We start from the raw sequence: 72,089 nt of genomic DNA, 5'->3' as shown, positions 1-72,089 counted from the left end.
CTTTACTCAACTGAACAAAAATAAACTGAAATACAAACCAGAAAAATAGAAGACGACCAAACCAAACAAAAATAGAAAAATAGAAGACAACTCAACTAAACCAAACAAAAAAATAATGTGAAATACATATCCTAAACTAATGATATGTAAGGAATGCAAGAACAAGTGGTTTTATCAATTAATGTGACACAACATCTTCTTTGACCACCCACTTTTTTTTTTCAAATTTTGAGACCATCTTTACATCATCACAACTGCTTATGGTCTTATACTTATTCCCAAGACAAAATCCAAACAATATAACTCACATATATTGGCGCTTACAGTGTTTATTTGTTTACTTAACTCTTGGACTTGGTTTCCAAGTGTCTGTACCTTTATTTTTTTTTCTTTTACCTCTATTTTTTCTCACTTTACTCAAATTAAAACAATATGGCCTTAAATGACTATAAATACAACAATAATGACAAATAGATACAAACGCACCCCCAACCTTACCTTGGTTCAGCTTCTTTTAAGTTGATGTTTCATTTGGCTTTTCAAAATGATTTGACTTTAAAGCGACTTCTTTTGGAGCGTCCACAACTTGGCTTTCTTTGATAAAAATAATACCCTTAGATGTAGTAGTAATAGTTGACGAGGTTGTAGGATCTTTGTCTTAGAAGGTTGAATCCCCTAACCCAGTACCGTCACAACTAGGCTTTTGAATACTTACCATCTTTTCCAGTTTCTGAGTTGCTGATTTTTGTTGACTCTCTTGAAAACTCTTTAATTCCTTATCTAATTCATCCTTTTGAGTCTTTAGTTTAGATATTTCAACTTCAGAAATTTTTAGTGCCTATAAAAGATTATTCATTTCATTCTTCACTGCAATAAGTTTGATGTACAACTTTTTGTTAAACTTTTTCAACTTGAATACTTCTTCACATACTTTATTATACACCTCTTGTATACTTAACTCATGGTCAGCATCAACAAGAGCTATATCAAAGTCATTATCATCAAATTCACTTTCAAATTTTGTTAGCACAATTTCAAGAAAATCATCAACAACAATTGCAAAAGTTATAAAGGAACCTTCATCATCAGATAATAAACTAGAAGTTTCATATTCTGAAGTGTCACTAAGTATGACATTTAGTGCTTTACCCATATTTTTCTTTAAGTTTGAGCATTCCACTCTTATATGACCATATCTTGAGCATTCATGCCACTTTACTTTATTATTTTCCTCATATTTTTCTTTATTACTTTTTCAAAATCATTTTTCTTTACAAGAAATTTCTTACATCACTTTTTTTTTCCACTAGCTTTCTTGTTAAACAATAATTTTATGAATTTCCCTACAATGAGATCTATATCCTAATTGTTTAGATTTTCTTTATCAGAAAAATCATCTCGATCTTCTTTCATAGTCTTTGATGTAATGAACTTACATTTTCTTATTTGAGGAAGTGAGGACTCATATGTTTGCAAGGAGCCGACCAGCTCTTCAACCTTAATAGCATCTAAATCCTTACTTTGTATAATGGTTGTAATTTAAATCCTTGCTTTCCACAATGGCTATAACTTTTGGGCGCAATCTTTGAGGCATGGATCTTAAAATCTTTCTCAAGGCCCTTAAATCCTCCATCATCTCACTGAGATTAAACCATTAAACCTAGAATACAATATCATTAAGTTTAGCATAAAAGCATTAAAACTCTCATTTTCTAACATTTTAATCTCTTCAAATTTTAAGGTTAACATCTACAATTTTGAAATTTTCACTATTCTTGTGTCTTTATGTGTAACATTCAAAATACCTCAAATTTCTTTGATAATCTCACATATTGAGTTTCTTTTAAAAATTTTGAAAGATATAGCCATGAAAATAGTATTAAGTCCTTTGCTATTACAGTTACAGTTGTTGATCTTATCTCTAGTCCAGGCATCAACAGTTGTCTCGAGCTTAATCCATCTTCTCTCAACTGTATACCACGCACGTTTATCTAAAGACTTGAGGAAAGCCCTCATACGAACTTTTCAATAAGTATAGTTTTTCCCATCAAAGTGTGGTGAGACATATAATGACGACAGCATGATCTACAAGGACACAAATCATACTCATCTGAGTAAACCACGATCTGATACAAATTTAAATTATCCAAATGTCACTGTATTGTAACAAAAGTATCTACCAATTCACTTCAACAAATTGGTTAGTTTTCAATTATACAATTATTTAATAATAAAGCAATAACATATAGTAAATAAACTGCATAATACCAAAATTGGTTATGAAGGGAAATACTTTAAAGAATTCTTTAAAGGCAAAACTCTACGGGACAACCAAATCCAGAAAAATCAATTTTATTATTTAAAAATCAATTACAAGCAAGTCTCAACTACAAAATCTTTGTCAATTGACTCCCTTACTTGACTTGACAAATAACCTATTTGCATCTACCTCAGTAGCAATTAGAACCTCTGACGATCTTCAAATATTGGCTTTTCTTCTTGAACTCCAGTGGCTGAATCATGATCACTCAATCTCAATCTTGGATCAACAATCACACTCTTTAAGAGAAACAATATAAAAAATCTCCAAAGAATTTTCTCACCAAAATAAGTACTAGGGAAGTATTCTAAAAAATATCCAAAACTGAATCTATACAAATCCTAATCAGCAGGATCCTTTAAGTAAACAATCTGAAAGTAGTTTGAATTGCAGTAGGATTATGCTGACGGAGCGACTTTGTTGCGACAAACGCTTTTGCTAGGATGCTAACACCTAGTACTAAATCTTCTCAGCAATAACAGTTTCCCATTCAAACTCTTCTTTAGATAATTACAAAACCCTTGGAACTCGATTTTGACACTCTTGACTTATCTAAAACACTTCCTATTAACTTCTAGATAAACGACTCAAAATAGTTATAAACAAAGTCAAAATGTTTTACATTCATCCAAATTAAAAAACCAAAAAAAAGATTTTTGGATTCAAAAAATATTTCAACTCATCTCATCATTACAACTTTCTCAAATTTTCATAAAAAATATAATAAATAATTCAACTTTTTCAAACCTCATAACAATAATAATATTAAAATATTCTAATAATATTTTATTCAACTTTCATCTTTTATCTAAAATTATCTTATCTCATCTCTGAATCTAAACCGGCCCAGTCTCTACCATCTTAGTCACTAAGTCCTATTCAAATTTATCAACTTAGTCTTCTAATCCTAACCAAACTCTTGCCTCTACATACACCTATCATAGTCTTAAAAGCACACGACAAACACAACTAGCATGAAGAATTATTAGGCTATGTTTGGATGTTGAGGTGATCTCAGACGATTTGTAAATAGTAATAAAAAGATAATGAATAGCAATAAAAAAATAATGAATAATTTGGTTAATAAGATGACCTTATTAACCAAATATAGCCTTAATGTATTTGAAAATCTTAGATAGCTAGCCGGAGCTAGGTAGATCAGTTGGGTTGCATGCCCTCGGCCCCTCCGCGTAATTACTCGATCCCTTGGTTGAAGACCATTAATGTTAATGCGCGCAACAATGACGTTCGGACCAGATTGGTCTGGGAGCGAGTACCTTATATATTAGTCTTAGTTTCATATTCATTCCTTTAAAGATCATCGACCCAGCCCATGAATGGTAACATATGCTAGCCTGGCTAGTTTCGCTAAACGACCTTGAGTTCAAACAAAAACTTACCTCATAATACGATATATATGTACACATATAAAAAGGCCAGGGAAGACAGCACATGAATGTGTTCGTGAAGTTGATCTGCTCCTGACATCACCAGTGCTCAAAGTCATGCTCGGATTGATAAAATTAAGGCAAATCCCCCAGCAAGATCATGGCAGGTCATGCTAATTCCCAATTACATTCTCGTACTCATGAAAGTCTAATGTATATCTTTAGGTCAATTAAGATGGTACTGATCACGTACTCTGAAGCTGCAATGAAGATAACATTCGATCATTATTAACTAAAACCTTTAGCCTCTTGTAATTTTTATCTCTCTGTTGGTGATATTGATCACCTAATTAATTAATTAGTGTAAATGTACGCGAGCATGCATGTATACCAGCATTAATATCAATTAATATACATGGTTTGGCACTTGGCCAAAACCATTTTTCTTTAAAACTCTTTCACAATGAGCATTCTCAGTAAAGAACTAATCAAGGACAAATTAGTGATGATAGATTGAGATTCATTTATTTCTTGCAAAACTTTGACGTACGTACGTGCTGGTTTTATGAACCTAGGTTTTGCGATCAAGCACCATTAATTTATAGAAACAAAAAGATGGCTATGCGGGCATGCAGTGATCAGCTTTTATCTTGCCCGTGGCTTTAATTAATGGCGCATCATGTCACAAGTTCACAATATGGCTAGAAAGGAACGCAATCTTGGCCAGAGATTCTAACCATTAAATGCACTATATAGTGCACGTGAAATGTAAGCTAGCTGGCAATGAACTAATTAATTCACCTAATTTAGGACCCCGCCATCAAACTTGGACTACTTTCGATCATACAATAAAGCGAAGGGCGCATGAATTTAATGTTTTCAAACAATTTACAGAGCAAAATATATTCTTTCCCACTACTCAAGAAAGAAGCCTAGACACTCAACATTAATATCCTTTTGTATATGTGTATCATGTATATATATGGTCAAAACCATATTTTATATCCATAGAATGCATTAAATTAGCTTATGATAAATTATAACCTTATAACCTACTTTTTGTCCAAAGTTAAAGCGGCGTTAGGAATAATGAAACTTAGTTATATGATCAACAGATCATCACTTCTAGTAATTATTTAAAGGCCATAAATTAAAAGTGATTGCAAGCGCGCGCACATATATATATATATATATATATATATATATTATACGTGTATTGGTGCATTTTTTTTCTTTCTTTTTCTTTATATTTTTTTCTTTTATGAATAGTACAAGATCCTACGTAAACTGCTTTTGCAATTAGAGTCAAGACTTGAGACTTAAAAAGTACCAAAAAAGGCGCGTAGAATTGGGATAGGAAAATAATACTTGACTTTGCAGCCATTAGGTGTACTAGCTAGGCTCCTAATGGAAGATAATGTTCTTTTTTCCCCCTTAAAGAAAGAATGTACTAGAAGCGCCTAGCTAGCTTCCTTTATCATATGAACTCGAATAATTGGTAAATGCTTTGAATCTTCATGATTAGAAGAATAAGACAAAGGCAGGGAGTGGGCGGCGGACTAGGCGGTAAATTAAACGAAGTGTGCCAATTATAAACTTGAAGCTAGCTTGGACCAAATTGAACTTGAATTTTGAGTTACGTAGACACATTAATTAATGGCATGTCCGGTCAGATCAAAGAGTGGTTAGCTGGCCTTAATTATTTAATTTAGCACATTTATATATATATAAGTCATGTCGTGGTTGATCTTAACCTGTTACATGCAAATTAATAAGGTCCTAATGTGAATTAAAATTACTTTTGCTCAGATCGATGCTGAGATAATGATCAATACTTTTCGGTGCTTTTGGTATCCAATTAAGCGACTTCATCGGTACCGCAATGTTTGCATGGAAAAAAATAATAGGCAAGTCATCGACGTCTCTAACTTGATTCGCTTTTGCTAGCTGTTTTGTAGCCATAAAAAAACAGCTTTAGTAGTGCTAGAAATAAAGCATCTGGCCCGCCCCATGGCCCATAGCGTCACTCTCAATTTTAATGCCTGAGAAAGACCAAAACAAAAATGAAAAAAGAAAAGAAAAGTAGAAAAGAAAAAAAAAAAGAAAAGAAAAGCGAAGAATATAGCTATAGCTAGAGGGGGGCGAGATTTCTCTATTGATTCACTATTAATCAAAAAAGAAAAAAAAAATAGTATTTGTGATCAATTTTTTGTAATTAAAATGACTATTTATAATAAAAACAAACTCATTATTGATGTTACATATATTCCATATTATATAAAAAATAACTGTATATAAAATTTTTATATATTTTATGAAGGTGTAACTTGATAAATTTTCCCGCTAAAGCCATTTGAATCTTTTTTTATATATTTTTTATAGCCTTAAATATTTAAAAAGAAAATTTATAATATCATTAAAAAAGATTTTCTTAATCATTAAATTAAAAAAAAAAACAAACAATCAGTGGCTTCTTTGGGCAACCAACTCCCAGTAACTAAATTATTTTCATATAAATATATACATATACATATATATATATATATATATATATATATATATATTGTTTGGTCCAAAATGCAATCCAGCTAGCTGCTGCGATACCAATCATTAATATAATATAATAGTGTCTAGTAAGGATCCTGTTATAGTTATAGATAAAATAATCGTCGGTAACTATGGAATAGGCTAATTTTTTTTTTTACACATTTATTATTTCTTTGAATGTCTCTTTTTAAAAAATATATATAAGATAATTTAGAAACATTTTTTTAATTATTAAATAAAAAAAATTAAAAAAGAAAAAAGGTAGCCACAATAGGCGGCTTTTGTACGAACGTTGGATAAGCATCATCCGGCAAATGAACACACGCTGCATGTAAATATAATTTGGTATGAATTATTGAAGCAAAAAAGGTGGCTAGCTAGTTATAATCATTGTTTTCATGATTGAGTGCCAGCTAACTCCCGCTTTAATGATGATCAGTATCTAGAAGGTAGCTAGCTAGTACACACTAATGATAAGGAGATAATATCCATGCATGATTACACGTACGCAAAATGTTTTCTGGTTGATGGTCTCTATGTATAAGAGGAAGCTGCTACACAGAGAAAGGCCACCGAAAGGGCAAAATTTTTTTTTTTGACATTTTTTTATACATTTTATTATATGTTTAAATATTAATTTAAAAAAAATCATAATATTATTAAAAAATATTTTCTTAATAATTAAATAAAAAAATCTATATGTAAAAAAAAATAACAAGTACAATCGGTGGCCACCATACGTGGATAAAACATTTTTCTATATAAGAATAGATGATCAAGTTTCTACTTTCTTTCCATTTCACCTAAGAATAGATATGTAATGTTATATATACACACATACATATATATATATGTGTGTGTGTGAGAGTTAGGACTTTATTATGAGTAATATTACATACAATCATAGAGTGTACAAGTATCGTATAGTTGTTTTGAAAAAGAGTGAGATTTATTATTTAAATCTTTTTTTTCTTTCATTTTTATTTTTAATGTAAGTCCCGTATTTATTTATTTTTTTCAAAGTAATTAAGCGATACTTGCACACTCACGATTATAACTATCATTTGTCTTTTATCATTTCACTAATTAATCTAATTTGTTTGGCCATGCAAGCAGCTAATTGTAGATTAAAAGTTATGCATTCGGAGTTGCTGGCTGGTATTGCTTTTGGACGAGAAAATAAATTATATATTGCTAATTAACTATCATCACAATTTATCAACTACTTACTCATTGGAAAGGAAAAAAAAAAAAAAAAAAGAGGTGTAAGCGTCAATCACAAGTTAATTATAATCAAGCAACTCCTTAATTAATTAAAGCAAAACGCTTTGAAACGGTCGGACTAATAAACTCCCAAGAGTAGCCCTCCATTCAGTGGTTGCCACGTATGGAAAAACACCATAAGATAAATAGACTTTATCACACAGAAACGATTCTAACCACCCACACAGAAATAGGCTTTCAGCTCTCTGCCCCTCTCTTTGTCTTTGTCGATCCAATCCATCAACTACCTCTTTAGAGGATCGAAGTTTTTTCCCATCATTGTTGGGATTTTTAGTGGTTTCGTGTTCTTCTTTCTACACCCAACCTTGTTATGTTTCGGCCCTTGAAGTCCAACTCCACTTCCTCCCTCTATCAACCTCCATGGCCACACATCCTTGTGAGCCCATTTGCTGTCCGCCTCACAACTCAGTCATTACCACCATAACAAAAAATCCAAGCTATAGACAAGAGTCTTGAAAGCACCATCCATTGTTGATCTTCACGCCAATTGCTCCTCCACGACAAACAAAGCATGTGGTGCTCTTATCTTCGAAGTCCACAGACGCTACCAGTTCAGAAGTGCCACCATCAACTTGCCCAAATCAGCCATGCTACCACCCACGTTCCAAGAACTCACATGAAGTTTTGCCTGGCACTTAGCTACAACCATGCCCGACAACTTGCTGAATCAACAAACCTCTATTTTTGTTGATGAAAATAGAGCTCAACCAAGAAGTATGACGGCCTTCCTCCTTCGTCAACAAGTTTTCAATGGCAACGTCTACTCCGCATAGCTATGAAAATAGGCTAAAAATGCTTAGTATATTTACAAATAGCAACTGAAAGAGAGAGAAAATAACCAGAAAATAATAAACACAAAACAAATCAAATATCAAAATCAATATCTCACAACCAAAAAAATGATACAACTCCCAACTAAATCTATTACCTTGAAAATTCTAACAACAATACATCTGTATTATCTTTCAACAAGCCAAAAACATACTGGTAAAGTAGAAAAATAGTGAAAATCAATTTGGTTTACGGGTGGAGATCTCATAGTTTTCTCTGAGAATTGAGCTTAATCCATGCCACCGTCTAAGTCGAGCTCTGTCAGGGTGTCGAGTTGCGGTTGGGATGAATGTGGGGTCAAGATCTTCGTTTAGGTTGGGATGGAGTGGAAGATGAAGAAGTGAGGGAGGCACTGAACTATTGGAGGGTTGTTTACTGAAGAGAAGCAGCCGGACCAGTCCCTAGGTATTTTCTAAATTAAATTAGTACTATTACATAGTACATACTAGCTAGGCAATAGCTAGGGTTTCATTTTTGGATTTTGCCTCTTTTAGTTTTACCAAGTTAATGATATTTGGTTTTATAGATCGAGCACACTTTTTATTAATTCAATTTCATCTGGATCCTTAATTGAGTTGTTTCTATATGTTACGCCTATGCCAAAAAAAAACCCATCATGACCCGACGCGTCCGATTTATTCGGTCCGACCCGTCAGTTTAGTTCTTGAGCGAAACAGCATCTTGTCCACTTCATGATCTTCATTTCAAAACCCTACCCCCATTCATCTCTCTCTCTCTCTCTCTCTCTCTCTCTCTCTCTCTCTCTCTCTCTCTCTCTCTCTCTCTCTCTCTCTCTCTCTCTCTCTCTCTCTATCCCGCCTCTAAGAAAAGAGCGTTGACTTTTCCAGCCCACCAAGCAATCCAACTCCATCCATGGTAAGGATAGAAAATAAAGTAGACTTTTCCACCTAAAGCTTGTCTGGGGCCTCTTTTCATCATCATTCCTAAAATCTTTCAAGTTTATCAAGACCCACTCCCACTCATGCTTTTTGTCTGAAAGCAATTGTTGACCATATCCCTTCACCATCTAGCTCGTCAGCTTCTGTGGAAGATCTCGTCGACTAGGCTTTGGTTGAATATGGAAATGGTGTGAATGGGTCTCATCCGGCCATTGTAGAAGATATTGTTGGCGGAGATATAAAGTTACAAAAGCTACCAGCATTACAAAAGCTTTAGTTTTCAAAATGGTGTGAATGGGTATTCTAGGAATGTTTTGGAGTGGGATTTGTTGGGGAATGCTTTTCATGTATCTGGCTGAATTTGTTGAAATTTTTCTGGAATTTGGTTTTGAAATTTGCGTAGAAGTTGGTATCGAGCCTTCTAGAAAGCCACATGAAAAAAAAAAGCCCAATTTTACCTGATCCGAATGATGCAAGTCGGTCCATTTTTGTCCTATCTAGATGGCGGATTGGTTCAGATTGGCCCTAAATCTGTCTTGATCTGATTGGGTTGCAAGCCTAGTTTCTATTTTTATAATTAGAATGAAAAACTATAATAATTCTACATTAACTCTTTTACAACTAGTCATGATCATGATCTACATGATGAACTTTATTTTAAATGGATGGTAATTATTTTGTAAAAGTGAAACTATTTTTAATAAAATGGTGTGTGTATATATATAATATATTAGTTTATTAGTGTAAAAATAAGGTTGTAAAATAACGTAGGTGTTTCATTACCCAATTAAAAGAAGCTAGTCGATCGTTGGAGGAGGATTACTGCATAGAAACACACACACACACACTGTGATGCCCCCAAATTCCATTTGGGATCAGACGGATATTTGAAGCGTCGAGACATGCAACACAAGGTTACCTGCCCTCGTTCATGACATATAAGATGCAATGTTCCTAACATGCATCTAACAATATGCAATATTCGCAGCGGATAATTTTTTTTTTAGCAATACTATGCACCAAATTGAAAATATCCCAAATGCTTAAAACATACTTCATACATAAAAACCCATTGAACAACTAAGATCACAACACTAGTCCAAAATGGTTATGATCCAAAAAGTACTAGAGATGCAATTCCATCGTACAAGTAGTAATTTACGTTAACTACTATATTAACATTGATGTCGCACCATCGCTTAGTCAACTGTGTCTAGTTGGTCAGCTCCTGATTCTCCTTCAAATCCTGTAACAAGATCTACCATTCGGGAGGAATGGTAGTTGGGACTACCACAGTGAGATTTGATTACAAATCTCAGTAAATTAACAAAAATTTCCACACAGGCTAATGATGCATGGATGACAGTAAAAGTATGAATGTATAATCAAATTCATAAGTAATTAAAGTATAACTTGACATACAATATAACATAATTGACATAACTTAAATTGAAACGTGAACTGAACTTGACTTGATATGAAGTTGATCTGAAACTTGTCTTAACATGAACTTGTTCTGAAACTTGACTTAACATGAAAAATATATACTCCACAGTTGTTGTAGCCCCATGTACAGAGCATAATTGACCTAACTTAAATTGAAACGTGAACTGAATTTGACTTGATATGAACTTGATTTGAAATTTGACTTATCATGAACTTGTTCTGAAACTTGATTTAACATGAAAAATACATACTCTACAGTTGTTGTGGCCCCATGTATTCTACGTGTCAATACATACTCCACAGTTATTGTGGCCCCATGTATTCTACACATCACAATGTAGTTAAATACATACTCCACAGTTGTTGTGGCCTCATGTATTCTACGATTTATACTCCACAGTTGTTGTGACCCCATGTATTCTACACGTCATAATGCAGTTAAATACATACTCCACAGTTGTTGTGGCCCCATGTATTCTACACGTCACAATGCAGTTAAATACATATTCCACAGTTGTTGTGGTCCCATGTATTCTACGTGTCACAATTGTTGTGTCTCACGTAGTGTATGCATCACAATTGCTGTGACCCCATATTTCGTGTGCCACAGTTGTTGTGGACCCCACGAAACTGAATGTAACTCAAGATGGAAACGTGATTGGAATACGAAATGACTGAAACCTTGACGTAACATAACGTGACTTGAACATAACTTGAAATACATGACTAACTTGAGATAGAAATATTTCGTAACATGGCATAATATATAATAGACAACATATTTAACATGACATACTTGCAACAGTGAATATTACATAACTTGACATACATGTAATAGATAGTATACTTAGCATGATGTATTTGTAATGTACAGCAATACATGACAGAATATATTATGTAACAGATAAAAATTGATGACAGAATAAATTCTGTATAACAGACAATTACGTGATGACTTGGCATGGCATGACATATATGATAACACACATACATACACTGTAATTCCTTTACTTAGCACACATACACAGTAGACTGCTAGTAAGTTAAAATCTAACTTACCTCGATCTCTGCGTTTATTATAAAACATCAAGCGCGATCACGAGGAACTGTAATTAGTGATTCTAAAAGTTAGCACTAAATCACTAATAATATGAAATATGAAAAATACTAACTTAAAGAGTAAAATTTTCATTTTACTCTCTACATGTAGGAAAATGACCGTTTTACCCATAACTTAAGGATTTTGCATACTAATTTCAAAAGTCACCAAAATTTACATGCCTCATGTAAATTTTATTCTCAACTCAAATATCAATTTAGAAAAATTTAAAACTAATCACAACTATTAAAACTCCATAGGGCCGAAATTCCTATATGCTATTTCCATTGATTTTTGTTTTTAAGTTGTTTTGATTAACCTTTTGATTTATGACTTATAAAGATGTGATCTTCAAACCAAACCATCACATGGTTTAAAAAGATGTCCTAAAATATATATAGCTTCTAATTCAGGATCACATGGTTAAAAATGAACCAAAACATAAATTTAGCCAAGAATATCCACACTTTGCCTTATCTGAATATCTCTTTGTATAAAATTTCCTATCTTTGAAACTAACATCAAATATCTTCAAAATAATAATATAACATGTATATAACATACTTAGGATCCTCCAATTAAATTTTCAAAGTCATTGGAATAGGTTTAGACCACCAAAGAGTTAAACTTTCTCAAAACAGAAACTGTTTTTCCTCTTCCAGTTTCTAAGTTTCTAAATCTAAGAAAATATTTCATCAAAACATTTAATCATGCAAAAATCCTCAACCAATAATCATATACACATGTTAACAATACTCCATAAAAATTTCGGACCAATATCTATCCATTAGCTTGGTCAAAAACTCCAAACTATAACATATTCTCCAGTTTATCTCCCAGAATGACCTTTCTATAGTTTACACAATATTTTATTAACCAAATGATTTTCAAATGGGATAAATAAGATATCCACGTAAACTAGACTAAAAAAGGAACAACTTATATAAAGGAGATTTTATGATAAAACACTTATAAAAGTTTCGAAATGGGCGTGCAAAAGAACACCTAAAAGCTGTCCGAGAGAGAGTGTTTGGTATTCTTTCAATGGAAAGTGTAAATGAAGATAATTTTGTAGGGGGGAGGTGGTTGGAGATACTTATGGATGAGATATGGAAGAGATGAGGTTGGAGTGAGAGTTGAGTGTATGTCTCTCTTACCTAGAGTGAGAGTTAAGTGTAGGACTCTCTTACCCGATAATATCTACAAAAATCATCTCAAGATATTTTTTACCCAATAATATCCACGAAATTAGCTTAAGATTTTTTATCCAATAATAATTACAAAATTAACTTAAGATATTTTTATCCAATAATATCCACAATTTTGAACCGACGTTTCGTCCGAAAATATGAAAAAGTGTTATTGCGTCATAAGACCTTAAATGACCCTCCGAGTCTAATGGCACAAACCATAATACATTTTGACACTTCTAACTATCTCCAATAATCAAAACACACTTCTGATACTATAATGAGTAATAACACTAACTATGTAGTTAGACTAAAACCTATATGATTAATGGATTCGTAAAAATTTATAGAGTCTTTACCAGATTCCTAAAGTCAATAGAAATTTCACAATTAAATTTCTAGCAGGCTGTTTCACACACACATATATATATGTGCTTTACTTTATTTTAGAGATTTATTTATATTTTTTTTCAGGCGTTAAATGGAGTAGCATATCATGTTCATGGTTTGAAAGAGTCGACCAACCATGTACCAACACGTACATGCAACTCTTTTATGAAGTAACTAGCTTTACTTTGCTGCAGAATTTTATTAATTATAAGTCGATCGATCATGTGGATATATAGCACATGACCTAGTAAAATACTTATATGATATAATTTAATTTAGAAGATAAATATTAAAATTTGAGTTATATAAATAAAGTTTTACAATTTAAATAATGCGTGCAGATGGCATGGTGTGCTCCTTACACTAGTTTGAGAATAAAATAATTCTAATTTGCTTGAGCACCATATATACTAGGTACTCAGTTGAAGAAATTAAGGACGTGTTTGGATATTTGGAATATCTCAGAATTTTTGAATAATAGTAAAATGGTTAGAGTGAAAATGTTTTATTGAGTTTTAAGAAAAAATAGTGAAAAAGTTAAATAAAAATATTATAAAATTAAAAAATTGTTTGAATACAATTTTTGTTTTAAAGTTTATAAAAGTTGTATTGACTTTTGTATTTGAATAATAATGAGATGACAAAATTAAAAACTTAAAATTGAAAAATGTTTTGTGTTTAAGTGATATTTGAGAATAAAATTAATAATGATTAGTTCTAAAGATTTTGATAATTCTGAAAATCCTCATTCATAATGTCCAAACTTGCCCTAAGTGCATGGATATTTAGAAATTGGGACCTCAAATAGTTATTGTTGCAAAAGATCTTTCATGCCATGCATGTGGAATTATTTCTCATAGAGAAAACGTGACAAATGATTTTTCATAGAGAAAAAACAATGCAAAATGGAATCATGTGATATATTGATCAATCATGTAAGCGCATAAATCCCACGTTATATGTATATATATAGTTAACCTGCCAAAATAAAATAAACTTTAATATATATGTATATGTATACACTTTACGGCCGCCGATATAGTCATGCATTCATATATGAGTTTTGCTATGTATAAGCAAAGTCGTGTACTAATCTGGTATCAATACTGATTCATTCATATTCAAAATTTAAATTAGTATTACTTTTAATAAAATTTATTTTTTGACCAATCACATTAGATTGGTGCACATATTAGTACACATATTAGTGCACAATCATACTTACAATTAGATTTTTTCTTTATTATATATATTTCTTTCATAGAAATGAATGCTCTGAATCGTTTTTAGGACCAAAGCTTTTCCAATTCAAGTTTGGCACGTCTTTCTGCATATAATATTCATGATCTCTTTTTCACTGCTTTTGCATCCAAAGCTCGTGTCCTGTAACGATCAGAGCCAATATAGAATAGCTAGAAAGCAATTTACTTTCGCTATTTTTCTTGGAATCAAACATGACATGGATGCGCGGATGTGATCTATATTAATTGGATGCAACAGTACGTAATTATTTCGTATTCTAGTGTTTTCTTTTTAAAAAGATGCTCTCCGGCTTAATTAGGCGGAATTTAAAGCTAGCTGGTCATGTTTTGTGTGTTAATCAATCACAAAGGGCATGAGCGCATGCAGTTTTTTTTCAAGACTATATTTAATTCTAAAAAAAAAATTAAGTGACCGGCCAGTAATTAATATATAAATCTAATGGCATGGCGGATATATATCATGCTTAAATCCCAAGACTGTATATAAGTTATGCTATGTAATTACAAGTTTGGTTTAATAGCACACCGGCCACGTATTATATATGTGGGACTCTTTTTAGATGATGTGAGACATCGATGATCGATCTTTACATCGATGGTCTTTACAATATGGTCCTCCACATCATCGGTATGTGACTTGATATATCAAAATATAGGCTTGCCGAATAGATTTTTTTTTTCTTCTCTAATTAGAGTAATAAATGCAGGTTGGAGCCATCAACTCAGATCGATCATGATTCTTTTGTGGTCGAGTCACTATTAGGGCATGATCAGAAATTACAAAAATACTAGAAATCTAGATCGACATGATGATTTATCTACGTACATGATGTAAGCATACAATCAAAAGATCTGTATAGAAAATATCTGTGCAAGTTGGAAGCTGGGACAACCTCAGGCCGGAGGCATCTTAATTATAATCTAAGTATTCTATGAAATTATGTCGAGGCAGCTCATGTCATGTATAGGGGAAGAATCAAAGTGACCAATGGGTGTCCCATGATTAGCTAACCCATCAACTAGCTAGCTAGTATGTTGCCTGATCTCTCATTTAGACATATATGCTCCATATGGAATAAAACTAAAGAGCTTATATAGCTGGGTGAATGATATCATGAATCCCATATATAGATCCCAATATCGCCACTTCCAATATTCCAATTGACAATAGGTAATGAATCAGACTCCAATAGTTCTAGATGATAGCATCGATTCTATATTAATGGTGAATCTCACTCTTTTTTAAAATAAGTGCGTGACATTATATATAACCTATAATTATATATATATAACATTACTTGTATTATCCATCATATCAAATGTCCAAATTAAACAACCTAGTCCGTGCGCGTTAAAAAGTAGTCTAGCAGCTTATTACTTAAGTTTTGGGGATCGAATAGTACTTTAGATCTCCTCACCTCCTCCAAGTTTAATAAAGACTGGGGGATTTTTTTTAAGAAAATAAAAAAGTGAAGATATGCTTAATTTTAGCTTTAGAAATTATTATCCTTTGTACTAATTTTCTACTTGTATTTATGTAACGTTTACTTAAATTGGAAACTGTGATTTTTTGTTTTTTTGTTTTTACATGTATTGAAGAATTCACAGAAATAAAATACGACACGACCAAAAAATTTTACATTTTGTGAACATGAGAATTCTTTCAACGTACGTACTGTATGTAGCATTTTTCTTTTTCTTTATTTAAGAAGACTTCATGATTTAGTGATCAAGCCCAGCTTACTTCTTGCCAATGATTAAGTTTGGATCCTCAAAATCTCTCTCAGCTTGCAGTTATAGAACTCGAAATTTCGCTAATGAATTGCTTCATCGCTCTTTAAAACATAAAGAGTTTAGTCCACTTACCAAAATGTCATATATATATATATATATATAGGTTTTTTACTTAGCAGTTCTACACAATTAATTAATTAAGCTAGTTATAACAAAAATAATTTTTTGCATCACCTAAATTTGTTGCAAAAAAATACAAAACGTATCGCGATTATTAGTGACGTATTTTGTGTTTTTTGCAACGAAATTAAGTGATGCAAAAGGTCATTTTTCTTTTAGTTGTTGAAAAAAAAAAGAAAAACAAGTGTATAATATAAGACTGCCGAATAGAATTTTCTACATATATATATATATACATATATATGAGCGAGGATATAAGAAATTTGTTACGTAAATTTAACAAATATATACCAACTACTAATTAAAGGCATGCAATGAATTACATCAGAGGGGAAAGTACGTCTAGTGATATATATATATATATATATATATAGTGCTAGATACGCACCTTCTTCTTTTAAAAAAAAAAAAAAAAATAGAAATCTCTCTCTTTGATCTGAGTCTCTACGATATAGTCAGATTAGTTAGTTTTGGATCATTAATTGTCAAGTACTAATAGGATTGGTACGTAACATGTGACACGATTCGTGAATCTAATACGAATACCACATAAAATTAACGATTTAAATTTGAAATATATGAGTTTGGGTCAAAACAGATTGATCTGTTAAGACAAGATTAATAAACGGGTCACCTGCTTAACACACAATAACCCATTCAAATTTTATTTCAAGATTACATTTTTAATATTGTTAGGTTGTAATATTAATATTTCTCAATATGCATAAATATTTATTGTTGGAATTGTAATTTCAGACCTAAATGTTCATATTTGTTATTGTTAGGTTTGTAATATTGGTTTTATTATATGTTAAAACCTGAAAAATATTAATATATTTTGTTAGTAGGTAATCTTATTATTTTTTATGGAGATATTATGGTTACTAATAAATATAAATGTGAACTTTTATGTTAAATTATATTAATAAGGTCAAATAGGTTATCGGGTTAGTTTAACTCATTTACATGAAACGAGTTAAAATTAATGAATTGTGTCGTGTTAATTCATTTCTAATTAATTATTAAACAGATTAAAATAGATGACACGACTTGACCCATTGTTTAAATGGGTTAGTGTTCGGCTTTTTGACCCGTTTAACTTATAATAGGTCATGTTTAAATTGATCAATATAATTGAGTGTCCATGACTTGACACAATACAAACATGGCACTCAAACATGCATGAATTGCCATGGACCTACCTTTTTAAAAAAGAATGGACTTATCTTCTTCTCAAAAGCCTCTAAAATCGCTCCTGAATAGCCTAAAGGATTATGCTTGATTGACCATTTAGAATTAACAAGTGTCCAAGCATAAATTGAAAGTAATCTTGAGTGCTTCAACTGCATGTAAAGAAGGGTTAAATGGGCGGGAAAGGAGAATCAAGAACTTAATTAATCTTTACTTTGTCGTGATCATGCCCCATAAAATATATATATATATATATTTATATATATATAGATTGTTGGATAAAGTAAGAGTACCCATTAATCATAGTCCCATTTCTAAAGGGGTTAGTAGTGCTCCAAGAAATATATAACAATTAAAAAGAAGCATCAATAAATTATAATACATAGATAAAGATAAAGTAGCGACGATAATATAAATTAACAAAGAGATCAAAAAGGAAAGATTTCATGAGTGAGTGGCCCGAAGCATCAGTTCCTAAACAGAGAAATTGGTTGATCATTCAATTAACAGAGAAATATAAACACATGAATGTGAATTTTATAGGATTTAAATATATTCAAGTACGCGAAGGTAACAGATATAAACATGCATTTAACATGCACGATTTTTTTGCTTTCAGCTTTTAGTTTTTATCATCTAACTCGAACAAGAAATTGAAGAGGATTTCATGAATACAATTGAAAGCATGAGAATATCATGTCAGTAAGAAAATAAACTTAAGCAAGCATATGCATGCATGCACAGAATCATGAGCTGTAATTAATACTATATATATAGTTTTAGGGTATGCAAGTTTCACGCATTCCATTTGAAATAAATGAGCCTACTATTAAAAAAATAATAATTCTTCATGTAAATCTTAGATTTATCTACTTTTTTCAAAGTGAGTACACAAAACTTACACCTTAAAACTACAAATATTATTTCGCATCATGAATAACTTCAAACTTTTTTGCACCCTAGAGTAAAAGTACATGAGTTATAAGATACATAACGTATAATCGTATGTTACAGTTTTTATGACGGAATGGAAATGGCTCAGTACTTCGTAATATATAGGGTATGTATGCTGCATATACACACTAATGAGAGGTTTGGATAGTGAATTGTGATGAGATAAAAGTTGAATAAAAACTTATTAGAATATTATTTTTGTTTTGAAATTTGAGAAAAAATGAATTGTTTATTATATTTTGTATCAGATCAGTTTGAAAAAGTTGTAAAAATTAGATAAGATGAAATGAGATGAGTTGAGAAACTCTCTCAATCCAAACAAGGCCTAGTCTGTTTGGTAATACAACTGTTCTCAAGTATTCTCAAATTTTTCCTTTCCAAAAATCATTCAAACACAAAATATTTTTCAATTTCAAATTTTTAACTTTTACATTTAATCATTACAACTTTTTCAAACTAAAAAAAAAAAAAAACACAAATTAAAGCAATATGACTTTTTCAAAATTTCAAACAATAATTATATATATTAAAAAAAAATATTCAAATAATTTTTTAACTTTATAATATTTTTATTCAACTTTTTTCTCTCTCATTTCTTAAAACTCAATAAAATATATTAACTCAAAAAAAGTAGTAATTTGTTCTACTTATTCATGATGATGAGTACATAATTTCATATATCCATCGTATATATAAATGCATGCCGCTGCGAATGTAATTAGACCACATGAATGACAAGCTGGTGCGTGATCAGCGGAGATTATATAATTAATAGATCATGGTCTTAGACTTTGAATAAGAATTCGATAGGATTTTTAATTTATTTTTAATTTTTAGATTGAAAGTGGCATAAAATTTTTAAATTAATATTTTACAATTAATGTGCTAGCAAAATTAGATAAATGTATGCACATCTAACGTCTACTTAATTAGAGTGAGACTCCTAGCTAGCTAGCTAGTTATAAGTACCGAATTAATTAAACTAATACATTGTTTTTTTAAAAAATAAACTAATATATTGTTACATATCCTAATATTGTATCTAGAATTACTCTTAATTTTAAAAAATCTATTTGATAAAGAGTACTGTTATATATAATTTTAGAATGTGCAAGTTTCACACACTTTCTTTGAAAACGAATGAGACCTACCATTAAAAAATAGGTTTGTTCAAGTGGATCCTACATTTACCCACTTCTTTCAAATAAAATATGCGGGACTTACAGAATACTCTAAACTATATAAATTGAATTAATTCCCTTGAATAAAATTGAAAGTTGGAGCTAATTTTTAAATGATGGGTCAAAATTAAGTACATATCATGCAATGATTTTGAGTTGTTTTTCTTTTATTATTATTTTTTAAAATTACCTGGTCTCATTTTTATTTTATGTTATTAATTATTTGGCTAGCTATTTAGAGAAGCACACATAAAATTTTATAACATTTTACACAATAATGTTTAAAATGAGGGGTATTTTTGTAAACTATTTTATAAAATTAACATCATTTTATAAAAATACCCTTATTTTACAACATATATTACGTAAATTATTATGAAATATGTTGTGTGGACACCGGAAGAGCCAGCGACGTATGTAGATGATATGTAAAGCGCAAATTGAAAGAAGAAATACGCATGTTGTTCTTAAGCGCGACAACTAGTTTTTTGGAACTTCTGCATGGGTACTGGTGATCAATAGACACCACTAACGGAACCTTTTGGTGGCCCCCTTCGTATTAAAGCTACTTGTTATCTTCACCACACACGTCCCGGTGGGAGAACCCATTTTCTTTTTGTTAACCATTCTGATCTATCTTAATTAATCGTGTCGATAATGATCGATCGATAGCTGCTCTTCCATCTGTATATATTATATACTCCATCTAGTATTTGCTTTGCCCAGCCAGTCCTTGCTACACCAACAAGCTAAGAGTAGCAGTACTAGTCTAACAGCTAGCTAGGTTTCAGCCCCAAGATCGAAATGGATGAGAAGAAGCCTTATTTGGCCGTGATTCTCATACAAGCAATATATGCAGGCATGTTCTTGCTTTCCAAGGCCGCATTCAATGGTGGTATGAACAATTTCGTGTTTGTTTTCTATAGACAAGCTGCGGCAACCATTTTCATAGCTCCTCTCGCCTTGTTCTTTGAGTGGTAATTATAACAAAATATATTAATATTAGTACTGATTCGATTTCAATAAGATTCTTCTTCTTCTTTTCTTTTGTAAACTTATTTGAGATCAAAATGGTGAATGACCTTTGTTTATTTTATTGCGAACTCCAGGAAAAAGGTGGTTCCCCTGTCATTTGTGACCTTCTGCAAGATCTTTCTTCTCTCTCTATTTGGGTATGCCTCCCTCGTTACGTCTAATTTAGTTAATTGTTTCTTTAATTTTTCTTCGAAATGTTGTTAATCGATCTTCATGAGTTTTCAATCTCAGGATCACTTTAAGCCTAGATATCCACGGCATGGCACTTGTTTATACGTCGGCAACATTGGCTGCTGCAACTACAAACTGCCTTCCTGTCATAACTTTTTTCTTGGCTGTATTACTCAGGTAGATTAGTTGATCTCTCTCTCTCTCTCTCTCTCTCTCTCTCTCTCTCTCTCTCTCTCTCTCTCTCTCTCTCTCTCTCTCTCTCTCTCTCTCTCTATATATTTGTCTTATTTATAAACGTCTAGACCCAAGTCTTATTTGATAGGAAAATTACGAAAAAGTATTAAACCATCGAGTGTTTGTCAGGCAAACCTCATGATATTACGAAACTAAAACAACTTCAGTACTGTATTAGCTCGATCGGGAGTCTCATGTGTAGGTAGTGGTTCTCTCATGACTATATATGTGCAAGTTTAGTCATAATTTGGAGATCAGAGCTGCTTTGAGGGAAGGTCATGATTTGCAGGAATTAATAAGGCATATATAGCTACAAACTGCATGTAGTACTTGTTGATAGATAAAAATTGTAGTCTCATATATATATATATATATATATTCTTGTGAAAAATGGAATTAAATATCGATCGATCGATCGGCTTAATTAAGGGATTCTGCGTGTGGTACTTACCCAATATTAAATCTTATAGCTAGCTAGGGAGATTTTTGTCTAATTTCAAGCATTGAATTATTAGTGAATTAGGTATAATAAGTTTAACCAGCTTAATTACTAATTAATCAAACTAAAATCTTGGGGGTTTAAAGCTACCTGCCTTTGACAAACTAAGATATATATATATATATATATATATATATATATATATAATCTGCTTCTCTGTTCGTCACGTCTCGCAACGACGGATGGATGCATGGTTGCCTAGCTAGCTAGCTTTGTCGTCGATGGAGTACTGAGATGATGATGATCATCATCATGTTGTCTCCTCTTAATTTGACATATCATGAGTGCGTACTTAAACATCTTAATTAAGGTAAGAAGAAGAGGAAAAAAAAATTAAAATATTGGCTCTACTAGTAGTACTGATATTATCTATATATCTTTAATTAATTCTTTTGTTGCTAAGATTCGGTTCTCTAGAATATTCTCGATCCGGCCATTAATTAGGATCACGTCAATTAATACTAAATTATATATGTTCTGTCCAACATGCGATTCGATTCCAAATTAACTTCTTAATTTCAAATTAATTAAGGAGAATATATAGCTTTTATTAGCATTAATGTATAATATATATTCATGTTGATCCTGATCTGTCTTTTTTAATTAAGCAAGAGATTAAGCAAGTGCTCTAGTTAATTACTAGCTAGCTAGGAATATATATTCTCTCCGCTAGCTGCAATACCATTCTGTCATTTCTCCAAAGGACGAAAATAAAATATCTCTGATAGGTCGACCGGACCCGATGTTGTACGTCGAGGCTGGCAAGATCTCATGATGAGGTAATACTACTCGGTTGTTAATTGAAAAGAAAAATATCAAAGAAATTATAAAAGAATAGTCATAAATTAATATAATTTAATATGATAGTATCTTAAATTATAAAATTATTTTTATTATAAAATAAATTTTATAAATTTATATTAATTTATAAATTTATTTTATTAAAAATATTTATATTTTAATGATATTTAAAAATAAAATAAAATGAAATGATATAAAAATTATTTCTAACCATGTCTTGTCTGCGGGAAAGCTGCCACCCTAGCAACCACCACTTGCCAAAAGACACCAGAGAAAGCAAGTACGTACGTACGTACCATTAATATTGTCCCTAAGAAAGCTGCGCAGGGTGTCGTTCACGTGAATCTTATGTTTTGATATTTTTTCGAAGGGCGTCAAAAACGGTGAATTAATGGACGTACTTTCGTAGTATCAAGTAAATTCTTAACTCTAATATTATATATGAATCTGAAATTAGAAGGAAATTTGTTGTGTATATATATATGTACATATCATACATATATAATATATATTAATATGCACAGTACACATTATACACACCGTGAATTACATAATATTAATATTGGTTTGGACTTAATATATATATATAGCTAGGTGCATAAAATAATTATGTCATGTACTAATTGTCACGAATGTTTGTTAATAAGTACTTTAATTATATGGAAGTAGATGTAATTAATTTGTGACATGCAGGAAGGAGGTGTTGAAGTTGAGGACAGCCGCGGGGGTTGCAAAGCTTTCAGGCATACTGGTTTGCATGGCCGGTGCAGCCATCCTTGCCTTATACAAGGGGCCGCAGTTCAACCTCTTGGGTCATCATCATCACCTCTTCGGTCTCCCTAAAACCCAAGAATCTTCCGTCCATGATCTTTCTTCTAGCAAAACGTGGTTTAAGGGTTGCTTCCTCTTCCTTGTTGCCACCACCTTGTGGGGTTTGTGGCTTGTTTTGCAGGTATATATATTATTTGATAATATATATATATATGAATATCTTTTTATTGTGGGGTGAGATCATATATATATATATATATCTAGAATACTGTTACTTATAATCACTTTTGTATACTTTCTATGCACTTCACTGATATGATTGACTAATCATTTTTTTTAATACATAATTAATCACATCAGTAAAATGCCTAAAAAAATATAAAAAAAATGACTGAATATAAAATTTTTAATACAACATGAATGTTGTGGAGGGTGTCGATTGAAAATCGTACTTGGTATGCAATGCCAATATTGCACATGATGGAATATTGGCAATGGCCCCCGATTTGGTGGAGATCGACTTCCTTTTCAATAATTAACATAGATTACGTTTAGGTGTGCGAGTGCTTAATTAGTGGGATTTATGTACATTTTCTGATCTGGGATGTATATTGCATGCAGGCGCCGGTTATGAAGAGCTACCCTCCAAAGCTTCTGTTCACGACTCTTCAGTGCCTTTTCAGCTCCATTCAGTCATTTGCCATTGCCATTGCTTTCGAAAGAGACCGTGATCAATGGAAGCTGGGCTGGAATGTCAGGCTTTTAGCCGTCGCCTACTGCGTAACTTTCCACTGCCACTATTTAATTTGTTCAATAATATTGATTGCGATTAAAGAAATCCGACGTCGGTAGAATATATATACCTTTTAGGAATTAAAAACATTGATCCTGGCCGGCAGGATCGAGTTTCATTTTTATTCAAATCAAGACTCGACTTCATCTAAACTAGTTAGTGGCCATGCATTTTCTGGCTGCAGGGAATAGTTGTAACAGGCGTTACATACTACTTGCAAGCATGCGTTATTGAGATGAAGGGGCCGGTTTTTCTTGCCATGTCTACACCTTTGGCCCTGATAATTACAATGCTGTCTTCTGCAGTTCTCTTAGGCGAGATCATTGGCCTGGGAAGGTAAATTATTAATTAATTATTCTTCAATTTCCCATTCATTGCATTAATTAATTATTATTATTTTATTAATTGATTTGCAAAATATTAAATGCGCTCTCTTCTTGTCATGTGTATGTTTAGTGTTTTAGGTGGGATCTTGTTGGTTGGAGGGCTATACAGTGTTCTGTGGGGGAAGAGTAGAGAACAAAAAATGAATGAGCTGGGGAGTAGCTTAACGGCTGAAGTTCATCACGTTAAGGAATGCTCAGAATTGAAAGAAGCAGCAGCAATATCCAAAAGTCCACCACCCGTATTTGTATAACACATATACAATACAGGAACGATCGATCATGAATTCTTTGAAGAGAAGTGTTTTAATTAGCCATAGGTTAAAGAATGGATAAAAATAAATTTACAAACTGACATGACTTGATATTATACGTTAAATTATAAAACTATGTACTTTTATTGTAAAGTAGATTTATAACATATTATATAAAGTCATGTCAGTTTGTAAGTTTATTTTTGTAAGATCTTTTTGTAGTTGTAACAGTACTTCTCTACTTTAGAAGATTTACCTTCTTGATTGGCGACAATATTTTTAGCCTAGCGAGTACCTGGCCATAGGTTAGATCAAGAATATTGTTTCCACATATATATAATGTATTATATATTGATAATTAACGCTTATACATATATATATATATATATATACTTATATATGTTAGTGTGGAATTATACAAAGGATAAACGCGTCAATCCCCTTATTATAATCTGAAATATACGAGAAAATTAGAAGAAATTAAGTACCCTTTCCTCTTTAGGAATTTTATGTATGAAATTACCAGAATAATAAAGACAATACGACCTTTTTTTTAAATAAATAATGATAAGATGATCAAACCCTAAATATTGAAAGTGGCTGCAACTAATGATGCATTACTACACATGCATGACTAGTTCAAGAATCACCTTCAAAACTTTTCATCATGTCCATGATCGAGAAGGCCGGCCAGGAGGTAATTAAAAACTGGTGTGTCTTTCGATCTTAGTCTTGTAAAAGAGAAGACAGAAGATCAGAGACGACAAACTGCACGTACATGTGTGTGTGTGTATATATATATATAATATAGAATTGAAAATTAATAATAAAAGAGCATGCAGGAGGCCGGGTCCGGTCGAGGCCGTAATGAAAATTAATAAAGGTTCTTTTATACATAATTTACGGGTATCCGGGGGCTAAAACTTTAATTTGCTGGTCATGATTTTAATTAATGATGATCCGAAAAACCAAAACCATATATATATTTTAATATCTTTCAGATTTTCTATTTCTTTAGGAAATAAAAGTATATATATATTTGCAAGTTGAACGTTGGTACATGCGGAGAAGCGTCTGTATTGCCTCTTATCATTGGCAGAACAAGATATTGTTCAGAAAATAAATTAAACCATACAACAAAATATTATATAAATTTTCTAGCATGAATTTCTATTATAAACAATGTCCTGTCGAATTAGCAGCATAAAAATAGAGTATATAATTAATGTTAAGTACAGGCTTAAAGTATATATATGGACAGCCTTGCGCCTGTAAATATTTTTTTATAAAGAAACTGCACGAATTAAAACTTATATATATTTAAAATATATATAAATCATTACTATAATTCCAGCTAACTTTGCAAATACCATGCAAGACTGGCACTTTATTTATTTATTTATTTATTTGAAGAAAAGTCTAATTAATAATTAAGCATCAAACCAAATGACAAATACACGAAGGAATATAATGAATACATGAAGGAATATAATGCATTCCTGAGAGTTAAATAAAGCATCATTACCTAGAACATGTGCTACATTGTTTATGTCCCTAGGAACACGCCTAATAGACCACTCATTAACTCTTTATAAGAGAATTTTGACAGCCTGATGATCAAACCATCTGAATCCATCTCTCATCAACACTATTGGTGGCCTTTACTATAGAGAGAGCATCACCTTTAAAAACTACTTTTTGCAGCCCCAATTCAATACACAACAGGGTTGCTTTAAGTAATGCAATGGACTCCCCTAGCTTAGCATCAGGAAACAGATCTCTTGAGAAGATCTACATGTAGCTATAACTCGACCATCACAATCTCGAAGTACAATCACCCCTACTCCAACTTTACACTAATGCTTATCAATGGCAACATCTCAATTAATCTTAAACATATTAGGAGGTGGAGCTTCCCACGTCTACACATTTGTTCTACTATTTTTTACTCGAGCTTGGATCTCTATCACTGCACATCTATAGTCTTCCAATATGTAATGAGCCTGAAGTACCAACTTTTCAAGAGAAATAAATTTAACTTCAAAAACCACCAAGTTCCTTCCCTTCCATATCCAGTGTGCTATCACTACTATTTCAACTAAGACTTCAACTGGCATAGTAGTGAAAAAATGAAACAACAAATTGTGAAAAGAAGAAACCTCCACACTACATTTCTGCAATCTCCTTGAGCTAGAACCCCAGACATCTTGAGCAGCTTTGCAACTCCATAAAGCATGAATAACAGATTCAGGTTCAGACAAGCATATAAGGCAATGGGATGATTCCACTACCTTTGTTTTAAAAAGATTAAGTTTAGTAGGGATAGATTCCAAGCTAGCTCTCCATAGAAAATTCTTTACTACATTTGTCACATGTAACTTCCATATCTTAGGCCATATTTCGATGCTCAGCATGGTGCTCGAAGATTGTCCCTTGGATCTTGATGACAATTCACATTGAAGGTGGTAAGCACTTTTAATAAAGAACTTGCCATCTGCAGTAAATCTCGAAACTAATCTATCAAAACTGTTGCATATACTGATGGAATTCTTGAACTATTGTCAACCTCATGTTTTGAGAATACCTCCTTTTGTAAGTTCAGATTCCATTGCTTAGTGTCAGGGTCAATAAAGTCTTTAACTCTTGCATTCCCCTCTAAACCCCTCCTGGGTGATTGAATCTTGAATGTGTTTGGAGTAGGCACCCATTTATCATACCAAATGTTCACAGACTCACCATTTCCTATCTTCCATATTAGTTATTTAGACAGCAAGTGCTTAGCAGCCATAATGATCTTCCAAATAAAGGAAGCATTGTTACTAAGCTTGGCGTTAAGAAAGTCAATTTGAGGAAAGTACTTAGCCTTAAGGACTTGTGAGGTTAGTGAATTAGGTTGCTGAAGAAGTCTCCATCCTTGCTTTGCCAGTAAGGTTAAGTTGAAATTCTCAAAGTCTCGAAAACCCAAGCCACCAATCTGCTTTCATTTCTTTAATCGTTGCTACCTTAGTTAGTGAATTTTAGATCTATCAGTTGCTTGCCCTTACCAGAACGTTGCACTAATCCTTTGAATCCAGTACCAACGGGTACCATCCCCTCGAGAACAACGTTCTCTTTCAGACCTTTTACCAATATATACGATCCCGGAGAGCGGCTTTTGCTAAAACTCTAGCAGTTTCTTAAAAACTCGCTTCGGATATGAACTAATTGAATTGTTGCGGGCGGAACAAATAGGGCATGCTTTGGAAGAAGCGATTTGTTACAGAACTTTTGCATAACTCCATTGGTTTCTCTCAGCAACACTTGAGAAATTCTGAATAGCCCCATGCTATAGGTAGGGATGGCTTGAATTATAGACTTAAGGAGAATTTCCTTCCCTGCTTGAGATAAAACCTTACTTTCCAATTGCTCACCTTACCTCTGATTTTGTCCAGAATTCGATTGAAGGCTTTGGATCTATTTCTACATAAATAAGAGGGTAAACCCAAATATATCTCATATGACTGAGATGCTCTAACTCCTGTTGTTGCCAAAATAAGGTCCTTCACTTCTGATTTGGTATTATTGCTAAAGAAAATTGAAGTTTTCTCCATGTTCAGCCTTCAATCTGATGCAAATTCATAGGATTAAAGGAGATAAAAAAGCCTACTCCACTCAAGAGGGTTAGCCTTACAGAAGAGTAGACTATCATCTACAAAAAAGAGGTGGTCAATATGTAATAATGAACCCCTTGCCATTGGAATTCCTGATATTATTCTTGTTTCCTCAGCATTATTCAAAATTGAACTAAGCACTTCAGAACATAGAATAAAAAGACAAAGGGAGAGAGGATCCCTTTGTCTAATTCCTCTTGAAGGTTTGAAACTGCTCTGAGGTACCCCATTTATTAAAATGGAATAATTAACAATAGGGGTGAAATTTAAACCGGAGAACAAGCTCGAACCGGACTGGACTTGACCGGTTGGTCTAGTTTTGAACCGATCTGGTTTGGGACTCATTCCTACATTTTAAAAACAGGTTAAATCCGATCTAGTTTTGGTTCTTAACTTTCCAAAACCGGACCGAACCAGTTTATAAAATATATATAAATTAATTTTTAATATTATATAAAATATTTTATATATATATATATATCTAATTTTTATATATAATATATAATTTTTTATTAAAATTTATAATATAAAATTTTAATCTTAAATATAAACATTTGTTTGATCATATGTTATTAATATAAAATATATATTAATTACATTTTATAGCTTAATAAATTCTCAACATATTCCTTCTAATGAATACATAATAAATTAGTCATACTAATATACATTTGTATATTAATTACATTTTGCTCTAATTAATTAGTATACATTAGAAAATTATATTTTTTTTATGACATCGAAACTTTATTAAAACTGGACCGGAACTGGTAAAATTGGAAGTACTGGTTTAGGAAGGTAACCAGTCCAGGATTGGTTCTTGAAAATGCAGAACTGGTGCATACCAGTTTGGTCTCAAATTTTGTAGAAAACCGGATTAGTAACACCCCTAATCAATAATGCTAACACTTTGCATGGTAAGACCAATCCACCTCCTAGAAAATTCCATATTTTCAATGATAGCTTCCAAAAAGGGTCATTCCACTCTATCATAAACTTTACTCATATCCAATTTGAGAGCCATAAATCCTTTCTTGTCTGCATAGAATGTAAGGCTTCATAGGCAATAATCACATTATCTTAAATGAAGGCTACCTGTAATGAATGCACTATGAGTTAGAGAAATCAAATCTAGAAGAATGTGCTTCAATCTATTGGCCAAAACCGTTGCAACAATTTTATAGAAAAAATTGCAAAGACTTAATTGGTCTATAGTCTGAAATTAGCTTAGGCTTAGCCTTCTTTGGAATATGTGTTATAAAGGTATCATTTAATCTGCTATACCACAGTTTGAATTTAAGATGGCCTTAACGGCTTGAACTACATCACAACCAATAATCTTGCAGTGATTTTGGTAGAATGCAACAGGAAATCTATAAGACCTTGGTTATCCCAAAGAATTCATCTTAAGAATAGTAGTTAATCTCCTCAGAGGAAAAATCTCTAGTTGAGTGCCTGTTCATATAATCACTCGGACCACTCACCTATGCTAGTTCGCTTCAAACGGTCAGAGGTAATTTATGGTCCTCGTCCTTTTCATTTTTAGAACATGTGGTGTAACCATGCAGGTTTTAAGCCTTTTGTAGAGGTGATTTGGCATGAACCGGTGACATCTTTTGGGCTTCACAGACTAGCTAAAAAACTGAGGAAAGTGAAGATTAAGTTGAGGACATGGAATCAAAATATTTTTGGGCATGTGGGTTAGACTACCAAAGTGCTAGAGGAATGTCTAGAAATGCTGGAGAGTCAGTTGCAAAACCATTATGATGCAAAGATAGAAAGTGATTTTCTTATTACCAAACCAGAGTTGGACATTTGGGAACTTAGAGAAGAAATCTGCATGTCACAATTGGCCAAGAAAAAGTGATTGAAGAAGGGTGATCAAAATACTAGATCTTTCCATGCTAGTGTTAACCAAAAGAGGAATAAAATTCTTTCCCAGATGGTACTAGAAAATGGTAGTGTCTTGGGGATGCCGGAGCTTATACATGAGGGTGCAACTAATTACTTCTAAAATATCCTCTTGATGCCGAACGTGGTGGAGCAGGGGAACTTATCATCATTGATCGCAGCAAAATTTCCCAGGAGGATAATATGGAACTTGTTCAAGCACCTTCTTGTGAGGAGGTGGCAGCAGCTTTAGCAACAATCCCGAAGGGTAGAACACCTAGGCCAAATGGTTTTGGCTCGATTTTTTACACTCATTGTTGGGAGTTTGTCAAAGAGGACATTGTCAAGGCTATGGAAGAATTTTTTTGGGGTAATCCATTACCTCGTTTTTATACTGCTTCTTATATTGTGCTAATACCCAAGATAGAAGAGCCAACAAGTTTTGATAAATTCAGACCAATAAGCCTTTGCTTGGTGGCTTATAAAATTTTCTCAAATATTTTGGCTAATTGGTTGACTCATTTTCTTTGTCGCTTGATTTCATGCAAACAATGGGCCTTTATTCCAATTAGGAGTATTTTTGAGAATATCACTTTGACACAGGAAATGGTGCACTCTTTGAACAAGAAAGTAAAAGGTGGGAATGTTATGCTCAAGATTGATATGTCCAAGGCTTATGACCTAGTTGATTGGTCGTTTTTAGAGTGTGTCTTTGTCAGTTTTGATTTTTCCTTCCCAGTTTGCAGGTTGGTGATGAATTGTGTGAGATCATCTTGGTTCTCCATAATGATGAATAAGACTTATGAGGGATTCTTCCTGCTAGTCCGAGGCTTAAGGCAAGAGGATCCCATCTCACCGTATTTATTTATTATAATGGAAAATCTCATATCTCGACTTTTAAAGAAGGATTTTGTGGATGGAAGGATACGTTGTTTCTCTCATTCTGTGGGTGCACCGTTGGTGTTGCACCTTTTTTATGCAGATGATTTATTGATTTTTGCAAATGGTGAGAGGCGATCAATGCGGCGTTTGGTTCAAACGTTGGAAACATATGCGAAGTGGTCGGGTCAACTTATTAATAAAGAAAAGTCAGCTTTTTTCTTTCTGAAGCATATTATAACGTCAAGACGAAGGAGTTTGATGAGGCTTACTGGTTTTGTGGAGGGGAGTTTCTACGTAACATATTTAGGCATTCCTCTTATGTCTAGCTGATTAACCTCGAGAGATCTAGAGCCTCTTGTTCAGAAGATAAAAAATAAAATGGAAAGTTGGAAGATGAGATTACTATCTCAGGGTGCTCGGCTTGTACTACTCAGGCATGTTCTCTCTTACATGGCAACACACCTCTTCGTAGTTCTTTAAGTGCCGATGGTGATTCTTAAAAAATTAAATTCGCACTTATCTACATTTCTTTGGGAAGAATTTAATGGTAAACCAAAAAAGAAATGGTGTGCTTGTGATCAGTTATGTAAGCTTGTCAAGGAAGGCGGCTTGCCCAAGAAATTTTTCAGAGGTATAGAGATCACTTCATATGAAATTCGTCTGGCGTCTATTAACTGCAGACTCCATTTGGACAAGATTCTTTCATGTGAAATACTTACATACCGGACACGTGATACTAGCCAAAGCGCGCCCAATAGCCTCCTGTTGTTGGAGGTCTATTGTCAGTGTAATTCCTGAAGTGGTTGAGAATGTGGTAATGAAAGTGAGGAATGAAGTTTCTTCCTTCTGGTTTGATAAATGATTGGTTAATGGTTCTTTGTGTAGTAGATATGAGGTTATCAATGAGGGTATTAAAATCTAGGATGTATGGATTAATGGCTCGTGGGATGAAGATAAGCTAGTGGAATTAGTTAGTCTAAAACAAGCTGGCGAGATCACATGTAAAATCATAGTTGGGCGAGATGAGTCCGACGTCATGATTTGGAAACTTGCGATAGACAGTTGCTTCTCGACGAGTAGTGCATGGAATTAACTTCAAGTAAAGGGTGTTGAATGGCCGGAATTGGACTGGGTTTGGCATCAAATGCTGCTAAAAAAAATATTGATGTGTATGTGGAAAGCAAGGTTTGGAGCCTTGCCGGTAGATGTTCGAATTCAAGCTGTAGATATTCCCATGGTGTCACGTTGCGGCTGCTGTGTATTGGGTGAGGTTGAAACAATTGACCATGTGTTGAGATCAGGTAGTATTGCCAATCAGGTTTGGAATATGGCATCCAATGCTTTGGGCACCAACCGCATGGACGGTCATTCTTGGTGGCAAACAGTTCAGGGGTGGTTTGGATATGCCAGAAAATTCAGCCAAAGAGGAACACTACTTGGTCTACTTCCATCCATTATCACTTGGCGACTATGGTTTAGGAGGTGTAAAGCAAGGATGAAGGGGGTGCAAGAGTCGCCAGTGAGGTTTGGAATGCTATAAAGGTATGGCTTAGGAACTTATCTTCACTTTTGGCTCAACGTTGGGAGATTTCAATTACTGACCAGAACATTCTAATGGCACTCGAGGTGCCTTTTATTAGTACTCCAAGAAGGACGCGTTTAATTAGCTGGAAGAAACCAACAAATGGTTGGGTAAAGCTGAACGTCGATGGTAGTTGCCATGGAAACCAAGAAAATTGTGGTGGAGGGGGTCTCATACTAGATTTGAATGGGAATTTTTTGTCAACTTTCTCTTCTCGTTTTGGTCTTAGGACCAATAATGAAGCTAAACTTCATGCCTTAATTGTGGGAGTGGGTGTTTGTAAGGAGATGAGCTTTACGACTGTAACGTTAGAATGCGATTCTAGTTTGATGGTTAATTGGTTAAAATGTCAAAGGTGTTCTGTGTAGTATCTATGGGATTATAAGGAAGAGTTGTTAAATAATTTATGAGGCTTACAATTTACCATCGAGCATCAATTCAGATAAGGTAATTCCCCGGCAAATGCATTAGCCTGATTAGGCAAGCAGGGCCTTAACATTAGATTTAATTCTTTTGTTTCTCTACCTCAGCACTTAAAAGGCATGATTCAGTTAGAGAAGGTAGGGCTTCCAAACATCTGTCTCTAGTTCTTTTTGGTTTTTCTTAGGTATGTTTAGTTTCTTTATGTTTACGCCACTAGGCATGTTTAGATTTTTCTAGTTTCTTGATGGTTCGTCACTTGAGTTGGTTCTTTTTAATGTCCTGGTGTCTTGATTGTTACCACTGTATTCCTTTGTCATATGTGAGGGCTTATTAATAAAGTTGGGACGGGGCTGCTTTGTGGGTGGCTATCGGCTCTTCTAAAAAAAAAATAATAAAAATAAAAAACTGACCTCCCAAAATGTGCAAGGCTTTCTGAGATCCTAGTAGGTTGAGAAGTGGTAAACAACTCTTGATAAAATTGCTGAAACAAACTACTGATATCTTCGTTATCTTCATGTCTTTTGGCCCAAGGATCGACCCATCATTACTGAGTACATAATTGATGGTATCCGACTGATTCCTTTGATTTGCACATGAGTGGAAATATTTAGTATTTATGTCCCCATCTTTTAACCACTTCATTTTTTGCTCTCTATCTCCATTTCAAATCCTCATCTTTCAAAAAACCATCCAACTCCTTTTGCAAGCCTCTAATTGTTTCATTAAAATCACCTTGATTAATATTATGCAGCTCATTGATCATGTCTCTCTTCTGATTAATTATCTTTCTTTTGCCACCAAAATTTGCTTTACTCTATCTAGCTATATGTTCTTTATAACTGTTTAAACCTTTCTTAATAAAACCTAGTCTGTTGGTATAAGAAACTGTTGAACTCCAAGCTAATTTAACAATTTATGAGCAATCCTCCTATCTTGACCAATTTGCTTCATACCTGAACAATCTTCTCTCCTTGCTGGCAGCCTTTTCATCATTATAACAAAAAATAAATAGAGGATTATGATCAAATTCAGAACAAGTAGAACATGAATATTCAAAGTTTTCCATAACATATTCCATTCACTATTCCCTACGGCCCTATCCAATCTTTCTTTAATGGATTCCCTTCCTTCTCTATTGTTACACCAAATAAATCTTGAGCCTCTGAAACCCAAGTCACTCAGAGCACAATCCTCCAATGCTTCTCGAAATAATTCCATCTAAGTATAAGGTCTAGCAGCAACTCCTATTTTCTCCTCTTGATCTAGTATTTGATTAAAATCCCCTATACAAAGCCAAGGCATAGCCACTGGAGGTTTGAGAAGTCTTAGTAAGTTCTAGCTTTCAACTCTCTTTTCCACTGCTGGATTTCCCATACAAACCAGTTAACAACCACTCTGGTTTGACACTACTTCTGTAAAGCCTACGAAAATGTGACTTTGTAAATAGTTCTGGAATTTATTATTAAGTTATTGTCTCCATAACATAGTAGAACCACCCCCTCTTCCTAAGCAATCCATCACAAAATTGTGCTTAAAACCCAACATATTACGAATGAGTTCAACTTTATTTCTTCTACATTTAGTCTCCATAAGGAAACCCACTTTGAGATACTTTTCTTTCACCAGTAGGTGAAGCTCATGAACTGTCTGAGGGTTCCCAAGGTCTCGGCAGTTCCAATTTAAAAGATTCATTAGTATTGGTAGGGCTGCTCTCTGCCAATTTATTAGATGAATTCTTCTGTCTATTCTTAACTGATTTTGAAAGTGAAAAGATAGGATGGGAACAAACTTGACTACTTCTTCTAGTAGGTTCCTTTGAGAAACTATCTTGCACTTGCTTGTCATAGTTGGAAATATTACCAAGAATCTTGGAGTAAACCTCTCCATCCTTATCTTTCCGACAACCTGCCATAAATTCAAATAATTGGCTTGTTTGTTTTGGAGAGTGAGCTCTTTTTTTGTTTCCTATTATTTTGGCATCAAATATTTTATTATTATCCTAAAGAGCCATATCAGGAAAACTTTCCTTATTAGCCAAATATTCCTTATGAGATAAGGCAGAATTCTAACAACCTTTCTTCATTAAGAATCTTTCCAAATCTAGACTCAAGCATATCATGGTTGCCTAAAATTAAGAGATTAGTTGAAACTACACCTATATCTTCAGAAACCAAAAGATTCTTCCTAAATTTATCCCTGTCAACCACCTCCTCATTGGAGCTTCCCTAACCTGTCTCGCTAGATTGAGCTACTGGTTTTGCACCTTTCTGTGATCTATGGAAACCTATTGATCTAGACAAAGGGCTTGTACGTAGCCAAGGGCCATACTGACTTAGCAGACTATCTACATATTTCTTCTGGTTTCCTAGCTTTGAACACTTGTGGTCTACATGCTTGATTGTTCCACACTGGAAAAAAAGTTTGGACGTCTTTCATATTTGAAAGAAATCCTGAACCTTTTGTCACCAATATTTAAGAACTTGCCTCTTGCAAGAGGCTTTGAAATATCCACTAAAACTTGCACTCTCAGGATCTTGCACCATCCATACCCACCATCATTCTTATCCACCTTAAAACATTTTCCAATTGTAGCTTCCAAATTCTCACCTGTACATCTATTCATGCAAGCAAAAGTCATGTTGTGGAACTAGATCCAAAGAGGTTCAAAATAAGTCTGAATATCTTTAATTAGGGGCAGTCACTCCATCACATTTTGAAAGACTGACCAAGAACTTATCAAAACACTATGGACATCCCAATAGGATCGTGTTCTTCTGTTCTTCCCCTCTAAATTCAATCAGAAAACGATTTCATCACACTTTTTTAAACCCCATGCAACCCTTAGTCTGCTAGAGTTTGTTCATAGTTGATTTAGAAGTACCTCTATTTACCTCATTGTCAGATACAATGCATGCCACTAAACATCTCCTACACTTCTCAGATGACAGTTCAATGTCCTCGTTAAGAACATCTACCACTTGCCACAGTTAGTTTCAGCCCTTCACACAGTTTAGAAATCTCACTCTCCATACTCACACTTTCTTCAGGCCTACTGCCTAAGAGACCAACCTCCACATCGGCCAAAGAACTAGAGAGAAAACCTCATCCTCACAAGAAGATAGGACCACAACACATGCCAAAAGATAGTTATGTTTCCTTTTATATATTTATTTATTTATTCCTTGAGTGGGATTGTTTCTTTTAGTTAATTGATACCCAATTGTCTCCCTCGATTTGCCAACATCTTTTTCTTTTTGAAAAATGAAACGTTGATGTCATGTTGGCAAATTATATCATACGTACCTTTATCTCTTCCTTTTATCTTTCTTCTATACTCCACTGGTAACCCATTACTTTTCTTTTTAGTGCATGCGAGAGTATTACTGCTAATCATACTCTTACCTGCCTAAAAATAAAAAAGAAAATTACTATATTGATCATCCTAGCTTGTTCGTGTAAGCTGATGATATTGACAATAGATCATCTGGAAATTGGGATTATATATATATATATATATATATACAAATTTGTCTGTATTAATCTTTGTACTTGTTATTGAATGTTTTTATGTTTTTAAGGATAAAATTAATTAATTTTCCATCGTAATTCTCCGATGCTAAATAATTAAAAACATCGTCTATTAGTGGCTGCGTTATGTGAATATATGAGTGGCGGTTTTAGATAGTAATTATAATGATTTATAATTTGTATAGTTTTAGAGTACTGTCTTGATCAAATTGTACGAGACTGTTAAAAAATTAGTGGAACTTATATATCAAGTGAGGATTTTGGAAAATTATTTATGCAAATTTTAGATATGCAAATTCCATATAGTTTTTTTTTTTTAAAAGATCTTTTATAAAAATAATAACTTCTTATAATCGGATCCATACTTACGAAGACTGCACCTGCACAAATCATTTTATAAGTTCCGAATGACAAGAAATTGCATGTCATAAATTTATATGCTCAGAAAGTTTCACACAATCTAATAAGGAAAATGACATTCCCACTAAAAATAAAAAATATATATATATTATTATTATTATTATTTAATGTTTAAGGAAGTATTTTTTAATAAATTTAAGATTTTTATTTTTTTTAAATATTAAAAAAAATATAATTTACGCTACAGAGATAATCTTTCTCGGTGAGACAGCATTCTCCAAGATAACCTGTAGGCCGAATAGTGGACACCATGTCCATATAGAGTTTTGTTACATACAAGTACAGTCGTGCACTAATCTGTGTATCAATACTGATTTATTCATATTTAAAATTTAAATTAACACTATTTTCAATAAAATCTACTTTTTGACCAATCACATCACATTAATGTACAGATTACTACACAATTATACTTCCAATTATACTTTTCCGTCCATATATGGCCATGAACTGAGTACTTGTGAATGGAACAAAGCATTTCAGACCTCAAAGGACATTGGATTGAGGGTCTACAGTTGTACTGTCGTTAGTGGTGAGTCTGGTGACCCGTGACTTTGTTTTGGAAGCTGCCTAACTACGTGCCAAACGAGGCCTCATGGATTCCTAGCTACCCATCAAATTAACAAGGCCTAACTCACATCAATAAAGTTAATCCGGTGGAAAAACTCTTCATCTGCACTGTTAAATTAGTGACCTTGACATCATAAGTCAAAAGACCTACATATCTGCATTGAAAATTAAACGGTACCTGCTCTCAGCAAGAGTCATTCCAAGTCTTTTCGTTCTAGACCTTCACTAGAAAAATCATATACAGCAACTTGATCCTTCTCTCAAATGGGTTCTACCATTTTCTTGCTTGTCTCTCTTCTCTCCCTTGTATTTCCTCACTACATTTTTCAAGGCCAACCATATATTTTTGTGACCGGGGACGCCAATCTGGTCCAAAAGACTTGCAAAAATACCAAATATTACGACCTTTGCCTGTCGTCTCTCAGATCTGTTCCCACGAGTCTGAGTGCCGATACCAAGGGATTGGCAGTCATCATGGTTGGGGTAGGAATGGCCAATGCCACCGCCACTTCCTCGTACTTGTCCTCTCAGTTGCTTAGCACTACTAACGACACTATCTTGAAGAAGGTCCTCAGGGAGTGCGCAGACAAGTACAGCTATGCCGGGGATGCTCTCCAAGCTTCTGTGCAGGATTTGGCCACTGAATCTTATGACTATGCTTACATGCACATCACTGCAGCTGCAGACTATCCTAATGCTTGCCACAACGCCTTCAAACGGTATCCAGGACTAATTTATCACCCAGATCTTGCACGTAGAGAGGACGGTTTGAAGCATCTTTGTTTTGTAGTTTTGGGAATTATTGATCTTCTTGGCTCGTGATTGCGCCTCCCCGATCTGTATGTTGTTTTGTATGTATGTCCGTCCTCAGGGATCTTTGTTTTCTCAGCCTGTATATGACAATGATTACCGGTGTGTATGATGCCTTAATCCTTATAATACAGGACATGATATTGCATTAAGGCATTTTGCTTTAAAGTCTACTATTGAATATATATTAATTAAATTCATTCGGAGGATACGCCAATAGAAAAATACCAACTTAGGTACGTAGGATGATCTAGTGCTATAAAAAGTAGATCATGTTTATCTTTTTTCTAATATCAGGATTACGATTATGGTAATTTCCCACTAATGAAAGTGTTTTGGACCCTTTTGTGACCTTGACAAAATACTGCACTAGACTGCAGAAAATGGCTTCGTCCACATATTTTGTCCGAGAAACAATAAAACGTTTGTTCGGGTTGTCCCAACATCCGTTGTAGAAAGGGTTAATGGTCAATTTATAAGTGTGAGTTAAAGTCTCACATCTTCAACTAGTTTTTGAGATTGAGAGAGACTCAAAACCACCTAACATTGATATTAGAGTCTGGGTTCACCAACAGTTTCAAGCCCAACAGTTCGAGAGAGAAATGAGTTGTCGCTGCTCTGATCCAGGATCCGATATGTGAGGGGGAGATAGTTGGGTTGTCCCACATCGGTTATAGAAGGGGATGGTGGTTAGTTTATAAATGTGGGGAAAAGTCTCACCTCTTGAACTAGTTTTTAGGATTGAGAGAAGTAAAAGACCAACTAATAAGGTCATGATCAAGAAAATGAACGATCAGTACGATAGAAATACTTGTTTGGCTTAAGATTTCAAGTTCAGTTTATAGAACGTATTGACCCGATATTTAATGCAAAATTAATTTAAACACACGATATTGAAAAGTAAATCATCAGCTGGATTCTATTTTGATGATCATCAGCTAGACTTTACGGACTATCATGTGATGTGGAATGGCATCTTGAGTAGTACTTTTATCGGATATAAATAGAAGTACTTTAACACTACTTGTCATGAGTTCAAACACATCAAAGAATTCATATATATATATATATATATATATACAACAACCAGATCGAAGGACGTCCTCCTCAGCTCTCTTTGCCAGTTCTTTCGCAGAAAATATTGTCAGGAAACCAAGGTCCAGGACTAAGCTAGTGTAAAACGAGTAATTACTTATTGGAAGTTGTCGAGGCAGTGAAAAAGAAGAGACCTGAACCTGAGTCCTATTTCGTTAGGGTGTTATATATGGTGGTTGGACTCAGGATGTTGTGATTCCAGGCCCATTTCCAGACCTTGATCATGCTCTATCCCCCGGATGACAGTATTCCGATGGAATTATTAAAAAAATATACCGGATTTCGACGAATGATTGTTTTTTCTTTCTTATACTTCTCCGGCTATGAAGATTAATTCTGATGTCATCATGTGTGAATTATATATTGATTGTTAGTCCCTTCACATTCTTATTCGAATTTAGAAACTTTAATTAAAAGAGGATAATACCTAAAATGGGCCGGCCCTTGTACGAACTACGAAGCATCATTTTTCCCAATTCATTCGTGTTTCCAAACAAAGGCAGGTGAGAATTCTTGTATAATTTGTATATTAAAAAATAGAATATTCTTATTTATTATATTTTGTATAGAAAGATTATAATAATGAGATGAGACATTTTTATATACAAACCGGACCTTAATATTAATCAATGATAAGTTAGCAATTAATAGAAAAATAATAATTAAATAAGTAGAAGTGAAACTTGCAACATCCATAACGAAAAACTTTTATCATTACACACGAATCCTGCTCAAAATAATAGGTAAGAACTGAAAGTGTGATATATTTAATGAAATAAACTAAATTAAATAATCTAATACAATTCAAATAGTTTTTCTCTAATTATAAGTGATGACACATCATCTACGTCTTGGACTTGATAAACTTTGGTTTTCATCAAATCATACCATAAATATATCTTTCTGTAATTCAATTAGTTAATAATTTTTTTACTTATTAAAAGTGTGAAAATGTGATAGCGTATGACTCGATTATCTAAATAGAAAATCTGGAATCAAAATCTAAAAAGAAAACAAGTATTATTTTACTTATAAGCTGAGGTGAACAACACATACTTCCATGGTTTTATATCAATATTGTGGAAGTATCTCAATGCTAATTTGAATGGTGCTATAGCCACCGATGAAGTTACCAAATTTTGGTACACGTAGTATAAATTTTTTTTATTTTTAAAATATTTGTATTATTTATTTTTAAAAATACTAAAAATTTAAATACACACATGTTGAACTCAAGGTTTCAAGTTTCATGTGATTATAAATCTACACATGGATTTTGATGATAACAAATGAATTCAAAGAATAAAGAAGTCTCAAGCTCAAGTTGTCTACACAATGGAGTCAAGCACATCAAGGAAACAAGCATGAGCAAGAAGGGAACAAGTTCACATTAAAATTATAGAGTAATGTTGTAAATCTCTTCAAAATTCGAAATTAGGATTAATGCTCAAAATTAATATTTTATCATAAAGCATTAAAATACATTTTCCACATGTGCATGAATATTTTTGAAAATTAAATTTGAAAATTTTGAAAGATGATTGATTGTCATCTTTTGCATGTGCATGCCTTGATTAAAGGGTTGAACTTTGAAAATATTAAAGATGATTGATTGTCATCTTTCACATGTGCATGTTTTATTTGAATATTTTCAAAAGTGATTGATGCTTTTTTAGACTTATACAAAAAGTAAAAGATTAGGTTTGAATTTTTTGAAAATGAAAGTGTGCTCATTTTGTCATATGCCAAAAGTAAAAGATTAGGTTTGATTTTTTTGAAAAAGTGAATGATGTTGTCTTTGACAATTGATAAAGAAGAACCTTTTATTTGAATTCTTTGAAAAAGTGAATGATGTTGTCTTTGACAATTGAAAAAAAAAGAACCTTTTATTTGAATTCTTTGAAAAAGTGAATGATGTTGTCTTTGACAATTGAAAAAGAAGAACCTTTTATTTGAATTTTTTGAAAAAGTGAATTATGTTGTCTTTGACATGTGAATCTTTTTAAATTTGAATATGAAGTCTCATATGCCTATAAATAGATCATTTGAGAGCTTCACATTGACAACACCAAGAGCATACAACATTCATTCAAAGCTTTCATTCTCTCTTCTCTAAACATTGAGCCTTAATCCTTGTTCATTTTGAGAGATATAGCTTGCGCTGTATTGTTCTTATTTCACTCGTTGAGGAGTGTTTTCTGATAACCTACCCACTATCAGCTTTTGTATCAGAAAAATGGTGTGTATAACCCTTGTGTGTGTAGAAAGTATTCTACACAGGGAATAGTTGAATCACCACGTGTAAGGTGATTGCAAGTGTAGAGGGTGTTCTACACGGATCCTTTGTAGCGGTGTTGTTCAAAGGTGTAATAGGTTTCTATCTCCACCTGAAGGAGGTTGAATAGTGAATTTGGGAATCCTCAAGGGGTAGCTTGAGGCGAGGACGTAGGCAGTGGGGCCGAACCTCGTTAACATACTGAGTTTGCTTCTCTCTTACCCTTACTCTTTATATTTATTGTTATTTCATATTTTGTTTATATTTTATATTATATATTTGATTTATAATTGTTATTTTTTTTTAATACAACTCAATTCACCCCCCCTCTTGTGTTAGTCATCTGGGCAACAATTGGTATCAGAGCTAAGAGCTCTATTATAAGATTAACTATCTTTTGAGTTAAGATCTTATGGCTAACATTGCAGCTTCATTTGGTGAAGGTCAATCTAGTAGTCGGCCTCCACTCTTTTGTGGAGATAATTACTCATTCTGGAAAGTTAGAATGAGAATATTTCTTCAAGCTCAAGGTAGAGAAATATGGAAATGTATTGTAAATGGACCTTATATTCCAACAAAAGTGGTTGGTGGAGTAAAGGTCAAAAAGGAAGAAGAAGAGTTTGATCGTGAAGACGATAGACTTTATACTTTAAATTTAACTGCTATGAATTTATTATATAATGCTCTTAATGGAAATGAGTTTAATAGAATAATGAATTGCGCTACGGCAAAGGAAATTTGGGATAACTTGGAAGTAACCTATGAAGGAACTTCGCAAGTCAAGGAATCAAAAATTTATATTCTTACTCATGAATATGAAATGTTTAAGATGAATGATGATGAATCTATTTCTAGTATGCACACTCGTTTTACTAACATCATAAACAGCTTGACAGCTCTTGGCAAAGTTTATTCCAAGGTGGAGATAGTAAGAAAAATTCTCAACTCTTTACCAAAACGTTGGGAATCAAAAGTTACAGCGATTCTTGAAGCTAGAGACCTCAAGAAGCTCGAAGTCAATGAACTCATCGGGTCACTTATCACCCATGAGTACACATTGAAAAGAGGAGAAGAAGAAGGAAAACCAAAGAAGAGCTTAGCACTTAAAGTTGTTCCTCATGAAAGTGAAAGTGATGAAGATGAGGACAATGACGATAAAGATGAAGAAGTTGCGATGATAACAAGAAGAATTCAGAGGTTCTTGAAGAAAAATAGAACTCCTCCGAGGAAATCTTTCAAAAAGTTTTCCAAGAAAGATTCAGGTAAAAACGACACTTTAATTTGTTATAAATGCAATAAACCTGGTCATATCAAGCCAGATTGTCCTCTGCTAAAGAAAGATCGAAACAAGGGCAAGAAAGCAATGAAAGCTACATGGGATGATGATTCAAGTAGCTCAGATAGTGAAGCAAGCAATGAAGAATCAGCAAATCTTTGTCTTATGGCTAAAGATGACATTGAGGTAACAAATCTTGATAATATTGAAAATCCTTCATATGAAGAATTGCAAAATGTTTTAGAAGAGATTTATGAGGAATTTGAAAAATTGGGTATCAAGTATACTGCTTTGAAAAAGAAAAATTCTTCTTTAACAAACGAAATTGAAATTTTAAGAAAAGAAAGTATCATTTTGAAAGATGAAAATCTTGAATTGAATAAGAAGAAAACCGATTTAGAAAATATTATTGAAAACTTTACGAATGGAAAAAGAAATTTTGAAAAACTTCTTGGTAGTCAAAGATGTGTTTTTGACAAGGCAGGTTTGGGATATATGCCAAAACAAAAATACAAACCTTATAAAAATTTCTTTGATAATCATTCTACCTCAAAGACTAATATTCAAAATTCTTTTCATAAAAATAATTTTGTCAAAAAAGGATATTATTATAATCATTCAAGTTTTTCATATATGTCACATGCTATTTGTAATTTTTGTAATAGAAATGGTCATAATTATTATACTTGTCCTATTAGAAGAAATCATACAATGACTATTAGGGCCATATGGGTACCTAAAAATCTTGTTTCTTCTAATACTAATAAATAAAGGACCCAAAGAACTTGGGTACCAAGAAAAATCATTTTAATTGTTTTTATAGGTATGCATGAAGTCATCCACAAGCAAAAATAAGTGGTTTTTAGATAGTGGATGTTCAAGACACATGACGGGAGACAAGACTAAGTTCTTTGATCTTAGATCTAAAGAAGAAGGACACGTGACATTTGGAGACAACTCGAAATGGAAGATCGTGGGAATAGGTAAAATTGGTAATGAATCTTCTCTCATAATTGAAGATGTTCTACTTGTTGAAAGTTTAAAACATAATCTTTTGAGCATAAGTCAATTATGTGATAAAGGATTTACAGTTACTTTTAAAATGGATAAATGCATTATTTTGAATGATCATGATTGTAATATTTGTTTTATTGCTTTTAGAAACAATAATGTTTATACAATTGATTTTGAAGAAATTACCTCACAAGATGCTATTTGCTTGTCAGCTCAAAATGAAACTAGTTGGTTATGGCATAGAAGATTAGGTCATGCCAACATGGAACTTATTTCCAAACTTTCAAAAAATGATCTTGTGAGAGGTTTACCAAAAACATATTTTCTTAAAGACAAAATTTGTGATGCATGTCAATTTGGTAAACAAACAAAAACTTCTTTTAAAACTAAGAAACATATTTCCACTACTAGACCATTGCAACTGATACACATGGATCTTTTTGGACCAAATAGAGTTGCAAGTCTAGGAGGAAAATATTATGCATTTGTTATTGTTGATGATTTCTCTAGATATACTTGGGTCATCTTTCTTGCTCATAAAGATGAGGCACATAATGCCTTTACCAAGTTATGCAAGAGAATTCAAAATGAAAAGGGCTATACTATTTCAAGTATCCGAAGTGATAGGGGAAAAGAGTTTGTTAATAAAAATATTGAAACATTTTGTGATGAAAACGGTTTTATTCATAATTTTTCTGCTCCTCGAACTCCTCAACAAAATGGGGTAGTAGAGAGGAAAAATAGATCTCTTCAAGAGATGGCAAGAACAATGCTCAATGAGAACAACTTGCCTAGTTATTTTTGGGCCGAAGCGGTAAGTACTGCATGTTATGTTATAAATAGAGTTATGTTAAGGTCTAAATTAGATAAAACCCCCTATGAGCTTTGGAATGAGAAAAAGCCCAACATTGGTTACTTTCATGTATTTGGATGCAAATGTTTTATTTTGAATGACAGAGATAATTTAGGCAAGTTTGATGCAAAATCTGATGAAGGTATTTTTCTCGGGTATTCTACTAATAGTAAAGCTTATAGAGTATTCAACAAAAAGACTTTAACTGTACAAGAATCTATGCATGTAGTATTTGATGAATCTAATTCTCCACTCTCCAAGAAATCTATTGATGAAGAAACAGAAGGTATAAATAACACAGAAAGTCTCAATCTCAACAAAGAGAAAGCAATAGAGGAAGTTCAACATGGAGCCATCAGGAAAGATCATCAAAATTTAATACAAGATGCAACCAAACAGTGAAAATTTGTGAAAGATCATCCAGTTGAACAAATTTTGGGAGAACCTTCACAAGGTGTAAGTACTCGATCATCTCTTAGAAATATTTGTAATCATACTGCTTTTCTATCTCAAATTGAACCCAAAAATATTGATGACGCACTTCTTGATGAATCTTGGATTCTAGCTATGCAAGAAGAGTTGAATCAATTTGAAAGAAATGATGTTTGGACACTTGTTCCTAGACCCAAAAATTATACTATTATTGGAACAAAATGGGTTTTTAGAAACAAGAAAGATGAGTCTGGAGTCATTACTAGAAATAAGGCTCGACTTGTAGCCCAAGGTTTTAATCAAAAAGAAGGAATCGATTATGATGAGACATATGCACCTGTCGCAAGATTAGAAGCTATTCGAATGCTACTTGCATATGCTTGTTATAAAGATTTCAAACTTTTTCAAATGGATGTTAAAAGTGCTTTCTTAAATGGTTTTATAAATGAAGAGGTATATGTTGAGCAACCTCCAGGTTTTGAAAATCATATTTCCCCAAATCATGTTTTCAAACTCACAAAAGCACTATATGGACTTAAACAAGCTCCTAGAGCTTGGTACGAGAGACTCAGTGGTTTCTTGATTGAAAAAGGTTTTTCAAGAGGAAAAATCGACACAACTCTTTTCATTAAATATGAAAATGATGATATTCTTTTGATTCAGATTTATGTTGATGATATAATATTCGGTGCTACTAATGAAAATATGTGTCAAGTTTTTGCTAAGACTATGCAGGAAGAATTTGAGATGAGCATGATGGGTGAACTTACATTCTTTCTCGGATTGCAAATTAAGCAAACAAAAAGTGGGACATTCATCAATCAATCAAAATATATTAAGGAATTACTGAAGAAGTTTGGGATGGAAAATGCTAAGGAAATTGGAACACCAATGAGCCCATCAACTAAACTTGATAAAGATGAATCCGGTAAGCCAGTTGACTCGAAGATATATCGAGGTATGATTGGTAGCTTATTATATTTAACAGCCAGTAGACCAGATATTATGTTTAGTGTGTGCTTATGTGCACGTTTTCAATCATCTCCAAAAGAATCACATTTAATTGCAGTTAAGCGCATTCTTAGATATCTTAGTGGTACAATTAACCTAGAGTTATGGTACCCTAAGCACACATCTTTCGATCTAATCAGCTACACAGATGCAGATTATGCTGGCTGTAAAATAGATCGAAAAAGCACTAGTGGAGCATGCCATTTCTTAGGTCATGCATTAGTTTCCTGGTTTAGTAAAAAATAAAATTCTGTTGCACTATCTACTGCTGAGGCAGAATATGTTGCTGCGGGTAGTTGTTGTGCTCAAGTTCTCTACATGAAGCAACAACTTGAAGATTTTAAACTCATGTATAATCACATTCCAATCAAATGTGATAATACAAGTGCTATAAATCTTTCAAAGAACCCAATACAACATTCTAGAACTAAGCATATTGAAATAAGGTATCATTTTCTTCGAGATCATGTGCAAAAAGGTGATATAATGTTAGAGTTCACAAACACACACGATCAGTTAGCAGATATTTTCACAAAACCTTTACCAGAAGATAGATTATGTATGATCAGAAGAGAAATAGGTATGATGCATGCTATGAATATCTCTTAAAAGATAGACCAGAGTCAATAAAAATAGAGATAGATTTTTTTTAATACTTTTACATAAATTTGAGATTCTTAGCCTCATGTTTGAGACGCTCATTCTCTTCATACAATATCATGTCATTCTTATTCATGGGAACCGGCAAGCGGAATGAAGAATCTAATAAAGATTTCAACTGTTTATTCTTCTGCCGAATGATTCCTTCCCTTGTGTGAGACTCTTGAACAATTTGTTGAAGTACAACAATTTGTTCTTTGAGCTTTTCAACTTCGTGATTTTTGGCTTGTAGCCGCTGAGAAAAAGCCACAATAGAGGAAGAGTAGCGAGTCCCAAGACTCACCAAGTCATAAATAGCATCAGAATCTGACTTATTAGTCAGATTATTATTTTCTTGCTGCAACATGGCACCAATGGTAGCTGCAGAAAGAACAGGAGGTTGAGATGCAGAATGCCTCATGGATGGATCTAGAGAAATGTTAGAAGAATGAGCCATTGAGAAAAGAATAGAAGGATTAAAACGAGAATGCTGAAGGAATGCAGATGAGTTATAGAGATGAGATGAAAACTTGATGCGGATTAGATGAACTTCAGGACTGATTTTATAGAGATAGCATAAAGAATAAGACAAACTATTTTATCTTCAAATCTTATTTAGTCAAAAGAAATACAAGATATGCTGGACACACATTGTCAAAAGTTTTCTTACTAAGCCAGCGAGATTAACAGTAGATTGTCCCTATTTTTCTAGTAAACGATGAACCTCTGCTGTTATCTGCCGATATTGACCTTGTATCTGAACCCTTTCTCGTTCCAGCTCTTCTATTCGTGGTTGCAGATCATGAGCATACCAATCTGCAAATTTTTTCAACTCTTGGTTTTCTTGCTTTAGCCTTTTATTCTCACTATCCTTATTAGCAAGCTTCTGTCGTAACTCAGATATTTGCATGTTAAGATGATCAATCTCACTCACCCTCGCCATTAACCTTCGAGACATGATCGTAACAGAGGCAGCATATTGATTACTGAGCATTCTTGATTCTGCAATAATCTCAGAATCAGCCTTACTAGAAAAACGGTTCACTGCTCCTATCATGGTATTGACGGCCTCAGGAGAGAAGATTGATGATTGATGCGTCAAGGGTTCCTGATTCAAGTCTGGAACATTAGTGGAAGAGAATTGCTCAGCCATTCTATCGTTGTGGAAAAACAGAACTCAGGTCAAGAAGTGATTATTTTTTTGGCATCCGGTAGATGAAAATGATCATTTTTTTATAGAAACTCGGAGCCTTCAATCCCGTTTGTCAACAACATCAGGCGATTGTTTAAATCTTCAGCCGTATTAAACTCATAGAGTTAGGCCTCGAGGCTTTGCAGCACTTGTCGGGTCACGGACGGCTCCATTTTTCAACTATCTACAGTGACTATTAAACGCATCGTTTTCTTCAGTCCATTTACTTGTTGCGGATCCTTTTTAATGATGCCAAAAGGGGGAGAAGTGTTAGACTAGAACATTAACATTGTTTAAATTGCTAAACTTGTTATATATGCTTGGAATTATATTTATACTTTTGCTTGAAAAACTAACGCATATTTTCAGGGGGAGCTTAAGTATTAATATAGGTTTCAAGTTCTATCAAATATTTGTCATCATCAAAAAGGGGGAGATTGTTGAACTCAAGGTTTCAAGTTTCATGTGATTATAAATCTACACATGGATTTTGATGATAACAAATGAATTCAAAGAATAAAGAAGTCTCAAGCTCAAGTTGTCTACACAATGGAGTCAAGCACATCAAGGAAACAAGCATGAGCAAGAAGGGAACAAGTTCACATTAAAATTATAGAGTAATGTTGTAAATCTCTTCAAAATTCGAAATTAGGATTAATGCTCAAAATTAATATTTTATCATAAAGCATTAAAATACATTTTCCACATGTGCATGAATATTTTTGAAAATTAAATTTGAAAATTTTGAAAGATGATTGATTGTCATCTTTTGCATGTGCATGCCTTGATTAAAGGGTTGAACTTTGAAAATATTAAAGATGATTGATTGTCATCTTTCACATGTGCATGTTTTATTTGAATATTTTCAAAAGTGATTGATGCTTTTTTAGACTTATACAAAAAGTAAAAGATTAGGTTTGAATTTTTTGAAAATGAAAGTGTGCTCATTTTGTCATATGCCAAAAGTAAAAGATTAGGTTTGATTTTTTTGAAAAAGTGAATGATGTTGTCTTTGACAATTGATAAAGAAGAACCTTTTATTTGAATTCTTTGAAAAAGTGAATGATGTTGTCTTTGACAATTGAAAAAAAAAGAACCTTTTATTTGAATTCTTTGAAAAAGTGAATGATGTTGTCTTTGACAATTGAAAAAGAAGAACCTTTTATTTGAATTTTTTGAAAAAGTGAATTATGTTGTCTTTGACATGTGAATCTTTTTAAATTTGAATATGAAGTCTCATATGCCTATAAATAGATCATTTGAGAGCTTCACATTGACAACACCAAGAGCATACAACATTCATTCAAAGCTTTCATTCTCTCTTCTCTAAACATTGAGCCTTAATCCTTGTTCATTTTGAGAGATATAGCTTGCGCTGTATTGTTCTTATTTCACTCGTTGAGGAGTGTTTTCTGATAACCTACCCACTATCAGCTTTTGTATCAGAAAAATGGTGTGTATAACCCTTGTGTGTGTAGAAAGTATTCTACACAGGGAATAGTTGAATCACCACGTGTAAGGTGATTGCAAGTGTAGAGGGTGTTCTACACGGATCCTTTGTAGCGGTGTTGTTCAAAGGTGTAATAGGTTTCTATCTCCACCTGAAGGAGGTTGAATAGTGAATTTGGGAATCCTCAAGGGGTAGCTTGAGGCGAGGACGTAGGCAGTGGGGCCGAACCTCGTTAACATACTGAGTTTGCTTCTCTCTTACCCTTACTCTTTATATTTATTGTTATTTCATATTTTGTTTATATTTTATATTATATATTTGATTTATAATTGTTATTTTTTTTAATACAACTCAATTCACCCCCCCTCTTGTGTTAGTCATCTGGGCAACAACACAAATATTTATAAAAAAAAAAAAAAAAAAAAGCTTCGTGGGTATAATAGTGGGAATATCATTTCTCATGTCATTTTCCTTAGAATTTTCACCATAATTTGATACGGACAGAGTTCCCCGCCAAATGAAAGCAGCGCGAAAAGGATATACCCTCTTCTTTTAAATTTATTTTATTCTTTCGCTCTCTTAATTACCTTACGAGAGAAAAACCCTACCCCGAAGGAGAAGAATGAAGGGTGGGACGGTTCAGATCAACTGGCACGACACCAAGCCAGTCCTAACAGCTGATTTCCACCCTCTCTCCGGCATCCTTGCCACCGGTGGCGCCGATTACGACATCAAGGTACTAGATTTGACTGTAAACACTTTATTTTTTTATTTTTTTCTTTCTTTGATTTCTTGAATCTGAAGATTGCTACCAAAAGTTGTCGAACGGGCCCATCTTCGAAAAAATCACCACGATTTGTTTTTTGTTAGAAGAAATGAAAGTTATTGTGTAATGAAACAAATCAGGCCCTGAATTGTGGGTTTTTATCTTTGGCATTTATTGGTTTCCGAGAAATGAGAGACTTCCCTATATTTTAATTCCTGCAGGTTGAGTTCTGCAAGTATTTTTGGGCCATAATAGAGTTTCCATCCAAACTCTAGGGTTTAGAGTTCAACAAAGATAGATACAAATTGTGGATCCAACTATACTTGTTGAGCATTTAGTGATGTTCCTAAAATACACATGATTAACAACAAGTGTTGTAAGACTCAAATACTGTATCTATCTTTCTCCAACTCTAGGCCTTAGAGTATAACTGCAACCCTAAGGAATTTTAATCCAACATTTCTATCAAAGTTTTTTCAAAACTCATTTGTTTTCTGTTTAAAAAAATTTTAGTTGGAGGTAATGTGCTCAATATTGAGCCTGAACTTTGGGAGTATTTTCATCCACTCAGTAAGTTCAAGTCTTCTGTAATAACTCATCTCATCTAATCATTTCAATTTTCCCAAATTTCCAAATAAAATACAATAAACAATTTAACTTTTTCAAATTTCAAAACAAAAATAATATTCTAACAATATTTTATTCTACTTTCAACTTCATCTTAACTCACTATCCAAACCACCCCTAAAGTTTCCTTTGGTTGAGTTGGAAAGACATAAAAATAAACAGATTTTTTTTTTTTTTTTGGTCTAAAAGTTTTTCATTTTTCTTTTGTTTGATGTATGAATAAATGGACATTTAGGATGCTGTATTCTTTCTTATTTGCTCGGGCTACATTGAGTTTCCCATTTATTTAGGGAACCAAACTGACATATTACAATATTCACATTGGCTGCCTTTTTACCTTTAAAAATGATGTTTCAGTGATGATGGGATCTGAATAGTAATTAATAAGATTGAGTTATTATATATTCTTGTTGGGTCAGACTAACTGTTGAGTTATGCTTAATTGTTTCAGCTCTGGTTAATAAATTCAGGTGCAGCGCAGACGAAAGGCCCCACAGCTTCCTATCAAAATAGCCTTTCTTACCACAGTTCTGCTGTAAATGTCCTTCGGTTCTCTCCTTCTGGTAATGGCATACCTATGCTTTTCAAAGCTGTATTTATTGTGATTGAAACTGAATCATGACTGTTGAGGGAAAACTATAGAATAATGAAATATTTCATGTGTTGAGTGATTGCGTAAGAACAAAGGTAGGGTAAGAAGAAAAGTGCGCATGATTTCTTTGAGTACAGTAAAGCTTATATGACTCGATTCTTGATTCTTACTCAACCTCCTAGGATTAGGCCTCTCTCCATGGATGCTACCCAAAAAGCAAAATATTCTAACTCAGTACTATGGATCCTCCTAATGATACTAAAAACCCTGGGACAACCATAATTAGGATAGTATTCTTAACATGAAAACCGTGCATGGTATTTGGAGAACATTATGATTCCGTCAAGGAATGCAAAAGTGTCAATAAACCATCAACTTAAAGCAGGATACTGTTTTAAAGATGGATTGATTATGATTAAAACCACAGGAATCTTGAGCCCCACAATGTAAATCTTGAAACTGAGGAAATTAGAATGTAGTTCACATATTAGTAATAAACTGATCTTCAATGGCAGCATCACATTGTTTCTACTATTTCAATGCTTTTTAGTTATTGTAATTTATCTTCTTTTATTTTACAAAACTAATATTTTGCACTGAGTTTCTCTGTGTATATTAACAAGTCTTGTAGAGGCTTATTAGCTTTGGTAATTGGTTATCTGCATATTTCTATTTTGATGTTCTTTTTTATGCTGGGATTGATATCACTCCTTTATATAATGCAGGAGAACAACTCGCATCCGGTGCTGATGGTATGATTTCAGTCATTGTGGTTTTTCTCTTTTATAGCAATGCATTATCTACTCCAGTTTTATCATTTCTCAGCCATGTGATTTAGCTTGGAAATTCTTAAATTGTGCTGGCCTACTTCAGGAGGTGAACTGGTCATTTGGAAGTTACACCCCACAGACACAGGTCAAACATGGAAGGTTTTCAAGACTTTATCGTAAGGCCTTGCATCTGAGTTTTTCTAGTAAGCTTTTATGTGGATCACAATTAGTTCTATACAAACACACGCCGGGCTATTCATCTGGATTAGACTGCATCTTGACAAACTAAAGCCAATTCATTTATGATTCTGCCAGGAAGCTTGTCCTTGGATTAATCACTCACGTTTTCAGGATCCAACTTAAAACCCTTCAGACAATCAAATCATATTTCTGAAAATATATCATTAATAAGATAAAGTAAGGTATGTTTAAACATGGATGTTTATCTTCAAAGGTGAAGAAATGTTTAGTTTTGGTAGTCCATGTTGAACATAATCTATCATTGGGCCTGGCTTTTGGTATTGAGTTAAACCATATTTATAGACACCAAATAGTAAAGCTTGTTTGTTATATTTCTGAGATGAATAATGTGGTCCAGAATTTTTGTGGAATAGATTTCACAGGAAGGATGTCCTGGACCTGCAGTGGTCTGCCAATGGTGCATTTCTTATTTCTGGGTCTGTTGATAATTCTTGCATCGTGTGGGATATGAGCAAAGGTAAGGACAATTCACTGCAGCCACAATATTTTGACTACCAAATAGTAAAGAAAATCTCAGTTAAAATTCTATGTTGTGTCCTTATTGTCCATGTTTCTGTTCTCCAGGTTCTGTCCATCAGATCTTGGATTCCCACTCCCATTATGTTCAAGGTGTTGCATGGGATCCACTTGCCAAGTATGTGGCTTCCCTTAGTTCTGATAGAACTTGCCGTATTTATATTAACAAACCTCAAGCAAAAACTAAAGGCATGGAAAAGATTAATTATGTTTGTCAAAATGTCATTACAAAGGCAGAACAGCCATCAGTAGATGATTCTAAGGTAAGGAAATATTAGATCATCTGTGTTTTCTATGAATTGTTTATCAGAATTTTCGGATGTTATATTTTGTGAACGGTTTCTGGTGCAGTCTGTAAAAAACCATCTTTTCCACGATGAAACGTTGCCATCTTTCTTCCGAAGATTAGCCTGGTCACCTGATGGGTCATTTTTACTTGTGCCTGCAGGTATTGACCAATAATTAGATATCAATCCATCTACTGTGGACTTATGTAGTCTAGTACTTTTTCTTTGAATCTTGGTTATCTGGTAACTTGATGGAATTATCCGGTTGCTTTGTGGGATTGTCATCAACACCATAGCGTCTCCTATCACACTTTGGAGTATTCATGCCAATGATTAATCATCTCATGCTGTTCATTGGATTTCCCTCTATTCTCTTTCAGGTTCTTACAAGATTTCACCTGCATCTGAAACAGTAAATACAGCTTACATATTTTCCAGAAAGGATCTCTCGAGGTAAGATTTGAGCTGCATAGTTTTTTAGTTGTCCCTTCTGATATTGCACTTCTGTTGCATTCTTAAGACGAGCTATGGGCACCAGATATTGAGCCTGATCTCTTAATGCAATTCAGCTGAATTAATAGCAATCTGTTCTTTTCAGTACGCAATAACTACACTTTTAATCAGTAAAATAGCTTTGAAGGAGACTTTCTTCTGTCTTGCATTCATTTTCTTAAAATTTCTCACATGCAGGCCTGCTCTACAACTTCCAGGTGCCAGTAAACCCATCGTGGTGGTTCGTTTCTGTCCCGTAGTTTTTAGCCTCCGGGGATCTAATCCAGGTACTTCTATAATAATATGTTTCAAAACATTATTGCTGTTTAGGCCAATGTATGATATTAATCTTCGATAAGTTGTGCAGCTACACACTTTAAGCTCCCTTATCGCCTCATTTTTGCGGTTGCTACTTTGAATTCTTTATACATTTATGACACGGAGAGTGTTCCTCCAATTGCAATACTGGCCGGTCTTCACTATGCAGCCATAACGGACATTACGTGGTAAATTTTATTCCAGTTCCCATGCAATATGCTCCGACTGTAATGTTGACAATTCTTTTGATGATTTTGATAATGTTTTGAATGCCTACCATTGTTTGTGTTCAAAGGTCACCTGAAGGCCATTACTTGGCATTATCCTCCCAAGATGGTTACTGTACGTTACTAGAATTTGAGCACGACGAACTGGGATCGCCCATCTCTTTATCAGGTCTTGCCTCTTCTTTCCCATTTTTATCACTTCTTTACCAATCCTCTTTTCCCCCTCGCAACTGCTTAGTTCCTTTCTTAAGTTCCTTTCTTATTTGACGTGCTGTAGAAGAAACAAAAGTCACGGGTGATGAGAATAGGGACCCTGTTCAGAAGCCAGAGGAGATGATAATTGATGTAACTAAGAGCGATGCTGCAGCAGAGAGCACTACATCAGAACCAGGAAAGAATGAAGGGAAACTAGCATCACCAAGCTCAACAAGTACTCCCATCTCAAATAAACCAGCTAAGAGGCGTATTACTCCCATGGCAATTGATCCTTGATTTCCCACTCTCGCCTTTGTAAATCTTGGCATAGTCTGTCTTTCAAGGTTTCATCTATTTAGGTTTTTATATTAATTTTCAAGTGTAAAAGAGATGGATTCGACGATCTTAGTAATAGATGGGTAAAAGAGAACCTCTCCCCCTCTGTGTTCCTTTTTTCGAGCTAGAGTTCTTTGTACTAGATTTATGGTCATAGATCAAGGCATCAAGCCAATTTTATTATACATAGGCTTCTAGTATTAAAAATCTGATCACGGCTTAAATCCTACAATGATAACGTTGGCTTGCCAGAAAATATGCTGAGAGAAAATAATAGTATGTTAAGGGATGAGGGACTATCGAGTCAACTTTTATTCGGCCCAATTTTGAAATTCAAAAGAGAGGAGAGGGCGAATGTAGGCAGGCTGTACTCTCATCTTATGATGATGATATCAAGGAACTGGACCTTGGGATATGTTAGGCTAGCATCATTTTACTTGATTGGTTGGGTGTCTTCTCTAAACATTGAGGATGGTTGGGTTGCTTTGACTAAATAGTCATGAACTCACACTTTCTTCTTACACTGAGGTGAACTTTCCAGGAAACATGTTCTGTTTTGACACTGGACAGCTCAGCTAGACAAGAGTATTCCACCTTTTCAACTACTTCCTCTGTTTGCTGTGCGACGAGTTTATTGCAGTTGATACCTGCATTAACCATATTCCCACTATCTTTAATCATTTATAGATTGTACGGCTCAAGATTTTTAATGAAACATGAGTATTCCATGGCAATGGAGAAACTGAAATGCAATCTCGGATCTGCGAGGAAACTGTATATTAGGCATTCAGGTAGCCCTGACTTCCTTGGTTGGGGGTGGGTTGCAGAGGTGGTCTTGTTACCTTGTCGATCCAGATAAATAAAAAAGTGCAAAAGAAACAAAATGGGAAAAAGAAATTAGCAGCAATTTAGTGCACCTTCTTGATTGAGACATACATCGATTCATCATACAATTTATTTCTCAAAGAACAGAGCACACTTCTTAAAATGGCAAATAAGATGGTCAATCTCTTCCTTTATTTCTTCCGTTTAAAGAAAGATTTCATTGCAATATAAGGCGATTAATGAATAGATATGAACAAAATTGTTATATCTCAGAGAAACTTTTAGCCCCTCTAAAGATAGAAGAATCGCCAAAAGAATGAAAATATCAGTGCCTGTTACAAAACTATATCCTCCGTGTAACTCTAAACTTTTTGAGAATTTTGGGACCGTTTGGTGCTGGCTGCCGCAGAATAAAAGATAATAACAGAAAAGAAACTTCAGCATGAGTAACTGTAATTCAACTTTTCTGGCTTCTGAGATGAGACACCATAGACAATTCACTTGCAGAAAGAGAAAACTGGTGCCAGAAAATCCACTTTGGTAGCCATTGTATGGAGTGGGACTGTCAAAAATCGTGCTGGCATGGACCTAAACAACGGAAGCTACTCACCAGAAATGTACTTAGTCGGTAAGAAGGTATGAGAGGATAATTTCATTCCACACATCAGGTACTCCTGGTAGACACCAGTGGCTACAATCAGGTGTAAATGGGCTGTCACTCCAGTTACCCACGTGTGCATCACTTCGCAGAGCTGACATGGAAGTTATGTGCAGAACAGTTATTGGAACTTTCATATTCTTTACCACCTCCAATACAGTGTCTGAAAATAGACTTTGGTCTCTTCCTCTAGCTTCTGATAGTGGGTTCTGGGTCACATTACAAATCCTACGAGTTTGATCACTGATGCAAAAACAAACAGTATCCTCAGTCATGTTGAAGACAGTTCACGTGCACCTCAAGAGAAATACATACAAGGGTAGCAATTAAAGAAACTAATGTTAAACATATATGAGGATGACATTACCCCTTCAAGTATGGCTGACACTGGCAACTATTACTGAACTGACATGGAAGAATACTCCTAAAGAAGTTTTTGAGGCTGATTGGCAACTTTACAAAAAATAAAAGGATAAGATCGTAGAGGCAAGTAATTTAGTGAAAATGTGTTAACTTAAACCTACAAGTTTCAATAGGGAAAATTCATTCATAGTTCTGTATCTTGAGAGAAGTTTCCAATGAATTATAGGAAAGCCAGAGATGCTTGAAAACAATGTCATATTGCCAATGCTAAAAGCATACCCCCAGTGAGACGGCTCAAAAGTTCGAAAGAAGACTTGTGTTCGATTTGTGTTGATATTTTTCTCAACCCATGATGCCCAAGTGCCTAGTGCAGTTCTGAAGGCAGTGAGAATTGGCATTCCAAGCTTTAAAGAGTTTCCAACCTGGAAATAACAACCACTGTTCCAAATACAACTTAGACTTTTGTACAGGTGTATATAAGAAAATGTGCATATTGTAATTGTAGTAAACAAAGACTCATAGTTCAAAATACATCAGAAATTTACTTGATGATATAATGACGGCATGGCATGCAATTTACTAATTATATATATTTTTTTCATTTGAATAAGATAAGTTTATTAATGATTAAAAAAAGGTATTACCCAAGTACACAAGGAGCATACATCAGATACACGTAGTTAGAGAAAGTAAAAAGATCAAGAAAGATTTCAATAGCTAAACATTCCTTAATCATGCAAGATACAACAAAACATGTGCAGCAAAGTAAAAGTTCTGTTACTTCTGTACGAGTGTGTTGGAATGTGTGCCAAATCAAATAAATGGGTGATTTAGAAGAAACTATGGTGTCACTAGGAATAACTAATTCACTAGAGATGATTACTTTTAATTTTCTCCTCCTTTCTTCTTGTTTTTTCTCCATCCAGAAAATGAATGGTTTCTTCATATAATATACTTGCTCTTTATATTTAGATATTTATGTTCTTTGTCCTTAGTTAGAGGTAAAAGTATAACATTCTTTAGTGTATGACCTGATGAAGAGAGACCTTTAAGTTAGTAGAACATGTTTGACATCAATGGATTATGGATATATCTAGCAGAGAATAATTTTAGAATACATTTAGTGGGATGCTCAACAATCCAGCCATGCTTGTGGAAGCATATCATATGCTCCAGCAAATACATATCAATTTCAATATGTACAGCCAAGGCCCAGTTCTATAAATGCAATTTTTCTCTCTTTAACATTACCACTATGATCATATTTCCTCGCATTTTTAGTTAAGAAATCCATTTTCGTCACAAATGACCTATAAAAATATCTCATGGACACACTAAGATTTTGAAACCACACAGTTTAAGTGTCTCTGGAGAATGATGAGGGGAAATTTGTCCAAGTTAAAACTTCTATGCAGAGAAGCACATTTAGATTCTGCTTTTAAGATTGCCAACTAACAAACAAACCAATAGAGATTTCCCCATGAATAAAAAGCTCATTTTGCAAAGTTTATTTCAATAAAATCCCTATATGGAACATCATAAATATGATTCAGCAGGGTCACCTGCATCCAGTAAACACGATACACCCTAACCTGAGAAAACTCTGACTTCCAACTTATTGGAGTCAGTTACACAAATCATTTATCTCCCTCAAGCTCCCTTTGAATCCATCCTCAAAAAATTTTCAAATACATAAGCCATAAAGGATCGATTGAGAAAGAAAAGTTGAACAACCAAATGCCAATACATTTAGAGGCTCAGACAATGTTTCACAATGTAGCAAAACTGGTTAAGCAAGACCATAATATTCCAGGATAATATGGATATGATTTTAGTGGGAAATGTGAGAGGACTTTGTTAAAGAAATTTCAGTTAATGGCTTGTCAGGGACAAGTGTTAAAGAAGGCTTTTATGGGATGGAGGCTTTGCTCAGGGGGGTGTAATAGGATATCAGAATCAGATGCAGAGTGTAGACCAGGAACAATTGCCACTCCATTGAACTTCCAAACTAAAGAAGGGCGATCCTTGGATTGTCTTATAGGGAATCAAAATCCATGCATGCTGAAGTACCACTACAAAGGAATAAATGTGAATATCATATCCAGAATGGATCTCAAGTGGAAGATCCTGCAGCTCAATGAATTGACTGGCACAAAAGATAACTGATATGGAGATATCCTCACACGAAAGAACAAGAAAAAAAAAAAAAAAAAAAAATCCATACATTGCTATCTCCTTAAGAAGTTTTCATTTGGGAGGCGTTTCCTTATAGCGGCACCAAAAAGCTATTCTATCCAATAGGAAACTCATCTAGAAAATCAAGAAAGCTGCTTCCATTCCTCCATGTGTTAAAATTTTACCGTCTCAGAACGCTGATAGATATGAAGCGAACAGGGAATAAAGGTTCCCAGCTTACGTATTTATGTTAACAAAAGTTGCATCCAATGCCTAAGTTCTCTGACCATATAAAAACTAAACACCATTATGATCTATTCCAATGGGTAATGGACTACGAATATCTGGATCATGCAATACAACTTTTGTGCATAATCCAAATTATATCAAGTACAATGTGGTGAAGTGATAATAATGCACTTTCCATTTTAACCATAAGAAAATGCTGTTTGCAATGCACAGTTTTGATTTGGATGTTAGATCAATGGAGTTAGAACCTATGATTCAATCCTAGTAGTTCGATCCAAGCAAGAAATTTCATACAGAAAAGCACAGTTAAATGGAGATTTGTACACAAATGAAAAAACTTACGTTTCAAAAAGCTTCCCTGGCACCCACCATTGTCCTGTGTTGAATATGAGAACATCTGAGTTAATCCAATGGGTGCTAATGTTATCTAACTTGTCCAATTTAAGCGTGGACTTGACCCTCTTTGGTGCATGTTTAGGCATCCAACCCTGCTGCACCAGGAAAACTGAACGGAAGAACTCGATAGTAAAGTTGAAGGAACTAAACCGAACACCTAAAAATCTAATCTGCTTTGTAATCTTATTCCCATTCATTTCGTAGACACTTGTCTTATTCTCTACACCTGTCATAAGCAAGCATATCAGAGACTCCCACTGTGTTCGGCTCATAGAATCACCAACAAAAACAACTCTTTTGTTTCTAAACTTTTCTAATACATTCCGCACCTTAAACCTCAGAATATCACAAGTCTTGGGCTTCCACCTCCATCTCAGATAATCTTTATCATTCCGCCCATTTCCCAAGCAATTGAATCCTTGTTCAACAAAGGGACATTCCGTAGCATTGTACAATGGGTAACTATCATCCTGCACCCAACTTCCATTAAAAACATTGCAACTACTAAACGTACCATTAAATTTGGATGTATCATAGTCATGAAAAGCCTGGCTGAAACTTGGGAGGAGAAACAGATAACCGCAACCAATTGCTATGATGAATGAAATCAAAGACCCAATCACCACAAGAACATGAAATTTGCGGGAGACCCAGCTCAACCGCCGGACCCTTGGGCTTGTGACACTCGGGGCCCTCCGGCCGAGTGACGCACTGCGTTTGAAGGATACACTCCTATTGAAACTAGTCATCATCTCAGTCATATTCATTAAAACTATTCACCATCTCAATCATCCACAACTTGTAAAAAACGCGTCCTATGTTAAACAAAATATCAGTCGCAGGATCCAAAAGAGTCCAACTTTCCATATATAACTCGAGACCCATTATAGAATCAATCCAAGGACCATATAAATCGAACCATCATCACATCGAAATCGGCAAACATGAAAACCACCATCGAGCTCAAAAAGTCTTCAACTTTCAAATCATATGAGCAGCATCATTAGCAGCACCCCTAAGGACAAGAAATCAAAATAACTGCACAATCTACATGTTGAATCGAACTCAAAAATTCATGCTCAGAACCACGCTGTCACGAGGACCCGTAATAGAAGGTGATTGAAAAATCAGACAGTTAATGTTTAAAATCATAAGAAAAACAAGCCCTGATGCAAGAGCAGCTAGATTGAAAGAATCTTGGACGAATTTGTGAAGGCAATGATACGCTAACAAAATCTGAAGACATTGGCTACGAGGGTGGCGCAGAGAATGAGAGAATCTGCCATTGAATCTCTAGAGAATTTACAGAGTGCCGGAGTTGGAGAAATGTATGCAGAGACAGAAGGTTGAAGAGGCTTCGGAGATTTGGTTGGTTTTTGTAATGGAGGAGAACGGAGGTCGTTGAGAGCACAACGTGCAAGCAAAGAAAGAAAAACAGAAAATAGCTTGGGCCATAAAACATGTTTTTTCTAGACAAATATCATATTAAAGAAGATAAGTGGTACAACAGTGAGAGTGACTCCCACTAATCCCTGATATCAAACTTTTTATTATTTTTTTAAAAAAAAATCTAGTTACAAGTGTAATGTATTAATATATATATTAATTTAATATAATTAGTTAAAAATTAAATTTTATTAAATAATATTAATTTAAATTTTAAATATAAAAAAATCAATAATAATATGCACGTCAGTGCATGACTTTGTTTGTACGTAATAAAATATTATTTTTTATTAAGACATCTCATTTTTATTAATAAAAAATAATTACATATATTTATTAAACTATACAACTTGAAAAATAAAATCTGAAATACAATCCTACCACTTCATTAAACTATCAACATTACAAAAAAATCTAACAAGTTTATGAGCAACTACGCTAATTACCCTATCGGTTTACATGTTGAATTGAACAGACTTCAAATAAAACCATATCAAACATTTTTTTTATATTTTATTTGGAATTTTTATTTTCCAAAAATATTTATGTATTTTAAGAGTAATGATAGGTATCAGTTTCAAATAGACTAATCGTGCAGATCTTTTGTGAAAAATTGAGTCTCATTGAAAAAGAATAATTTTTTTTTTACCCATTGATAGTAAGATATAATTTTTTATAAAGATATTGTGTGGAACTTGTTTATTTAAGATATGTACAAATTATGACTCTCTCTCTCTATATATATATATCCAAGAAAGAGAAAGGCTGATCGTAAACAACATTTTCTAAAATTAATTAAAAAAAAAACTATGTATAATATTGATAAATTAATTTTAAAAGTCATTTAAATATATATGTTGACTAAGCAATATATATTGGCTAAAAATTAATTAATAATGGTCGCATCCAAGTGGTTGATGCCGGTCTCAAACATTCGATCCTACGTTTGTTTTCAAATCCTAATTTTCAAAGCTATGCGTACCAAACGCATGATAATAAAGATCGAGACCGTCCGAATGGCTTTCTTGTTGGTTAGGCCCGCGGCATCAACTCAGTCAATGCTAATAAAACGCAAACCTCAAAGCTGGTGCTTCATCTCCATCACTGATAATTTTTAAATAATAATTTAAAAATATCATATCATGAACTGATAGTAAAATGAAATATTCTTAAATGAAAATATGTGCTGTCACGACGTTGGCAGAATTATTTTGTTATTAATTGGGATGTGCTAGCTAGCTGGATGCTTATATGTATGCATGTTACGTCGACCTCATGATCTGTTGCATCCAACTAATAATTAATTAATTATTATGATGATCACCAAAATAGAAGATCATCATGATCATTTGCCATTGAAATGCTGCATGCTGGTTGTTACTTTTTTAAGTTTGACGAGTTTATTAAAGCCTAGACATGATGTTGCATCTTAAATATTTATAGAGAAGTGCACGATCACATAAATATTTCATAAAAATAAATTTATAAATTAATCATACGATTTCGTATGATATATTAAATTTAATAGTATTTTATAATAAAAATAATTTTACAATTTAACGTATTATATATATCAAACTACACCACTTTTTAGGGAGGGTTTAAATATGATTACTACAATCATGTGTGGATGCCATATATATCTGTATTCGAAGTATTATTGTGTGATAAAAACTTTATCAACATTCATGCATGCATGCATGCATTTTTAGGATTAATATATAATTAAGCACCGCCATATAATTACACAAAAAATCAGCTAATTATAAGATTGTATAATAATGACAAGAATTTGGTAAATGTTCTTAACATATCAGTAATTGAATATGTAATATCACCCTTTCAATATAATTAATTAAAAGCAATGTTAGGATCTAAAGTTCGTTAAAGGTTATGAATGAAAATGCAAAACTGTAAGAGCTAACTGATTCTGACACAAAGCAATGGAAAACTACTATTATTGAGGAAATCTTCTCGAGGGAGGAAGTTGATATTATTAAACAAATTCCCATAAGTTGCTGCAACAGTTCTGATAAACTGATATGGAATGGATTAGCTAATGGTCAATTCACTGTAAGGAGTGCTTGCCATCTTCATAAAGAGTTCAAAAAGCAATCTAAGGTCAGTCTTCTAACAGTACTAGTAGGAGGCACTTTTGGTCTGGCTATGTGGAAACTGAGTATACCCCCAGCTCTTGTAGAGAGCTTGTCGAGAAGGACTTCCTACTAATCTCAACTTGTTTAAAAAGAAGGTTATGGATAGTCTCTCATCGGGAAGACCTTTATGGAGCTCTTAGAAGATATGGGTTCTGATTCTGGACATGAAATTTTGGAGGAAATAACAGTGGTGTCCGGAAGAGTGTGGTGGAGAAGAAATGCCTATGTCTTTCTAGCAGAATTCAGACACCCTAATGCAGTGGTGCAACAACCAAAAGAAGTTATACAAGAGATTGAGGCCCAAAAAACTAATACAGTAGATTAGTCAGGCTCGACCAACTCAATGGATCAAGTTTGGACTTCTCCTCTATGAACACATACAAGATTAATTGGGATGTTACTGTTGACAGTAATCATTGCAAAATTAGCGTGGGAATCATAGCATGAGAGACTAGTCTGGAAATGTATTAGCCACGATGAGACTGAATAGACCACTCTTCCCTGATCCTTTGCTTGTAGAAGAAATATTTGGTGCAGCTACTTGCTTTGGTTTGAGTTTGGGCCTCAGTCAAGTTATCCTCGAGGAAGATCCACAACAGCTAGTTCATGATATAACTAAGGAAGATGAATCTTGGTCTGCTGTAGGAATGGTAGTTGGTGACATCAAGACAAAGTTGAAACATCATGTAGAGTGGGCTGCCCATCGTGTGAGAAAAAAATTCTAATGAGGCAGCACATGCGCGCTCTAGCTCAAAATGCATTATTTGTCTCCAATGTATTGTGAATATGGGCCGGATATCCCTTCATGTAAATCATTGATCTAAAATCCTCTGATGAATAAAACAAATTTGGATCCCTTAAAAAAATTAATTAAAACATATAATATTTCATAAAATTCTGAATTAAGGTCGATCGGTAACTATATATATGCAAACCTCGACCTCGATCGTTAAGTAATAAACAGCTAATTAATTAGAAGGATCCCAACACTTGTTAGTTAAGTAGGTAGATCGCCTACTATTTATATGTTAGACCAAATAAAAAATCAGGAATGTCTAATTACTAATATTTCAATAGAAAAATGGCTTCATAGTCACTAATTCATGGCTGACGTCCTGATATATTGACCTAATTTCATGACTACTAATTCAAAACTAGATTCCTTTCCTTCCTGTCCTTTGATAGAAGATTCATGATTTGGGTCTTGAATTTGTTGAGTTTCATGGCGTGCGCTTGAGATATGCTATTGACATAATCAAATATTCTCGCAATTCCACCAAATCAGCAATCACTTGATCTTAGGCAATTAGACATTTATTGTAATTGTTTCCATTTTTTGATAGTTACAATAGAGAGCTAGGCATGTATCTATTTATTTACACATTCTTACATTGTAAAATCATACTGCCAGAAATACAGAATTCAATTCTTAACGTGGTATCAGCCAAACAACATTCCTAAGCCTCCAACCTCAACGCCTTTCATGGCCAATCCCTCCCTTCTTAGCAAACCACCTCTTGGTCTGCTGCTGATGGCTCACCAGGCCTCTTCCTCCACCACGATCTTGCCGGCGCTCAGTCTCACTCCCGATCTCTACCAAAAACACTTGGATTTGCTTAGCCCACAAAACCCTTCTGCAATTTTCGTGGGTAACGTCTCTTACACTCTCTTTTCTGCTCAAGGCCGAACATGGATCATCAATAGTGGAGCTAGCCACCACATGTGCCATGATTGGACCCTCCTCTCTTAAATTTATCTCCTTCTCATGCGCTGAATGTTTGTTTACCCACTGGTGCATTTCTTCCTATTGAAGGGATTAGAACAATTCATTTGGCCGAATCCCTCATTTTGTCTAATGTCTATTTTGTCCCCTCATTTAATTTCAATTTACTTTCTGTATCCCAACTCACTACTAATAACACTTGTCTTGTCCTTTTTTCCTCTACTCATTTTTTTTTCAGGACCTATAGTCAACGAGGCTAATTGGAGTAGGTGAGTTTTGCAATGGACTTTATGTGTATCGACCTCAACCCGTTACATCACTTTCTACTCAGACTCTTGCTAATAAGATTTTATAGCATCAATGTCTAGGTCATCCTTGCTGCTTAAATATTCATATTCTTTTCAATAATAGTTATTGTATTACCTCTGATTGTGATGTTTGTACTCGTTCTAAGCACACTAGACTTTCTTTTCCTGCACATGCTTCTAAAAGTACTTTTGCATTTAATCGTATTATTTGCAATATATGGGATGGTTATCATACTTCTTCAATTTGTGGTGCTCATTATTTTCTTACAATAGTTGATGATTTTTCTCGCACTACTTGGATCTATCTCATGCGATATAAATCTGAAGCCTATACTCATCTCATGCATTTATTTACACTTATCCAAAATCAGTTCAACACCACCATTAGAATAATAAGAACTGATAATGGATAAGAATTTCTTTTCCACAAATTTCAAACTTATCTCCATGACCATAGCATCATCACGAACATACTTGTGTTGAGACTCCACAACAAAATTGTGTTACGGAGCATAAACACCAGCACCTTCTGAATGTTGCTCATAGTCTCTGATTTCAAGCACATTTACCCTTAAAATTTTGGGGCGAATGTGTTCTCACTGTGGTTTATCTTATTAATCATACCTCGAGTCGTATTCTCCAAAATAAATGCCTCAAAATGCGTCTTTCTTAGGTATTCCTGTCAACATAAAGCATACAAGCTTTACAACCTCGATACCCAAGCCATTTTTTATTCCCGTGATATTACTTTTCATGAAAAAATATTCCCTTTCCAAACTGCTCCTCCTCCTGATACCTCTCTACCTATTATTCCTCTTCTTGTTCTCCAACTCATGCTACCACCACCTTCTCCTCCCTCCTCCACTACTATATCCGACCCACCACCACCTATGCCACTTTCTCTCTCTCTCTCTTCTCCCTCAACGCACCACTACTCGACCAGCATAACTTCGGATTACATTGCCTGACGATACATATGGAGTCCACTGCATCCTCATCGGCTACTTCAGTCTCAGGTATTGCTTACCCTCTATCTACTTTTCTTTCTTATTCTTGTTTTTCTCCTTCTCATATTGCCTTTTTAACTGCTCTTACCACATTTGTTGATCTTTCTTGTTATTCCACTGCTATCCACCACCCTCATTGGCACGAGGCTATGTTTGCTAAGATTCGAGCCTTAGAGGATAATGCCACTTTGACTCTTGGGCCTCTTCCTCCTAATAAGAAACTCATTTGATGTAAATAGGTTTTCAAAACTAAACCCGAAGCCGATGGTTCCGTTGAGAGGTACAAAGTTCGGCTAGTTGCCAAAGGTTATACTTAGGTTGAAGGCCTTGACTATCATGAAACTTTTGCTCCAGTTGCCAAAATGTCCACTGTTCACTGTTTACTGGCAGTAGCTGCCACAAAAAATTGGGTCATCCATCAACTTGATGTCAAAAATGCTTTTATGCATGGTGATCTTGATAAAGATGTCTACATGACCCCACCACCCGGATATTGCCCCAAGGAGGAGACTCGTGTCTGTTAGCTCTGAAAATTCCTATACGGCCTCAAGCAAGCCTCCCTCAACTGGTTTTTTAAACTAACCAGTACTATGCTTATTGATGTAAGTTTTTATCAATCTCAAGCAACCATTCTTTATTTACTCTAGTGACTCCCACTAGCATTACTCTTGTCCTTATTTATGTTGATGACATCCTGGTTGCTGGCAATGACATTTCCCAGATCGAGGTCTTCAAGAGCATTCTCTTTACACACTTCAAAACCAAGGATCTCGGTTCTCTCAAATATTGCCTTGGTCTTGAAGTTGCTCGCTCTCAGAAATGCATCTTTATCAACCAACGTAAGTATGCACATGATATCTTGACTGATAGTGGACAACTTGGCACTTGGGCCGCTCACTTTCCCCCATGGAAAAAAATTTGAAACTCACTAATCAAGACAGCGATCTCCTTACCGACCCCAGTGCCTACCGACGACTAGTTGGACGTCTCATTTACTTGATTATAACACATCCAGACATTGTTTTTGCAATGAATATTCTCAGTCAATTCATGCATGCTCCTTGAGTTCCACACATGCAAGCTACCATCTGTGTTCTCTACTATCTCAAAAGCAGTCTAGGTCAAGGCATTTTTTTCTCTTCATCCAGTAATTTGTATGTCACTGCTTACACGAACTCAAATTGGGCTAGCTGCCCCTCTACCCAACTATCCACCACGGGGTAATTCATCCAACTTGCCACGAGCCCAATTTCTTGGCGAACAAAAAAAAGTCAACAGTGGCATGTTCCTCCTCTAAAGCTGAATATTGCACAATGACAATCACTACTTGAGAACTCACTTGGTTGAAACAGCTCCTCATAGATCTTGGTGTTCCTCATTTCGAGCCTATTAGAGTCTATTGTGACAATCAATCTATTCTACACATTGCTCACAATCCTGTCTTCCACGTGTACACCAAATATATTGAGATTGATTGCCACATTATTCATGAAAAAATTCAGGGGGGACTTCTTACAGCCGTTCACACATCTTCTCGTGAGCAAGTTGCAGATATCTTCACCAAAGTATTAGGATACGAACTTTTCCATCATTTTCTATCCAAGTTGGGCATTACGGATCTCCTTGCATCAACTTGAAGGGGAGTATTGATAGAATCAAATATTCTCACAATTGCACCAAATTAGCAATCACTTGATCTTAGGTAGTTAGATATTGAATTGTAATTATTTCCATTTTTTGATAGTTACCATAGAGAGCTAGGTATGTATCTATTTATTTACACATTCTTACATTGTAAAATCGTACTTCCAGAAATACAAAATTCAATTCTTAATATATGCAGGAATGGTTTTCTCATAGTTGTACTATAGAAAGAAGTCTAGCTAGAAGCAAAGAAATAGGATATGCTATTAATAGAAATGATCTCCACTATCCACAAATATTTGAATTGGAAAATTAATGATAAACATACGTACATGCCTTGTTAATATATTTTTTGAGGATAAAATCTTAAGAGAAATGACGAGCAAAGCTTGAACATGACCAATTTGCATGTCTACTTGTTCTCCAGACTCGAAACTAACAAGTTGGTTCTAGCTCATTTTCATTTGAAGATTAAGGTCGGCTCATTTGGGCACTGAGACAAAACACAAACCATCTCAAATACTTTGGTATGGTAAAAAACAAAGATAGTACCTGTCCAAATTGTTTACACATGAAAGATGCTCTCATTTCACTGATCTCAGTTTAGTCTCTCATTTATCTCAAAATTATTCATTGAAAAGACCATACACTGATTTCTCTCAACGAACAATGCAAAGCCTTAGTCCTAAAATTTTCCATCGCATGTGGTGGGGCCCTTCGTCATTTTTCTACATTTTCTCAACCAACCAAACCTGTCTTTACCTAGGTGCACATATGCACGAACAAAATTACACTTTCCAAGAATAAAATGACTTACAGAGAGGTGTCGAAGAAGATGATGCCATGGAAAAAGGCTTCACGAATGGAGGCAATGGCATCTTCATCGGAGATCAACCAAAGATGTTGCCCAGAGGCGAGGCCAAGAAGCCAACATAGCTGAGCTTGAACCCTCTGGTTGTGAGCTCTCGGAGCTCGAGACTGGTCGACGATAAAGCCATTGGCTCTGGGAGGTTTGCATGTGAGATTCAAGAGAGGATACAGGTGCTAGGGAAGTGAAAGAATCTAGAGAGTGAAGAAGATATTCGATGGTGTTAAAGCATAAAGGTGAAGAACCTAGTGGTTCTTAACTGGATTTGGATTTAGACTAATGCCAATAAGCTAGTCTTCTCATAATTTATTCAGTTGAGTTTCCGAATTAAATAAATTTGGGAAAAAGTTATGTTGAAGAATTTTCGATCCATAATTGATAATTAGAATGGTGAATTTAAAATGATAATTGATCATTTTTAATTAAATAAATTTTGGAAAAAATAAACATGGGAATTTTCCATATTAATATGTTTGGGAATTTTCCAATTAATAATTGATAATTTTTAAAAGAAAATATATTTGTAAATATTAATTAATCATTACTTAAAACATTTTCCAATAATTGGTGGAACCTACCACTTTTTTAAATCTTCATAAAAAGTTAAACTAACTCAAACCGTCTTACTCCTATTTATAGATTTCTTATCTCATGTCATCTAACTTCCCAAACAAGGCCTAAGTTCACTTAATGAAATCCACCAGAATCAGCATTTCCTCCTAATTGGCACACTAATACAAACACCACATTTTCCCAAGATTTTTTTTCCAAGACCTATCACAGTCACAAATAGTTAGTTTATGACGCAAACCATATCAGTGGACAAAGAAATACCCTTTTGCGATGAGGTCATGTTCGACAAATGAAATTCAATGGAGAAAAAGATATTGTGACGAGAAGCAGTCATGGCTGAAAGTGATTCACAATATACATGCGAGAGTTGAAATATTTCTCACGTAGGGGGTGAAATTGATGGCGACAATAGCGAATTTGCAGTAAAAACCTTGATTCAGCCATTTTATGGCTTCTCGATCAATCCTCAACCCTTAATCTCATACGTGCCATCAATCCCCTGATTTTGTGACTTGAGAAAATTAGAGCTTGGTATATGTAGCTTGCACGATGCAAAGAGTCACAATCCTCCGACCTCCAATCACTTTCGTGGCCAGCAACCACCACGTTCAACCTCATAAGATGATGTTGTGTTCCAACATCAGTACTTGAGGTCAATTTCTCTCCCAAATTTGATTCTCCGCCTGTTTTAGTATACTCATAAAAGGCTAGCATATTTTATTTCCAAGCAAAATAAGTTTCTAGTTTGGTTTCAATAATCCTTTGGCATTTCATGATTACATTTACACATTTTGAACACGTATAGCTGCTTATTTGGTTTCAGCCTAGTGTAGAGCTTCTTGTTTTTCTTTTAGGTCCTCTATCATGTGTAATCTTAAGCACCACAAGATTGCACAATTTTAAGACTTTTGTACTATTTTCTTAGCAACAAGATGGGATCTTAATTTTTCAGGGTTTTGGTTCACCCAAACATAGTTTTGGTCTAACACTTGTGGCTTGTGTTTTTTCTACTGTTTCAAGAGGCAAGGTGCCTCTCTCTCTCTCTCTGGATTTGTTGTCTACTTTGGATATTCCTTTTATAAAATTTAATAGTGAAGTATATAGGTGCATGTGACCCAAAGCTTAAGCACTCCTAATGGCTCTTGTAAAATACTTGTTTCTTTAAAATATAAAGAAATGTTCCCAAAATACAACTCCATTGGATTTTGTATTTTAAAAATATTTTGTATTTTGCTACAGTGATCCTTCTATATGTGGAGGATCTTGTACGTCAATGTAAATGTTTTTAATTAATTTCTCTTTTGATTTTCTCCATTTCTTCAAGTTTCCTTTATTTTCATTTCAGGCCCCTCTTGCTTGTTCCCACGACTTCTCTTTGCTTGGCACCAAAGACAAAACCAGAGCCTTCCATCTTCCTTGACTTTGCTCACTGACTCCATCACCGATCATCCATTGTCTTCTTCTTCAAGCTCTACTCTCTAGGCTGAGGTACATTATAATTTTTTTTTTCCTTTAGCTTGTACTGATTCATGAGTAGGTTTTGGTGAAATACTTTGGCTTTTTTTGAATTTCTCTCTCTGTCTCTGTCTCTCACTCTCTCCAAAACGCTTGAAAGCATAGATTTTTTCTTAGAATATGGGTACTTTAGGATTTTGTGTGGGTATTTGATTGCGGGATATTACATTGAGAGAGTTTGTAAAAGATCATGAATCGATGCCCAGAAACAATAACTTGGGTATAAATGTAGAGAGAGAGAGAGAGAGAGAGAGAGAGAGAGAGAGCACATGTGACATAAAAATCAATTTATGGCCATTGTTACAATCTACAAAAGCTTACAAAAATAAATTGAGTGGGCGTCTTTTTATCTTTCTTTCTTGTTTTCATATCGTAGTTTTATTAGTCAACATCCTCTTGCAAGACTATCTTGTAATTATAACATTGACTTTATTGAGGCCAGATATCATATAAATTTTGAAGTCAAGATGGCTAGCCAGTAAGAAATCATATCAAAATGCTCAACTTTTTGGTCTTTTTATCTTTCTTTGCCCTGCTGAGGTAAAGAAGCAAAGAATGAAAAACAATAAAGAAATATATAAATAAAACAAGTCAACATTGTTTAATGGGAAAGAGATAAGATATGGGAATGTTTGGAACATATTGGCTAATTTAGCTAGCCTTTGAATATGTCCAGCTCTTGAAAAGAGACTCGCCATTTTCAATTAAGAAGGAAAAAAAGGAGTCAATCAAGTAAGCTAAAACTAATGTTTTTAGGCACAACTAAAACTACATCACATTCACTCTCATTATAAGTTTGAAAGTAAATAGAGGCAGATTAATGGTGGGTCACAATTAAGTAATTAACTCCCAAGATTGGCTAAATAGGTCACCTATTTGAGAATAGATAGAGGTACTTCATAATGCCAGCCTATGAACCTTAAAAAGTGTTGACAATATTTAGAAGAAACTCCTAACATATATACAA

General features: G+C 34.0%; 4 protein-coding genes across 6 annotated transcripts; 3 read left to right on the top strand and 1 right to left on the bottom strand.

Annotated features, from left to right (window-relative positions):
• Nucleotides 1-20,528: 20,528 nt before the first annotated feature.
• LOC122303475 (WAT1-related protein At5g64700) lies at nucleotides 20,529-25,195 on the top strand. The gene is made up of 7 exons (XM_043115274.1): nucleotides 20,529-20,873; nucleotides 21,006-21,068; nucleotides 21,163-21,279; nucleotides 23,330-23,588; nucleotides 24,029-24,187; nucleotides 24,385-24,536; nucleotides 24,657-25,195. Exons 1-7 carry the CDS (start codon nucleotides 20,701-20,703, stop codon nucleotides 24,835-24,837), a joined length of 1,104 nt encoding a protein of 367 aa, XP_042971208.1. The 5' UTR covers nucleotides 20,529-20,700; the 3' UTR covers nucleotides 24,838-25,195.
• Nucleotides 25,196-37,916: 12,721 nt separating this feature from the next.
• Nucleotides 37,917-38,744, top strand: LOC122303474 (cell wall / vacuolar inhibitor of fructosidase 2-like). The gene has a single exon (XM_043115273.1). The coding sequence runs from the start codon at nucleotides 38,047-38,049 to the stop codon at nucleotides 38,602-38,604; it is 558 nt and encodes a 185-aa protein (XP_042971207.1). The 5' UTR covers nucleotides 37,917-38,046; the 3' UTR covers nucleotides 38,605-38,744.
• Nucleotides 38,745-50,311: 11,567 nt separating this feature from the next.
• Nucleotides 50,312-55,336, top strand: LOC122303472 (chromatin assembly factor 1 subunit FAS2). The gene is made up of 12 exons (XM_043115270.1): nucleotides 50,312-50,565; nucleotides 51,674-51,785; nucleotides 52,540-52,566; nucleotides 52,688-52,760; nucleotides 53,199-53,302; nucleotides 53,410-53,624; nucleotides 53,713-53,809; nucleotides 54,029-54,101; nucleotides 54,339-54,427; nucleotides 54,508-54,646; nucleotides 54,754-54,854; nucleotides 54,963-55,336. The coding sequence occupies exons 1-12, from the start codon at nucleotides 50,452-50,454 to the stop codon at nucleotides 55,175-55,177; spliced, it is 1,359 nt and encodes a 452-aa protein (XP_042971204.1). The 5' UTR covers nucleotides 50,312-50,451; the 3' UTR covers nucleotides 55,178-55,336.
• Nucleotides 55,337-56,216: 880 nt separating this feature from the next.
• LOC122303473 (protein trichome berefringence-like 7) lies at nucleotides 56,217-61,349 on the bottom strand. 3 transcript variants are annotated; one of them, XM_043115272.1, is made up of 4 exons: nucleotides 59,829-61,349; nucleotides 57,342-57,500; nucleotides 57,067-57,152; nucleotides 56,800-56,942 (listed from the first exon to the last, which is right to left on the bottom strand). In XM_043115272.1, the coding sequence occupies exons 1-3, from the start codon at nucleotides 60,647-60,649 to the stop codon at nucleotides 57,071-57,073; spliced, it is 1,062 nt and encodes a 353-aa protein (XP_042971206.1). In that variant the 5' UTR covers nucleotides 60,650-61,349; the 3' UTR covers nucleotides 56,800-56,942; nucleotides 57,067-57,070. The 3 variants fall into 3 exon arrangements, 2 of the variants coding, with proteins under 2 accessions (XP_042971205.1, XP_042971206.1); XM_043115271.1 differs by lacking the exon at nucleotides 57,067-57,152 and having other exon boundaries at nucleotides 56,217-56,942; nucleotides 59,829-61,347; XR_006240746.1 differs by having other exon boundaries at nucleotides 57,067-57,500.
• Between the last annotated feature and the right edge of the window lie 10,740 nt (nucleotides 61,350-72,089).

This window comes from Carya illinoinensis, chromosome 3 (genome assembly GCF_018687715.1).
Source record: "Carya illinoinensis cultivar Pawnee chromosome 3, C.illinoinensisPawnee_v1, whole genome shotgun sequence".
Lineage (NCBI taxonomy): Eukaryota > Viridiplantae > Streptophyta > Magnoliopsida > Fagales > Juglandaceae > Carya > Carya illinoinensis.
Note: the sequence above shows the minus strand (reverse complement) of the source record. Positions and strands in the feature narration are given on the sequence as shown.

Bases quoted from the DNA above. Each gene is read 5' to 3' on its own strand.
- LOC122303473 (XM_043115271.1), bottom strand. From the start codon at position 60,649: ATGAATATGACTGAGATGATGACTAGTTTCAATAGGAGTGTATCCTTC. The intron at 57,501-59,828 runs GTAAGTTTTTTC...TATTTGGAACAG, and splicing joins CCAGGGAAGCTTTTTGAAAC to TGGTTGTTATTTCCAGGTTG. The intron at 56,943-57,341 runs GTATGCTTTTAG...TTTTTGCATCAG, and splicing joins TTTGAGCCGTCTCACTGGGG to TGATCAAACTCGTAGGATTT.
- LOC122303472 (XM_043115270.1), top strand. From the start codon at position 50,452: ATGAAGGGTGGGACGGTTCAGATCAACTGGCACGACACCAAGCCAGTC. The intron at 52,761-53,198 runs GTAAGGCCTTGC...TTTGTGGAATAG, and splicing joins AAGGTTTTCAAGACTTTATC to ATTTCACAGGAAGGATGTCC. The intron at 54,428-54,507 runs GTACTTCTATAA...TAAGTTGTGCAG, and splicing joins CCTCCGGGGATCTAATCCAG to CTACACACTTTAAGCTCCCT.
- LOC122303475 (XM_043115274.1), top strand. From the start codon at position 20,701: ATGGATGAGAAGAAGCCTTATTTGGCCGTGATTCTCATACAAGCAATA. The intron at 23,589-24,028 runs GTATATATATTA...TATTGCATGCAG, and splicing joins GTTTGTGGCTTGTTTTGCAG to GCGCCGGTTATGAAGAGCTA. The intron at 24,537-24,656 runs GTAAATTATTAA...GTGTATGTTTAG, and splicing joins GAGATCATTGGCCTGGGAAG to TGTTTTAGGTGGGATCTTGT.
- LOC122303474 (XM_043115273.1), top strand. From the start codon at position 38,047: ATGGGTTCTACCATTTTCTTGCTTGTCTCTCTTCTCTCCCTTGTATTT.